Source organism: Culicoides brevitarsis, chromosome 3 (assembly GCF_036172545.1).
Source record: "Culicoides brevitarsis isolate CSIRO-B50_1 chromosome 3, AGI_CSIRO_Cbre_v1, whole genome shotgun sequence".
NCBI classification, from domain to species: domain Eukaryota; kingdom Metazoa; phylum Arthropoda; class Insecta; order Diptera; family Ceratopogonidae; genus Culicoides; species Culicoides brevitarsis.
The window spans coordinates 11,825,834-11,893,547 of NC_087087.1; the positions used below are offsets into that span (position 1 = coordinate 11,825,834).

The 67,714-nt window shown below is 27.2% G+C and overlaps 4 protein-coding genes across 5 annotated transcripts; 2 read left to right on the forward strand and 2 right to left on the reverse strand.

Moving 5' to 3' along the window:
- Positions 1–18,865: 18,865 nt before the first annotated feature.
- Positions 18,866–32,504, reverse strand: LOC134833217 (autophagy-related protein 16-1). 2 transcript variants are annotated; one of them, XM_063847461.1, is made up of 7 exons: positions 32,332–32,504; positions 31,731–32,262; positions 31,269–31,670; positions 30,335–30,350; positions 20,009–20,129; positions 19,538–19,946; positions 18,866–19,190 (listed from the first exon to the last, which is right to left on the reverse strand). In XM_063847461.1, exons 1-7 carry the CDS (start codon positions 32,429–32,431, stop codon positions 19,091–19,093), a joined length of 1,680 nt encoding a protein of 559 aa, XP_063703531.1. In that variant the 5' UTR covers positions 32,432–32,504; the 3' UTR covers positions 18,866–19,090. The 2 variants fall into 2 exon arrangements, with proteins under 2 accessions (XP_063703531.1, XP_063703529.1); XM_063847459.1 differs by having other exon boundaries at positions 18,866–19,214.
- Positions 28,754–29,355, forward strand: LOC134833302 (uncharacterized). Its single transcript, XM_063847580.1, has 2 exons — positions 28,754–29,089; positions 29,147–29,355. The coding sequence occupies exons 1-2, from the start codon at positions 28,954–28,956 to the stop codon at positions 29,353–29,355; spliced, it is 345 nt and encodes a 114-aa protein (XP_063703650.1). The 5' UTR covers positions 28,754–28,953.
- A 1,982-nt stretch (positions 32,505–34,486) lies between the features above and the next one.
- On the reverse strand, positions 34,487–41,783 carry LOC134834705 (very long chain fatty acid elongase AAEL008004). Its single transcript, XM_063849453.1, has 6 exons — positions 41,381–41,783; positions 41,041–41,231; positions 39,976–40,056; positions 39,461–39,623; positions 38,447–38,583; positions 34,487–34,882 (listed from the first exon to the last, which is right to left on the reverse strand). The coding sequence occupies exons 1-6, from the start codon at positions 41,514–41,516 to the stop codon at positions 34,631–34,633; spliced, it is 960 nt and encodes a 319-aa protein (XP_063705523.1). The 5' UTR covers positions 41,517–41,783; the 3' UTR covers positions 34,487–34,630.
- Positions 41,784–52,724: 10,941 nt separating this feature from the next.
- LOC134834969 (very long chain fatty acid elongase AAEL008004-like) lies at positions 52,725–54,387 on the forward strand. Its single transcript, XM_063849805.1, has 3 exons — positions 52,725–52,865; positions 53,259–53,616; positions 53,671–54,387. Exons 2-3 carry the CDS (start codon positions 53,260–53,262, stop codon positions 54,235–54,237), a joined length of 924 nt encoding a protein of 307 aa, XP_063705875.1. The 5' UTR covers positions 52,725–52,865; position 53,259; the 3' UTR covers positions 54,238–54,387.
- Positions 54,388–67,714: the final 13,327 nt, after the last annotated feature.

Genomic DNA, 67,714 nt, shown 5'->3' on the forward strand with positions numbered 1-67,714 from the left:
TTTTTCGGCCGCGAGACGGAGAGACATAGAAACACAGTTTTGAAGGCAGAGATGGAACTACATAAATGTTTAATGGGCAAGAGATTCATAAAAAGTTTGATTTTCGAAAATTCGAAGATTAGTTTTCAAATTTTCGAAAATTCGAAGATTAGTTTTCAAATTTTCGAAAATTCGAAGATCAGATTTCAAATTTTCGAAAATTCGAAGATGTTTTAGAGAAACTTTTTAAATACTCGAAACGTGATGAATTTTTAGAGAAAGTTTTCAAAGATACTTGAAAGTTTCGAAAAACAAGATTTTTTAATTTTCGCTTTTAAAAATATTCGCAAAAAAAAAAATTCAAATTTTCGAAAATTCGAAGATGTTTCGAAACATGAAAAACTTCTAAAGAAAGTTTTCGAAGATACCTGAAAGTTTCGAGGAAGAAGATTTTTTTTAATTTTCGAAAAATATCCAAAGTAAAAAAATCCTATAAAAATTTTTCAACGATTCGGTTTTTTTTTAAATTTTCGATAATTCAAAAATCTTCTACAGAAAACTTTCTGATTTTCAAAAATATTCTAAAAAAGCTAATCCAATTTTCGAAGGTTACCTAAAAAAAATTCGTTTTTCGAAAATGTTAAGAATTTTTAAAGAGATAATTGATTTTTCGAAGATATGCAAATTTTTTTTTCAAATTTTCGAAAATCTGACACATTTTCTTAGAATTTTTTTTAATTTTTGAAAATTTTAAAAGTTTCTTTAGAAATTCTTTTCATATATAAAAAAATCTTCTTCAGATTATCTTCGAAAATTTAAAAACCTTCTCAAGATGTATTTTCGAAAATTTAGAGAAATTCTTTAAAGCATCTTCGAATTTTCGAAAATTTGAAAAACTGTTTTAACCAATATATGAATTTTCGAAAAAATGCCTTCAGATTTCATTTATAAATTTAAAGGGTTTGATAGGTTTTTCAAATTTTCGAAAATTCGAAGATATTCTAAAGAATCTCTTTCAAATTTCGAAAATACTCTTGAGAAGCTTTTCAAATTTTCGAAGATAATCTAAAAAAGCTATTTTCTGAATGAAAAGAATTTCTAAAGAGACGATTAAAATTTTCGAAAAATTTCATAAAAAGATTTTTCTAATTTCGAAAATTGAAAACTATTTGATTTCTTCTTCTAAAGAGATTCTTTAAATTTTCGAAAATAAAAAAAAAATGTATTCAAAGAAGCTTTTAAAACTCCATTAAATTAAAATTAAATTTTCCATCTCTGAACATTAAAAAAGTCACAGAACGATCAAGCAAGAGAGAGTTGGAGAAAGGAGGCAATGACGATAATTTCGATTAGATCTTTCAATTTCTTGCTTTATTGAATTAAATTTGCATGCTATGCCACACATGGCGACGACAATGTCTTTCAAACGAATTTGTGCCAAAAAGTAAAAAAAAATCCAACGTTCCAAAAATTAAAACAAAAACATCTTTTCACATGATTGCTTTTAAAGAATTTCAATCAAATGAAGACTTTTTTTATTTATCGTACGAAAAAAAAAGTGAATGTGAATTTGAGTAATAAAATAATAAACCCATCATCGATATAATCGAGAATTGAGCTAAAAATGAAGAAGATTAAAAAAAAAATTTTACAGAAAGAGGAAAAGTGAATCCGTCGAAAGTTGTCTATCAAGCAATCAACGAAAAAATTGAATTTTTTCTGTCGTTTGTTTTTAAATTAGAAGCCATATATGATGATCATGAGGAAAAGAGGCATGTCAAATAAAATTTTATTTTCTATTTATGTGTTTGGTTTATTGCCGTCGTTGCATTGCATGCGAAATTATTAAAATATTTATAAAACGAAACGCGAGAGAGAGAGATATGGGAAAAATGATAGCTACTTAGCTACTACCATGCAATTGGCAATGCAGCAAAGACAAAAAACCAGAAATTCAACAATGAAAAAAATTTTACTCTTTTTGACCTTATTTTTTTAGTAGCACACGACATCTATGACGATGACTTTTGTTTATTATTATTATTTAAACATCGTTTGACGTGTACAACTTTTGCACGGTAGCAACTCGAATATCATCACCTTTATTGTTGATTTGATGTTTCCTATTTAACAATACAAAGTAAGGTATCCGCGTTAATGAATGAATGAAAAATACCTCAAAAAATATTTTTTTTTTCTAAATTACTTGACACAGTTTAAATTCCCATAAAAAATAATTTTCGTCAATCATTCATTATTATTAAAATAATGAGAGTGTCTAATATTTTTTTTCTTCTTTTCACTTTCTGGCATTTCATCTTTTAATGATGGTACAAAAAAAAAAAAGAATTTTACTCACGATCGATTTTGATACGAAAACGAAATGATTTTAGCAGTAAAATAACAACAACAACGAGAGATCATTAAACTTTATATTTTTTAAAGAGCGCATTATATGATCAATAAAGGGACATAGACCATTGTTGTTGTTGTTTGTATTTTTTTTTATGATTATCATTATTATTATTTTTTTCCTCCAAAGCCTGCAAGAAAAAAAATCTGCATCACCAGCATGAAATCTGTTTGTTTTTTTTTGCAACATTTATAGGAAGTATGCACATTTTTATTAAAACTTTTATAATAATATTAGAAAAAAAAATCAATTTCAATAGCGATCCTCCGTACACTTCATAAGTGCATGAAAAAAAGAAGAGATGTACTCTTACTTTAATGGTTTGCTTTCGCTTTGGAGCTGCAGCAACAACAACAACGATGACGACGACGAAAATATAAGAAGTAAAAAAAAATCATGTTGTAAAAGAATAATAAAAAGATTGCGAGAGATTCTTTTTAAAGTTTACAAAAATCGTGTATCATAAATTTTGTCAAATAGGCGCGCGGTTTAAGACAATGGGAAAACTAAATAAAACTACCTGTATCGAGATGTTTGTTCATCGGTTTTTTCCTGTAAATTTTTGTAGTTTTTTTTTTATTTTGCTTAGTGTGGGCAGTTTTTCTTAAAAGAAATTAAAATAAAAATTAAAAAATATATATTTTTATTTTCTAATTAAAAATAATGATTGAAATTGTTTAATATAAATTAAAAATTTTAATATTTTTCATATTGAATTTTATTTTAAAAGTTAAAATTGTTAAAAAAGTTTTATTTAAAATAAAAATAAAAATAATAATAATAAATTATTTTTTAATTTAATAAATTTTTCAATTTATTAAAATTTTATTTATTTTTGAAAAAAAAAATTATTTCGTACATAAATATGGGTAAATATTTTATTTATCTTAAAATACTCAAATACAAAAATTTAATTAAATTTATTTTTTTTTTATTATTTTATTATTAAAAAATTTTTGAATGCAAATGTAATAAAATTCCTGATGAATTCAGTATTTTAACTATTTGTTAAGTAATTAAATTAATTTTATTTGTTATTGTTTTAAATTTTTATTTTATTTTTACTGAAATATTCAGTCTGAATATATAAATTTTTAATTAATTAAAATTAAATTATTAATATTTTATTATTTCAAAATTTTAGTTATTAAAATCATTGAAAATTTATTTTTTATTAGATTCAGTAACTTATTTATTTAATTTTAAACTACCTTAATATTTTTTTTAAATTAAATTAAATTTAATTTTTTTTAACGATTTTTAAATTAATTAAATTTTCTAAAATTTTAATTTATAAATAATTTGCTTAATAATTATATAATTTAATTAATTTTTTTATTTTTCTAAAATTTTTACAAATTTTATTTATTTTTTAAATTAAATTTATTAAATAATAAAAATAAAATTTTTATTAAAATAAAAATGAAAATATTTATTTTTTTTTATTCCAAATTTTTTTTATTTATTTTATTTTTATTGAGATTGATTAATTTATTTAAATTTTATTTATTTTTTTTATTTTTTATAATGAAATTTCATATAATTATTTATTTCTTTAATTTTGACAAAAATTTTAGTTTATATTATTTTTATATTTTTTTAGGTATAAAAATTTTTAAAATGATTTATTTTTTATAAAATATTAATTAAATTAAAAAAAAAATATTTTTAAAATTAATTTAATTTTTTAATTTAATTAATCGATAATTTTAATAATTAAAATAATATTAACTAAAATTTGAAAAAAATAATTTATAAACGTAATTAAATAATAATAAAATTATTGTCCACTCTCAACAATTCACATAAAATACTTGCAATACCTACAAATATATTCATATATGTAATTCGCATTCCAACCTAAATTTTAATCCAGTTTCAAAATCCTTTGCATTTAATGAGAAACTACAATAAAAGAAATGCTAATAAAATAAGAACATAGACTCATTAAAATAATTCGTAAAAAACAATTCAAAGTGTTTCACACACAAAGATCTACCAGAGATGAAAGAGACACAGAAATTGTATTCTACACAACACTTTCTTTTACCTTCTGGCGATCAAAATATATATTTTGTAACTACTTTTTTGTGTGTGTGTTATATCTGTAATTTTTTCTTTCTTTCCTGTTAATTTACATTTATTTTTACCTGTGATATTACAATTTTTTTTTTGCCATACAAATAACACATGTATTGTACATGATTCTAGTTAGTTAGTTTGTTAGCGAGTTTGTTTGAAATGAAAAAATTATAAATAAACATGATATCGAAGACGAGCGCAGGGGAAACAAGTTTGCTTGTTGCTGTTTGTCAAGACTCCGCAGTGGTAACCGTAAAAGTGTAATTGAATTTCTTTTGCTTTCTTTCCTCCTTCGTGCATGCAAATTGATGGTATTTTGTACGTGTGGTTATTTTTTTACATATTCCTCAAGCTTTTTTTTTTTTGAGGAAATATTTTTGCTTGGCTTAGATTAACTCAAAAAACTTAAAAAAAATAGAAAAAGTAGTCGTATAAAAAATGACATACTTTATCGCATTTTGGTTTTGCATACCTACACTACTACTTGTACTCCTCATTTTACATTTTTGTACTCCTTACTTCAAAATTTCGTTCTCCTCGTTACTTTTACGCGTACTTCTCATAATCTGCGGATTTTTTCCCTTAAAATTCACATATTTCACATTTTTGTACTCCTCAATTTACAATTTTGTACTCCTTAATTTACAATTTTGTACTCCTCACTTCAAAATTTCGTTCTCCTCATCACTTTTTCGCGTAATTCTCATAATCTACAGACTTTTTCCCTTAAAATTCACATATTTCACAATTTTGTACTCCTCACTTCACATTTTCGTACTCCTCACTTCAAATTTTCTTACTCCTCATGAAATTTTCACAATTCCATACTCCTCAAAACTCAAAGGACTGCCCACAGACCTTCAGGGTCCACAAATAGTTAAAAATTTGGCATTTTTTCTTCGAAATGCGGTAAAAATCAAATTAAAATAATGAAGAAATTCACACGAAAAAGTAATTAGTAGTCAAGTCTTGTCTTTATTTGATTTCAATACTTACCTCAATTTTTTTTTATTTTTTTGTCTTCTTCTTAAAGAAAGCTCCATTTTAAAACGATTCGCATGCAAATAATGACTAGCTAATTTTTTTCAGCAATTTTTTTGAAGGTCAGTAACTTCAAACGTTGGTGAGAAAGTATCACCTTGACCTAGTAAGAAATCTTCTTCGCCGTGAAATTTATTTAAAATAAAATCGTTGACCAATAAATCGAACTTTGTTCCCTTGTTTGTTTGTTGTTTGTTTGAATTTCAAAGCATGAAAAGGAGAAGAAAACAAAAATTATTGAACACAAAAAGTGTTTGCAAGTCACTTTATTTATTGCATTATTTATTTATTTATTATTATATTAAACAGCTAGACGGAAAAATGTTCGTACCACAGCCACACACAAAAATGGTAAATTATGGTAAAGACTGAGTGGAGTGTACATCACGACGATGACAGTTTTCATTTACGACGAAGCGAAGAGAAGAGAGACAGATAAGCCAGTGTTTTATTGTCTAGTCGTGCAGCTTTTCAAAAGAAAAAACTTGCATTAAACTCTACTGGAAATGGAAAAATATTTTCTGAAATCCAATTAGAAACAAACCCATTTGTCATTCTGGTTTACATTCCGACTGATGCGCTATTTTTTTTTGTGTTTCTGTGTGAAATACTTTTAGCACCTATTTAGTATTTCTATCGCGTCCCGTCAATCGTAGCTGATTTATTTCGTTTAAATTGGATTGTTTTTCTTTAAAATTTTTTGCCTCGTTTTTCGGTCAGTTTTTTTTTTCGTTGTTGAAGAAGAAGAAGATGAAAGTGAGTGAGTTAACATCGCCGTTTTCATTTTTTATTATTATCTTCATTTAATTTGGTTCGTCGTTTTCTATTGAGGACGTGAGAACGAATTTTATTGTGAATTTCCTTCGCGATGCACTTTCTTAACGATGATCTGTAATAAAAACTATTAACAATCATTTACAAGCGATTTTACTGCCTAAAAGCTTGCTTAGGACGATTTTAATTGCTCACTTGCTGATTTGCATTTCTTGTATTTTTTACTGTGCATTTAATCAATTTTTGCTCTACAGTTTTAATTAAATTTTTTAAAATTATTTTTTTCACATTTTTTGAGCTGTGATTTATTTTTTTATTAGTTTAAAAAAATAATTAATTTTTTCAATTATTATTTATTTTAATTTTAATAATTATTTTTTTAACTTTTTTAAATAAATAATTATTTTTTAATTTTTTTAAATAATTAATTATTTTCAAAATAATATTTTAATTATAAACTTATGAGAAATTATTTTTATTTTATTTTGCTATTTTATATTTTTTTTTTATTTTGCTATTCTATATTTTATTTTTATAATTTTTTTTAAATAAATTCCAAATAATTTAAGATTTATTTTAATTTTTTTAACAATATTAAATATTTTTGTATTTTAAATATTAAAAAAAAATATGTTAAAAAATTAATTTAAAATTTCTCAAAATTTATTTAAAAAAAAATAAACACGTATAAAATATATATATAGAAAATTAAAATAAATAAAAATATTTTTTTTTTAATTTTTGAAAAAATAAAAATTTTTTTAAATATTCGGAATTTATTTAAAAAAATAAATATATTAAATTAAATTAATTAAAAACAATTTCTTTAATTTTATATAAAAATTTAATTTTTAATTTAATTAATTTATTTAATTAATTTTTTCTCATTTTAAATATTTTTTATTTAATTTATTTTAATTAATTATATAATTTATTATTTTTGTCATTATGAATTTACTTTAAAAATAAAATTTATTTTTAGAAAACAAGAAAAATTAAAATTTATCAAAAAATTCAAAAGAAAAAAATTTTAATTCTATTAAAAAAAATAATTAAATAAATAAATAAATAAATAAATAAAAAATAAATAAAATAAAATAAAAAAAAATAAATTTAAATAAGCAGACAAAAATATTTAAAAAAAAAATTAAAAAACTGTAGAGTAAAATACAAATGAAAACTCCGTAGATACAAGAAAATTTTATTACTTCATTAAAAAAATTATAATTTACGATAAGTCATAAAGTTATCATGATGTTAATGCCCTCGCTTTATCGTCTTATTAGAACAGACGTCTGTCTATCAATTTCCGAAAGTGTTGAACAAAATTCGCAAATTGACCTCTTCCTTCATTTATTTGCTTTTCAATCACTCTGGTTACGATTTACAGCTATTTATGACGTGATTTTTTTTTTAATTTTCTATATTTGCCATAAAATTGAACTTCAGCTTGATGAGTTGATTGAACCTCCACGGAAAAAAGTTATTTTTACGTGTATAATTGTTTCCTCCATAATTCACCTGTTCACGTTGTTCTTGCCAAATAATGAGAATAACGCACAAAACACGAAACATCATCATCATTAAGTCATTATTTTTGGACAACTGAACGTGTTTAATGAATAAAAACGTTTAGATTTGAATTTAATGTTTCTATTTTTTGATCTAGATTTTTTTTCTGCTTCGTTTTTTAAAGAAGCATGTCATTTCTTTTGGTGAAAGATCTTCCCAAATAGATTATTATTGTGATCATTGTTACGCAGAATTAAATTACCGAGCAAAATATTACAATTTGTCATGCATATGTTTAACGCAGAGTGTCAAATTCAGCTGGAAGGTGGGAAAATGACATGCTCACTGATGACGATAACAACAACGACGACTAGAACAAATAAAGTGATTAATTTATCTGAGCATCATCGCAAGGTGTTGTTTCATTAACATGCAATTATTTTATGCACTTCCGCGTAGAATTTTTTTCACTGGAGATAATTTCTTGGAGATAAGAGAAAGAAAAAAAAGAAGAAGCGCGAACAAAAAAAGTGCAGCAAACAAAAAACTATTCATCAGAATAATGACGAATGTAATAAAAATATAAAATAATAAATGATCATGATGTAAGACAGTTATAATAAGGGCAATTATTTGCAAATCAGGTTACCTTACAAACTCTGAATACGGTCTTTAGATGAATTTGCATCTTTTTAAAGTCTCGAGATTTTTTGATTGAACGGTTCTTCATGCGGTTATTTGGTTAGATTGGGCGGTAATTCGATAATTTGTGAGAATTAATGGGTAATTTTGATATGTAGGGTTGCCAAAAATGGTATTTGCTTTAAGCGAAATATTTTTTTGGCAACCCTGCAATTAAATGCTGAGCTGTCAATTTTGACAAGTAAAAAAATATTTGGCGGCAAAAATGTTAACATAACCTCAAATTTGTGGTTAAGTGAAATTTTTAGGTTATGTTGATGAATTAATAGTTGAAATTTAATCAAAAAGTTTATGGTCGTCATTTTGGAGAAATTTTACTAAATCTTTTTTTTTTATGAAGATCTTTATAGATACATAACCTCAAATATTTTTTTTTATTTTATGTTAAGGTAAAAAAGTCAACGAGATTTTTAAATATTTCAATTGATAAATTTTCAAAAGTTTAAGATTTTAATTTACTAAATTTTATTAATTGAGGTTAACTTAAAATGATCTTTAGATCTTTTACGATCTTATTTTAATTGAAATATTTAGTTGGCTTTTGTTTTTGTAACCTTTGAATTTTTTTACCGCATTTCGAAGAAAAATGCGGTATTAAACTCGACTTGTCGTCCGTGTGTGTGTGTGTCACCTGTGCCCCAAAATTTTTTTTTTTTGTAATTCTTAGTTATTTGAGGACCCTGAAGGTCAGTGGGCAGTTCCTTGGGTTGTGAGGTGTATGGAATTGTGAAAGGGTCATGAGGAGTACGAAAATGTGAAATGATGGAAAATTAGGAGTAAAAAAATCTGGAATAAGGAGTATGAAAAGCAAAGATACATATGCAACCGTTCTTTAGTAATAATTTAATATGTTGTTCTTTAGACGACTACTTTCTCTGTTTTTTATCAGTAATTTAAAATGGCTACCAAAATGGAATATGCTTAAAGCGATTTTTTTTGGCAGCCTTGAAATTATTTGTTTATTTATTTTTTGTTAATTTTGGCGCCAAAATCATTGACATAACCTAAAAATCGTTACATTAAGAGTTTTTTTTGGTTATGTTAATTTTTTGATAATTAAGTTAAGTATTTAATAAAATTTAATTTAAAAAATAATTAATTAAATTAAATTCAATATCATATGCTCTGAGAGCTCTAAATTGTTTATTAAATAACATTTAAAACATTATATAAAAATACATTTTAAAAGCTGTCATTTAATTTCTTTTCAAGATAGCAGAAATGTGACATTAATATTATTGATCTCAAGTAACACAGTAGCAATCTTCTTAAAATAAAATAAATCCCCCTTTGATCTCATTCTTTTGTTGTATAAACATTTATTTACAACTACCGATCAATATAAACAATAATTAATCACTCTCAATTCATTCTGAAAATGATGAAAAATGATCACGGATCAAGTTCATTTTTATTAATGATGGCGCTGATAGAGATGCATTACCTCTTTCCGTTACTAAATAAATAATAATAAGATAAGTACATTTTTTTGTGCGAATAAAAGCCCTTGAGTGAAATGGAAAGTGCATTATTCTTCTTTTTTTTATTTCATTCAAAGAGCGATATATTCAGACATTATCGATTTTCTCGCTTTTTATTTGCGAAATTTTCGCAGTATTTTACGCAGACAAAACAATAGTAATCAAATCCTTTCAAAATGAAATAATAATGGACTAAGGGCGATGTGCCACTTCTTTTATAGAATTGTTAATGTGCGCTCGGCGATTATCGCAAAATGTGATGCATTGTTACGATAAAAGCGCAAATTTCTAAATTATTAATTATCTACGCGCTCCGTAGCTGGAGGCGAGTCAAAGATAAACAAAAAAAAAACATATGGCAAGGCATTTATTGTGACCCATATCTAACATCAAGATAATATAATTTAAAATTAATAAATTGCTTTATTATTACGATCTACGGAGGAATTTACTTTGTGATCCTAATTCGGGTTCGTTTCTTGTTTCAATTCTTTCGTAGAAGTTTTTCGAGAACATGATGCCGGAGCAAAAAGTGCACTAACAAGCACAACAATGCTAATCATAAAGTTAATAATGGGCACAAACAACATGTTTCTGACAAAAATAGAAGAAGGAAGTACTTTTGATGAATGTGACCGATAAGAAATTAACAGTTTTAATAACGAGCCACCTGATGCAAATTCGCGGCGGCGGCAGCGAACCAGTCAGTGGACAACGGCGGCTTGTAAACATTATCAAGAAACATGAACTTGAAACAAACAAAAAAAAAAATGGAGTCAATATGTTAATGTCAAGGTGTTGTAAAAATGTATAGCGAACGACAACGACGAAGGAATGACATAAAGTTAAATATCAGATGCACCCAAACAAACAAAACACCAGAAAAATAAACAACGAGAAACATTTTGCTGCTCTTTGCGAGACAATCCGTGAGAAAATCGCATTTTACATATTCTTTACATGCGTTTTGCCTTTTTGTTGTATGTTTATGGGCTTTTGAACAAAAGTATAAACGAACGTACGCTTCGTTCTGTGATATAGCTGCAGCATGCCGGTCCCGTGTAGAAACATGAGCCATTTTTATCTATTTTTTATGGTTCATTTATTCAATATAGGAACTTATGCTGCGAGATATTGGCATTTTGTACCTCACATAAAACACAATAAGCAAAAATATGTATGCACAATACTGCATTTTGATATTTATTTCGAAAAGATAACACAATGGCGTTTCGGGAGAGGAACTGGGACTCGAGAGGATGATGTCTGTCTGTGGCTTAAAATCTCATAAATTACTAAAGTTAACCATAACTTTAAGTTTAGGTAACATTTTATTCTTTATTGCCATTAAAGACTTGAAATCTTCATTAAGGCTTAATTTGATACAAAAAAAAAACTTATGGTTTCACAACTGAAAAAGCAAAAGAATTTTACTTGGAAAGTAGCGGCTCAAAAGTTCTATGGAGCCTTATAGTTATGCTCTGCTAACAAAAATTTACAATTATAAGAATCATTTAGAAGAAGAAATGGGCATCGAATAAGCAGAACAGGAGCTTCACACTTTTTCGGGTGGTCTTAATACAAACTAATTAAATATGATCTCAAATTTGTGTAAAGTTAAAGTAACAGATTAATATTCTTAAATTCAACCCTAATTTTATTGACCACATAAGCTAATGGAAACTAAGAGACTTCGGATCATTGGACTTCATTATGACTGCGAGGAGTTCAGACAGTTTTGAAACATAGAGTATCGATAGATTGTCAGAAGGGTATACCCACCCGAGCCCTATAGGTTGGGCTCATTGACATAGAGTAGAATAGACCGAAATGTTCGACTGGATCTCATGAAATAAATCCCTTTGTTGAACTGAAGTCATCGAAAGTCATAGAATCCTAAAACCTTACATTATTGTCATGATACCACATCCATCAGAAAAGTTCATGATACTCGTTAGGAGACGTTTTCTAAAGTTAGGCAGAAGTTCAGTTGGATTACCTCTAATTAATTTTTATGTTTAAATTTTCTTTTGACTGGACTTTATGTGTTATTCGTTCAACTGTTGGACAATCAATGATGATTTTTTTGAGGAATTGATTTTTAAACGAAAACTGCCTAGTATATCCTTGAAAAGCTGTAAAAAATTATTTTGTTGTTAACTTTTTTAAAAAGTACCTCATACCATACCAAAAATTGCTCTTATTCCAAAATTCTTCTAAAAAGCGCTCACGTGCCAAATTTTTTCCATGCATCCTCCGAGCGATATTTTTCCATATTTGTTTATTTATTTTTTAACAACTTTCCAAGTCACAAGATGATGATAAGTCGTCGTCTCGGTCTTCATATGAACGGTACCTGAAACAAAACCAGGAAGAATTATACAACTTTTCGTGTAATTCTCATCCTACTCAATAATGTCGAACGATCTCTGGCGAACAAGTCTCATAAGCCATGCGAGATGATGCAACATGTTCGTTAGATGCTTGCGGTGCGATACGTTCTTCAGGATCAACGAACGAACGGAATGTCTTGGTTCGCATGCTGCCTTTTTGTTGTTTTTTTTATCATTAGAGAGACGCTAATCAATCAATTGTCAAATTTGCATCAATTAATGTTAGAAAGAGCATTGAACCACACAAGACGATTCCTTAGCCACGATTACTAATCTATAATTTTCACTTTTAATAGACCATAATTCGCTAATTAAACGAGGAATTTTGTGTTAGAGGAAAGTTGTTCTCCGTTGAATTAACTAATTCAATTAACATTTGTGACCTTTTCTGGCTCGGACAGAGTTCTTTGAACGCGCGAAAGACGTGACTTTCGCATGAGTCTGATGAGAAAGGTGTGAGATCGAGATGAGTGATTGACACAAATGAAGGCAGATGTTAATTTAATTGTGTTTCGCAAATGAAGTAACCGACATGCATGTTCTGTATCTTCCTTTCCATTCCATCTATCGAAAAAAAACAAAAAAAAATAGAAGAAAGAAATTAAAGTTTTTTTCCATTTCATTCTCTTTTCAGACAAATTCCAGACTAGACAACAAAAAAAAATAGATAATAATTAGAATTCAAGATGCTCTTGCCAAGAAGACTTACGTTAGGAACTTTAATATTTTGCTTAGTCGTTGTAATTGGTGCGAGTACAGTAGATGCCCGTAGATCGAGAATAGATTTGCCAATTAAGAATCCCTCAGATGCGCCGTTGGAGGACAACTTAGCCACGGCATCCGGCAATGAACCAGAAGTTGTGCCAGCAGTTGCTGAACCGCTAAAGGAGAAAGAAAAGGAAAAGGAAGTGGTGACGGAAGCAAGTCCTGTGAAAGAGGAGCCATCAGCAACGGATGCCATTGCGAATGACATTGAAAGTGACGAGGATGAGGATAAGACGGAAATGCCCGTTGATGTGCCTACGGTTGAGGATTGTGAGCCTGATAATATTGGATATGAAATTGTCACTGGGTGAGTAGTTTTTCTTTGATATTTTGAAGTATCTTTGGTTTGAGTTTGAAAAAAATCAACTGAAGAAAACTTTCAAATCTTTAAAAAAAATCAGATGACAGATGTCAAAATTTTTAAATTGTCAATTTTTGAAGAGTTTTAGATTTAAAAGGATTCAAAAGTTGACATTTAATCAAAATTTGTGACATCTGTCAACTACAGAAACTAATTTAAAATTAAATTTCAAACTTGAATATTTGACAGATGTCAAAATTTTTATAAAATGTCAAATTATCAAAAATTTCGACATCTGTCATAATTTTAAATTTTTGTCAAATTTGAATTTTTGACAGATGTCAAAATTTTGATAAAATGTTAATTTTTTAATGATTTTCAGTTTAAAAAAGATTCAAAAGTTGACATTCTATCAAAATTTGTGACATCTGTCAATTGCAAAACCTAATTTTAAATTTTTGACAGATGTCAAAATTTTTATAAAATGTCAATTTTTGAATAAATTTCAATTAAAAAGTAAAATTTGAAGATTCAAAAAAATTTTGACATCTGTCATTTTTTAAATTTTTGTCAAAATTTTAACATTTTTGTAAAATTTTTTGAGTAATTTTCAATTCGTAAAAAAGATTAAAAGTTGACATTTCAAAAATTGTGACATCTGTCAACTTTGACAGATGTCAAAATTTTGATAAAATGTCAATTTTTGAATAAATTTCAGTTAAGAAAGGATTCAAAATTTGACATTTAATAAAAATTTTTGACATCTGTCAACTACAGAAATTAATTTTAAATTTTTGTCAAATGACAGATGTCAAAATTTTAATAAAATATTAATTTTTGAGTAATTTTCAATCTCGAAACGGATTAAAAGTTGACATTTCATTATAAATTGTGACATCTGTCAACTATAGCACATTTCTGAAGCATAAATTTCTTCAAAAATCAATATTTCTTGGATTAAATTCTAATTTTTTCAAAATCTCACCCACAGATTCGTCTTCTCCGCTCCTGGAAAACTCCTCGACTCCATTCCCGGCACCTTGATGTTGACAGATTGTTTGGATTCCTGTACCAACAATGACTCCTGCAGCTCCGTGAATTACGAAACGGGACTTTGCGTTCTTTTCTCCTCAAACGCCGATAAATTGCCAGGTAAAATTTCTCTTTAAAACCTTTTAGAAAAAGAAAATCTTACAAAATCTGAATTCTTTAGGTGCCTTAACGAAATCCCAATTCCCCGTTTTCACGATTTACGCGCAAAAATTATGCTTCAGCATGCGTCCCTGCGATCGCCCATGGTGCGCCGATCGCGCATTAGGCAACAAGTTGAATGGATACGTAAAGCGATCGGCACAGGCTGTGTCTAGACACGATTGCTTCGAGATGTGCTTAGGCGAAACTGATTTCTTGTGCAGGTGAGTGCAATCTTTTTACAGTTAACTCTACTTTGTATCAGGGTTTGATAAAGAAAAAAAGCATTTCATCAACGGGCGGTGAAAAAAAAAGTTGAATGAAAAGAAAGAAAGAAAAAAAAATAGTTCACGACCACAAAATGCAGCAACTTAAATTAATTTTATGGCTTTATTCGTACTTCATTCATCAAACTCATCGAACGTGGCTGGCAGATGTTCGATGTGTGTGTTCTTTTTTTTCCACCATTTTTTTTTATTCGAATAGAATCGTCGAATCCAAATCAAATCACAACAAACCGCAATTTGATTTATATTTTTGCAACATTTTGTGTCATTAACCGATGCCTAATGAGATCGCGTTGGCATGTCGTCGCTTCTTTCGAAGCCGCTCTTATGCAATAATCGAACGAAATGACACAAGAAACGCTACAATGTTGCCGAGAACAAACAAAACGGAACAATTCTAATTTTTCAACACAATAAAAAAAGGCTGCAATTCAATTAAGTATTTAAGCTCGGCTTGCACGCGTGGCTCAAGGCATATTATGCCCATTAAGATTTAAATATCGCGATAACAATGAAGAAAAATGCAGCGGAACAGAAAAAATCCGTATGCGAGAATATTTTTAATAAGGATATATTAAAAAGTTGCAGCATGAGAGAAGTAAAAATGTAATAAAAACGTAAACCGACACATCATCTGATATCTGAATGGGGCAATAAAATGATGATTGAAGGCGGTTAAAGTGCCTTTAAAGTCGTTTTTCTTCAATTTTTTTGCAATTTTATGCAAAAAATAGTCACACTCCCTGACTTGGACAGGGAAAAAACCACAGAAGATGGCAATCAATTGTGCAATGACCTTGAAAAAACTTTTTTTGTCCACAAGGGAACAATTAACCTTTCAAGGCCGCATAATATTTATCTAAATCGTTCATTTAAATAGCCCTCGAGTTACAAACTTTTTTTTTGTGCTAAAACCTTTGTTCAGTTTTTGTACAAAAATTCCCAATTAGACACAGTTTTTGCGCGATATTTATTATGGGTGGAGATCGCTCGTTCGTTGCTTGAATAAATTTAATGGCGAAGCGACAAAATGAAAAGAGTTACAAAGTATTTAATTCTTGCGTTTCGTTATCATATCTAGTAAAATAAAACAAGAGGTTAATTAATATTTTATTGCGTTAGCTTGTGAGCGCTGCTGGAGAGGATGGAGTGATTGCAACTACACCTCTCTCTTTTTGCAAAAAAAAAAACTTTAAGAAAAGAGGAAAAGAATAGAATGGCAAAAAAGGGAATAAAAGTGTCATGTCATGTGTCAAAAGCGAGTCTCCACACACATAAAAATAACAACAGAACAACATCAAGAAGTGTTGAAATTAATGATTGCATTCAGAATTGAAGCTGTAATTAATGTAAGTTTTAGCAACTTTGTCTAGTTGGATTTTATAGCTGGCTTTGGATTTTATGATTTTGTAAGGAAATTGTCCATAAAATTACTTTGTTGAAAATTTTCGTTTAAATTTAAATTTTTAAGTTCCAAATTTTTACTTAAATTAGTTGAAAGCTTTTAAAGTTACTAATTATATGTTTTTAACCAAATAAAAGATCAATTTCTAGCGGAGAATTTCAGTACTAAAATTGATCATCGAATTGAATTCGGAAAAGTAAATGCTTGATTTTTCAGGAATTCGATTAACATTTTACAAAATCAGACCAAATTTGATTGTTTTTAATTAATAACTTATCAATTTAAGTGAAAGTAGCGCCCCTAACGGTGAATTTTTGAACCATTATTGATCATTTACTTCATTTTAAAATTTGGGGCATTTTTTTAATTTCAATCGATTTTGATGTTAGGGCCTTAAAAAGTGACTTATTAATATTTTCATTCAAATTTTTTCAGTTGATATTTAGTTTCTTAAAGTTTGAACAATATTACCTGATGATTTTTTTTTAAAAATTGCCCTATGAACAATTTGATTTAGATTTTTACGCTAAACGTCACAAAAATTAAGAAAAACCTCACTCTAAAAGAATAAGCGAACGAAGAAACATGTAATTTTATTCTTCTAGGTAAAATTTAAGAAACAGAATCATTTGTGAGAATCATCAATTAAAACATTAATTTTTGTTATCAGGCCATCTTGGATCCAGTGTGGCATCCATATCATCCCTATTTTGTTTTGTTCAAAGTTATTTAATATTTAATTAATTATTTTGAACAAATGTCATTTTCTTGACATTTGCGCCTCTAGCGGTGAATCTGTGAACCAAAACTGATCCTCCTTCTGATCAAATTTAATTTTTTTATTGAATAAGTCTTCAAAAATAAATTAAATTTGATCAGTTGATCCATTGAAGTTCAAAGATTGATCGCTAGAGGCGCAATTTTCAAGAAAATGATATTCTAAAGAGATGTCCCCAATAAATTAATGATGTGAAACATCCTTATTTTATAAATAAAGAGGAAAAAAAATATTCTAAAGAGCTAATATATATTTTAAAAATTGACCGCTAGAGGCGCGGTCTTTTTTTTTTAAATATTTGAAAAGATTTTTTTAAATAATATTTAAAAATATTAGATTAATTAAAATATCCTTGAAGAAACTTGAAAAAGTCGTTAAAGAAATTTTTTTAATTTAAAAAATCTATTAAAAAATAATTAATTTAATTTTAAAATAACAATTAATTTTTTTAAAGTCAATTTTCTCATAAAATTGCAACAATTGAGCTTTAAAAAAATAAAATAAAAATTAATAACACCATTCAACGACTAAATATCACTTTTTTACCTTAATTGCCTTGCGCCTTCATCTCGTAGATCCATCATCATCATCATCATTAAACTAAATAAATGCAATAAAACGCAACATTTAATTTAAATAAAAACCGCTACTTATACAGAAAAATATTTCATCGTATCCGTTTCGAGTCTTCCCCATCTTCGTATTCCTAGAACAAACAGCGAAGCCTCATAACTGAGAATTTATTCACAAAACTTAGACAATATGTCAGTGAGCTGTCAGTGTCGATCATCCTGACATGCGCATTTTATTTCTTCTCTCGGATGTTGCTGGTACAAGATGTTTCAGTCACAACTCTCGGCAAACGACGAAGAGGTGTTATGCAATTTGCTTGACATTGTCTCATAATAAATGAAATGTAATGAAAGTTTTATGACCAACACTATCAAGTTCATCACCCGATGAGAGTTGCCCATAAAAAAAAATCATACAAACTTGATTGAAGCCCATTTACTCTTCTTCGTTCGCGTTGAAGAAAATGTTGGAGAAAAAAAAATTAATAATTTTGTTCCATGGATAGAATTTATGGTTTCCTTATGTTTTGTACGATGTGGCTTTAATCGAAAATTTCTCGCAGTTCCCTGACCTTTTCGTGCAATTTATTCAAATAAATTGAACTTGTTTGTTTTTCTAGCTACTAAATTCAGCTAGAGATTGCCCGTGAGCGACGACAACAAGTGATGATGACGATAAAAACACTTTCTTACAAAAAAAAAACAGGTGAAGTGGACAAAAAAAAGTATTTATTGCTAATTTAGTTTTAAAAGGCATGACGCAAAATACACAAAAGATCTTTTGTTCGTTTATTGATCGGAGATTCTTTTCAGTCGGACAGAAAAGATTGATAAATTGTATGTTTTCCTCGATTTGCTAATTGAGGTCTGCCATACGATAAAAAGAAGCAAAAAAAAAAAGAATGAGAAAAAATTGATAGAAAGAGTTATTAATGATTAAGAAGCAAGCGTAGGAAATGAAAGATATATTTCCTATGATAGTTAAGCGATTGAGAAAAAAAGAAGAGCAACAACGGCTGTTTATCCTCTTTTTTTGTGAGAAAAAAATAAATAAGTAATCTTACCTTCGTTTCAGTTGAGTTTCAGTAAACAACTTAAAAAAAATTCTTTGGAACGATAAAAAATTATTTTTATTTAATATCATGAAAAATTTAACATTTATTTTAAATATTTTTTTTATATAAAAAAATCGATTTTCTTTGATTTTTTTTTTCTTGACACAATTCAATTAATTTTTTTTTTCAAAATTTCAGTCAATTTTGTTTCCACATCTGATTTTTTTTTAATTTATTTTTTTTTTCTGAAGAATAAGAAAATTTTTTATGACACGTTGTTTAAAAAAAATATTTTTTATTTTTTAAAAAAAAGTCAAGAATGGAATTTTTTACTTAATTTCGCTAAAAAAAAGTATTTTTTAAACTGTCGTGCTTGACCATATCACGCACTTTTTGGCTCTGTCTACACTTGCGAGCACCGGAAAATGTGGATGCCAACTAACGGCAGTGATGGAAGAACTGCGAATGAAAAAGCCCCCGGACCTCGGGGTTGAGAAAAGTTTTTGATTTTATAATTTAAAGCAAAGCAGTTTTTTTGAAGGATTTAGAATTAATTTAAATTTTTTAGAATTTTTTTTTATTAAATCTTAATTTTTTGATTATTTAAACAAAAAAAATTGTATTTCATCAATTTTTGGTTAAATTAAAAAAAAAATAAGATTTCTTTAATCTTTTTTTAACTTAAACCAAAAATTGATTTTTTACTAATTTTAGTCAAAAAAATTAGATTTAATTAAAAATTCTGTAAAATAAAATTACTTCTAAGAATTTATAGCATTTGGCTAAAAATATCAAAAAATACTTACGAATGATCCTTCAACGTCGTCTCCAGCGTTCCATTTACATTCCAAACGTAAACATTCCCATCAGCGCCCCCTGCTGCGATTTTCGAGCCATCTGGGCTGAAACAAACCCTCGCCCAATCACATCCTACCTTGAAATTATCGTGGCTATACGTCGTAATTATCTGATTGCGACGCAAATCGAGTAGTTTAATAGTATCGTCGCGCGTACAGCACAACAAATATTTATAGTCCTTCGAGAGGTCCAGTGATGTAATTTTCCCATTTAACACAATGTCGTTCGCGGAACAGTCTGTCCGCGTATCCCAAAATCTAATCTTCTTATCAAAATGCCCTGAGATTATTGTGGAGCCCGATCCATCGGTGATGACGAGATCATTGCAACTAGACCCAGCAAACTTTGTTTCGATGCCTTGTTAAGAGTAAAAAGTTTAGTTTTTACGATTTAGAAAGAAAAAAAGGCAAAGAACCTACATGCTTTGTTACGCAAATCCCACACTTTTAACGTGCGATCATGACTGCCAGTGACAACTTTTGATGGTTCTCCCATAAATTTTGCTGCCATAACTTTCCCACTGTGACCTGTCAGCGTATGCTACGAAAGAGAACGGAATAATGATCAGCAAAGATGCAGCTAGTAAACAAACGATAGTCATAAAAAAAAGAGAGTAATAAAGCACATTTTTTCAATTAAAGGCCAAAAAGACAAAAGAAAAAGGAAGTAAAATGCTACGAGACAACGAGGAAAGAGAAAGACGTCGAGTTCAACGACCATAACTGTGTCTTTTCACGTAACTTTTTTTTTTGTTGTTTAATAGTCGAGCAAATAACAGACAAAGGGACTGCCATGTATCATAAATCAATTGCAGCCCATAAAAAGTCTACTCTAACAAGTACTATCATTTTTTATGAAGCATTACATAACAAACATTCCGTAGCTCTCTGTCTTCTTCCTAAATCTGCATGTTTTTTGCGAAATGTTATTAGACTACAAACACAAAAAGACACAACACACATACACAGAGGAACACAGAGAAAATAATCATTCCATTCTTGTTGTTCTTGTTAATATTGTACATTGTTTTGTTTCGCGAAAAAATAACGCGAAAAAAAATCGAAGCAATAAAAGGTACACAAAAGGAGTCACTTGCACCGTTTTTCTATTTAAATTGTTTTCTCGTAGGTGTTTCTCTATACTACATTTTTTTTTTCGTTACATCGTTTGTTCTTTTCTACTTTCTTAAACTCAACTTCCCTAAACCAACACAGAACAATCCAAAACTGTAATAATAATGAAAAGATTTCACTTCTAGATTCCAAAAAATACAAAAAAAAAAGTTTTTTTTTGCTCTATATTAATAAAAAATGAAAGAGTAACTACCTAGTAGTATTTGTTAAACAACAATAAAATATGCAGTTCCTTGCTTGTTTCTGCCATTTATTGCTTAGTTCTTACGTGAATTGTTTCGTGCTTGCTTTCCCATTATGTGAGAAAAAATGCGATAAAACAATGTCAATGACATTGCGTCCTTTGAAGGGCTAAACGTTGCTTGATCGGTTAATTAATTTATGTTTACGTTAAGAAACTTAATTTTTGACAATTGAGATTCATTTGATGAATTAAATTTTGATAGCTTTGATAAATTTCACATTCATAGTTGCTTTGTAAATTATGACTAGAACGTTAAAACATATTCGTTGCGAGATACTGAGCTGGTTAAATTGTCAATGTAAGATTTCCTTTTTTTATCCTAAACAAGGATGTTTTACATCAAAATTAACCTATCGCGAATGGCATAATTGGTCTAGAGACAGGACGCGAACAAATAAAAATTTTTGGGACGAAATTAAATGACGACATTAAGGATGTTACGTATGGGGGTGTTTTTGTCGATTCCTATTTCTTGTAGTTCGGATGCCAGGTCGCCTATCAGCAGGTGACAATCCCACAGACCATAGTGAATCAATGTGAGATTCCTTAAACCTTCCTTAAGGTTGTAGTTCTTCCACCGTTTTCAATCTTTCTGTCAAGTATTCCGGAAGCAAATCATTTTTGGCTTTGTCTATCAGTTTCAGTGTATTAAAATAAACTCTTTGCTTCATGTCAAGTAATTCAGTTTCTTTAAGCATGGTCTCCATATTGGTATATACATAGATCCTTAAAAAGGATTGCTCCCAGTGCTTTTATTGCATGTCCTTTGGATAGCCTTCATGTCATCTTCTTTCATTAGCATCATTATCGTACTTCAGTAATCAAAGAATTCAGCTTCTTTTCCAAATGGAGAACTTTGATTGTCTTTACAAATACTTTCTGTAGTTACTTTGTGTCATCAAGATAGGTCAACACTTTCTTTAAGAATATTTTGTTGTTGATGTTAGGTCCATCTTGCGAGGATTTGGGTAAAATATACTATTAAACATTCACATTTATTGCACTTTTAACATAATTCAAAGCGGTTCTTTTAAATTCTTCAACACTATCTCAGTCTGTTTTATATTGCTTTGACATTTCATTGAAAATTCTTTCATCTCTTAGCTTAGTTTAATATTGAAAGTACAAGTATTTGACTGACATGGAAAGTATCGTTGATCTGCCTCTTTGTTTGAATTTAAATCCTGAAAATTAAGAATTTGTTAGGCGAGTTATGTAAAATAAAATTCAAAGCTTCACATTTGTTCTATACTGCTAATTCCTTCCATATTTACACCGCAACTCCCTTTAGGTCAAACACACCTGATTTTAATTTTTCACGTCTCTTAATGATGATACAACTACGATCAGTCAGCAATAATGAAGTAATCACTAACAACATTTTTAACACCTCTGAATGCACTTTTGTCTTGTCTTGTCTGCGTCTACATCTGTCTTAGGCGAGCGCAAAAAAAAACGACTAATTGAGGGCAGGCACGGTAATCTATAATAATAATAATAATAACTCTCTCTATCTTTTGACTTTGCTCGCTATTTAAAAAGATTTAAATGTTGTTAGAGCATTAACATTCTCATTATCTCGCTTAACTGACGTCTTGACATTGTTTTTTCGCAAAAACGCACAGCACAGAGCAAAAAGGGGTTCAGTTCACATCGTTTCTCTCTCGATGTGTTTTTTTTTCTCGCTTCTTTTGTCTGGATTAATTTTTCTGTGCGAGAACAAAAGGCAATCTAGGTGCTTTTTTTCGTGTCGATTCGATTCGATCCGAACTTCAAAGAAATGCTCGATGGAAAAAAAATAGGTTGAATGAAGCAGTTTATGAAGCACTCTAACGGATGCATTGTAACTTTTGACCTAATAATCGAATATAACGCACGATGCATAACTTCGACGTAAACGATTTATTTACAGTCAGTTAGTCAATTGGCGAGATACAGAGTATGATTAACTCAATTACGTTCAACAAAATCTACTGTTTTTACAACTGCGTGCTTGTATCTTTCTAACGAGCGCGCAAAAATTATGTTTACCTAGATAACATATCGGTTTCATTGTATGCGCAGTTGTGCAGGTATTTTATTTTGAAGAATTGGCGTTTGGATTAAGAGATTTGTGGTGATTTTAGGTCAAGTTGCGTGATATTAACCGATGTTTGATCTTCGGATATCAAGTTTAAGGTTAATTTGATGGTTTATTAAGTATTTTGATGCCACTTTTAGTCACTTATTGATCCTCTTTTGAACTATAGCTTTAAATTTTTGTAGTTTTTGTTTCTTTCGAGTACTAGTTTCTCATTAATTTGCAGTTTTTGAGCTATTTTGAGTTATTTTTCATCATTTTGATGATTTTTAGTCTCTTTCATTATCAAAAAATGTAATTTTCCTGAATTTTTAGTCTCTTAGAAGTACTTTTAGTTCTTAGAGATTTTTTTCACATCACTTTATTTAAAATTTGTTCAATTAAAATCAATTCTTTTAATGTTTTTGGATTAAATTTTATACTTTTGATACATCGCCAATGTCAATATTTCATGGAAAAAAATATGACATGAGTTTTTTTTTATGGTGTTGTATTAGTTAGGCCTAGAGTAATCGAAAAACCCCAAATTTAAAGATCTGGAATAAACTTTTGAGATTTTTGAAATTTTTAGTGGACTTTGGGGTTTTTAAGTACCTCTTTGGCATACCCAACCAAGGTCAAAGTGCATACAAATACTGAAGTTCAGTCCAGATTTTTAAATTAAGGTTTTTTCGACTACTTTGAGCCTAATTAACACCAAACCATTAAAAATTTCTCATGCCATATTTTTTTCGATGAAATAGGGTTGAAGATGTTTCACTAAATTTTTCAACATTTTTAAGTTTTTTAACCATTTTTCATGAACTCATTGAATATTTTTTGTCAAATTTCTTAAATTTTTTCAGTAATTTTAACTTTTTTAGACACTTTTAATGAATTTTTCGATTTTTAAATCCCATTAAGTCACTTTTTTGTAAATTTCTGCTCCATTAACTCTATTTTCCAGACAACTTCCTTCTTTTCACTCAATTTCTCCTCGACAAAAGGCATCTCCCGCAGCTCGTTAATTGCATTAGTGTCATAATCATAAATTTCGGATTGCCTGTAATTCATCTCCGTGATCGCGTAACATTTCATTAAATAGCCAGTCACATATTTATAGAAAAAAAAATTGCAACGTAACAACAACAGCAAAACAGTTAACAAACCATATAAATGATAATAATTATGACAGTCATATCATTTTCAAGCCATTTGTTTGCCCATGTTTAGCTTCGAATCTACTGGAATTTCCGCGAATACTTGCAGTTTTGCACACATGATTGATAGAATTATTTAAAGCTCGCTGCTTGTCATGCACTTGCTCCCATTTTTTACCTTTTTTTTTATCGTCCAACTGACTGAATAAATAGAGTAAAGTAACGAATAGGCTCACCTCGGGGATTATCCATTAAAATATTACGTCGGTCGTAGCGCGATCCATGATTAGCAACTTTTATGCGGTTAATGATCCACCCACCTCGTTGGTCAGTCTTTTCTCATAATTCATGTCTTGTCTTGTTAAACATCATGTTTAAATTTATTCACAAGAAAAAAAAACAACAAAAATTCTTGTTTTTTTTTTGATTCTTGTAAGAATAATAAGAATTTGTAAGGTTTCCCCTTTTTTTAATTTTTTTTTGTGAGTTGGAATATTTCGCAAAACTAAAAAATAATCGTTGGTTAGTACAAATACAGAAATAAGCGAAGGTTTCTATGATTCTACTGTCTGAAATAAATGAAGATGAACATATAATTATGATCGAAATGATTTCCTATCCATGATATCTGATACAAAGACAGTTAAAATTTTAACAAATCTTTGAATTCTTTTTTTTTAAATAATTTTTTTTTATTTTTTTTTTTTAGATCTGCTAACTTTTATGCCAAAACTGGAGTTTGTGAATTGTCGGATATGGATCGTGTGACATTAGCTGGAACGAGTTCGTTTGCCCCCAGTGAAGGTAAAATTTATTTTTTTTTATTTTTAATTAAAAAAATATAATAAATAAAATTAAAAAAATAATTAAAAATAAGAAATAATTAAATATTGGATTTTTGAGTAATTTTTGAATAAGAAAATTTAAAATCCAAATTTTAAAAATCAAAAATAAAATTAATATTATTAATTTTTAAGAAAAATTAATAAATTTTTAATAAAAATTTAAGAAAAATTAATAAATTTTTAATAAAAATTTCAAATTTTATGCAGTTTAGTCAAATTTTAAGTAAGTTAATAATATTTTGAATTAAAAATTGTGTTCAAAAATTATTTTTTCACTTAAAAATGCTTTAAAATTTTATATTTTCTTATTTTTAATAAATTTTTGGCATATTTATTAAAAGATTGTGTCAATAATTTTAAGAATTTTACACAAACTCGTATAAATTTTGTAAAAAAATCATTTTTTTCAAACCAACAACTATTTGAAAAACTAAGATTTTTAATTAAAATTCTAAAATTATAATGAATTTTTGGAATGTTAATTTAAAATTTTAGCTTAGTTGTTCTATTTTAACATAAAATGGCTCAATTTATTTAAATTTTTAGTAAAAATATTCCAAAAAATCCAAAAATTGATAAAAATTACATTATTTTGTATTAAAGAACAAAATTTTATTCAAATTTGATACATTTTGATAATAAACTCATCAAATTTTGTATCAAATTGTATCATTTTCGATCAAAAAATATATTTTTCTTTCAAAAATTAATAAAATCTTAAAATTTTTAACAGTTTTTGAATAAAAAAGTATAAATTTCGATAAAAATTGAAAGAATTTGACAGAAAATGTTAAAATTTTGTATCAAATTGAATCAAGTTTGACTAAAAAATCAAATTTTTAACCCAGAAATCGCAAAAAAATTAGGTTTTCGCATTATTTTTGGGTAATTTTCTATCAAAATTGCTTCTTAAAATGTAAAATTCACTCAAAAACTAAATTTTTAATTCTTAGTTTGCTGAAAATCAAATTTTTTTTAAATTTTGTATCCGAATTAACTGTCAAAATTACCTCTAAAAACGTAAAATCCAATAAAAATTAATTTTTTCCTATTTTTTTCTTCATCAGGTGTCGACTACTTGGAAAACAACTGCGCCGAAGAGCCCCGCAAACTATGCGAATTCAAACGTTTGGACGGCAAAATCTTAAAAACTGTCGATTCCGTGTACCAAGAAATCGGTAGCGTTGACGAATGTCGCGACTTATGTTTGAATTCTCCATACAAGTAAGCTTCTTTTCGTTTTTTTAATCCGATTTTCTTCTTAATTTAACATTTTTTTTCGCAGATGCCGTTCTTACGACTACGGAGACACCGGCGAGATGGTTTGTCGTTTGTCTCATCATGCTCGTGCTACTTTACTCGAAGTCTCGGAACCTTACTTGGATGTCCCGGAAGCCTCAACTTACGAATTGTCCTCATGTTACAACGTCACGATCGAGTGCAAACCCACGGAAATGGTCACAAAATTCAAAACTTCGCGTTTGTTCAACGGAAAAGTCTATGCCAAGGGCTCGCCCAACTCGTGTTCACTTAATGTCGATAATTCGCTCGAATTTAGCTTGCACATGGGCTACAACGACCTCGAATGTAATATTCGTCAAACGGGACTTGGGATGTACATCAATGACGTCGTTATTCAGCATCATAACACGATTGTGACGAGCGCCGATTTGGGATTAGCCGTGACCTGTCAGTTCGATTTGACAAATATCACGGTAACGAATGACCATGATATGGGCGTTTTTGGTGACTTGGAGCCGGCACTGTATGAAGATGTTGTGGTCGATGCCCCGAATGTCGTGATGAAGATTACGAACCGCGATGGCAGCGAAATGATGCAAAGTGCCTCGGTCGGAGATGCGTTGGCGTTGCGTTTCCAAATTATGGATCCAAATTCGCCGTATGAGATTTTCGTGCGGGAACTTGTGGCACTAGATGGCGCTGACAGTGGGGAAATTACGTTAATTGACTCGCGAGGATGCCCCACGGATCAGTTTATTATGGGACCAATTTATAAGAGCAATGCACGGGATGACTCGAAAATTTTGTTGTCGCATTTTGATGCTTTTAAATTCCCGTCGTCGGAACAAGTGCAGTTCAGGGCTTTGGTAACGCCGTGCATGCCAACATGTGAGCCGGTGCAATGCGACCAAAATGACATCACGGAGGGATTGAAGTCGATTGTTTCGTATGGAAGAAGGCGTAGATCTGCTGATAATGGAACAGGTGAGTTGTGGTTGAATTTTTAATTTTTCAATAATTTTTTGAGAGAAAAATTAGTTTTTTTTTTTGAGAAAAAGTTTAATTTTTTAAAAATTTTAAGTAAAAAATAATTGTTTGAGTAAAAATTTGGTTTTTCGAGGTTTTTTAAAATTTAAATAATTTTTTCATTAAGGCCGCTCCAAATTTTTTTCTATGTTTTTGTCCCCTGCCCCATTTCAAAAGCCGAAAATCCAATGGGGCAAAATAAAAAAAAAAGTTAAAAATTTCATCAAAATTGACCATTTTTTGTAAAAATTTGGTTTTTCGAGGTTTTTTAAAATTTAAATAATTTTTTCATTAAAGACTTAAAAAAATTAATTTTAAATTTATTAAAATAAAATAATTTATATTAAAATAATTTATTAAATTTATTTAAAATAATTAAATTCATTAATTTAAAATATTTTTTTAACGTTTTAAATAAAAATTCATTCTTAAATATTCCAAAGAATTTTGTTATAGGTAAATTATTTTTTTTAATAAAATTTTATTTCTTGGCCAAAGTTTGTATCTTTTTAAAGAAATTCGCAAAATAATTGAAATTTTTAAAAATGTAAATCAATTTGTTTAAGGAATTATTTTATTCAAATTCATCAGAAAATTCTAAAAAAATTCTTATAAAATTTAATTTTTTTCCAAAACATAATTAATTTCAAATATTTTTAAATTTATGAATTTATTTTTTAAATTTATTAAAATTTTAGTTGAAATTTTATTTTTTATTTATAATTAATTTTTTTTTTTGCATTAATTTTGTTCATTTTTTAAATATTGTTAAATTAAATCAATTTTGAGCCAATTTTATTCAAATTTGCTCCGGATTTTAAAATTATTTACAAATTTTCTTTAAAAATTTAATTTTTTGTATGAAAAATTTTTATTTTTGAGTAAAAATATAATTTTTTTGTCAAAGTTTGTTATTTGATAAAATTAAATTATTTTATATTTACAAAAAAAAAAAAAAAAAATACCCAAATTTTCTCATTTTTTTTTTTTTGAAAAATTTGGCTTTTATGTCTAAAGACTCCTTTAAAAAAATATTTTTACTAAAAAAAATTAATATTTATTCAAAATTCATTAAATTTTGCTAAGAATTTTATTTAAAATAAATATTTTGTCCTAAAATTTACTTTAATTTAATAAAACTTGACAATTTTTTATAAATTATTTAAAGAAATTTGTCAATTTTGTACCTATTTTATCAATTTTATTTAAATTTCATTCAATTTTTAAAATATATTTGTCATTTTTTGATAAATATCGATAAAATATTATTTAAACCTCAAAAATTCTCCTCAAACAAATTCTTTTTTTCACAAAATTCTCCCCTTCACGTTCATACAAACACAAAAAGAGGGGAAATCCCACAAAATTCGAATATCTCGCTAAACCAAAAACTCCCTACGCTCACTATATAACCACTTTTTCTCGTACATTCATGACTCTATCGACATCGCTGTGTCCATAGACACGTTCCGTCACACACATTATGATGATATTTTTGTCAGTTTTCTGGCATACGTTTGGTTCATTCTGAAATCACCGTGAATGACAACCTCAATTATACAGCAACTAACTGATAATGTGTGATTTTTTTTTATTTTTTGCTTCCAGACGTCAACATCCGCTCTCGTCGCGAAACCAGCCGCAATCACGAAGACATGTTACTCGTTCAATCGATCAAAATTACGGACAAATTCGGTTTTGAGAAGCAACAAGGCGACTTGGATGTCATGCAACAAGGAGGCACGGTCTTTTTGGCGCCCGACGCAAATAATTTCTGCGTGAATGGATTAGGTGAGGATCGATTTTCATCAATTTTTGAATTTTTTATAATTTTTTTTTGAATTTTAGGTCTCGTTGCATCCGCCGCCATTTTCCTCCTTGCTCAATTAGCGGTAATTGCCATCTGGACCTACATGTATCAGCGTCGCCAGCGGAAACACAGTCACTTTGACGAGACAATTCTCAATGGAACGGTGCCTGGACCCCAGATCGGAGGCAGTCGGACCGACTCCATGTGCAAATTGTACGAAACTGGATATCAAGGACGGGTTTTCTAAAAAAATCATTGCCAGAAAACTTTTTTTGGAAACGGAAAAATTTATGGACTGCCGCAAAAAAAAACTTTTTTTTACATACGAAAAAAATTAGTTATTAGTCAATAACTTTAGTGACTAGTATTTTTCAAATTAATTATTTTAAAAAGAAAAAAAAAATTGGAAAATTCGGCAAAAATGACAGGAAAAGAGGACACACTCGTATTTTTTAGGTCACGTATTTTTTTAGAAGAAAGGACGACTGAAAATAATTTTTTTTCTTTAATATTTATACATAAAATATATGATAAAAAAATATTATTAAATAATAACATATCGAATAAGCATTTAAGTTAAAAAAATCATATTTAAAAAAAAAATAATTTTTAAGAAACTTTTTTTTATAAAATAATCATTATTATTAATTAAATTATCAGCGCGCGTCTCTCGTGTGAATGAACTTTTGAAATGTCAGTGACTTGTGTGTGATTTTTTTGAATGAAAAAAAAAAAAAATATGGACTTTAAACTTAAAAAAAAAAATATTTATCATTATAGTCACTTGTCCTTTTTTCTACCGCATTTAATAATAAATAATACAAATTTTTGGGTGTGTCGCCTTTTTTCGTGTCTTTTTGCACGAAAAAAAATTTAAATTAAAAAATTTTTGAATCCGATAAACAAAAAATTATCGTTTGTCAAGAAGACGTTCAATTTAAATAAATTTATTAATTTAATTAAATTTTTTTACTTGAAGCAATCTTTTATTAATTTTTTTTTAATTACTGAAATAAATTAAGTAATCATAGCCGATAAATTCTATCTTTTAAGATTTTCAAAGCACTTTTTCGAAAAAAAGAAATTTTTTTTTAGCAGAAAATTTAATTGAAAGCACTTTTATTACCTCTTTTTTTATACATGAATGAAAATAAATGTTAAGAAACTCTTCGGTAAAATAAAATAAATAATAAATAAAATTTTGTGTGTTTTATTTTTGTACTCACCCGAAGTCGTTGGTCACTATTTAGGAGGAAGAGAAAAAAAAATTATTATTTTTTTTAAATTAAAATAAAATTATTTTTTTAAATTAATTTAATTTTTTAAAATTTCGTTTGGGTTTTTAATTATTTTTTCAAATATTAATTTAAAAAAAAATAAAGAAAAGTAAATTAAATAAATTTAATTATTCAAATTAAATAAAATAATTTATTAATTTAAATTCATTAAATTATTTTGATTAATTAAATTCACTTATTTAAATTTAATAAATAAATAAACATAATTTTTTTTTTTGCAAAATTTAAAAAATTGAAAAAAAATATATTTTTTATAAAGAAATAAATTTTATATTCAATTAAAATTTAATAAAAAATTTTTTTTTTTTAACAAAACAAAAAAAAAAATAAATAAATTTAAAATAAATTAAATAAAAATTATTTTTTTTAAATAAAAATTTAAATTTTAGATGCTTTTTTTTTTAAAAAAAAAATTAAAAATTTAATTTTTTTTTTAAATAAATTTTCAAATTTTTTAATTTAATTCAAAAAAATTTAAAAAAATTTTAAATTTTTTTTTGTTTTAAAAAAATAAAATTTTTACAAAAAATTTTTCCTAAAAATAAAAAATAAAAAAACTAAAAATTTTAATTTTTATAATTTTTAATTAAAAATTTTGAAAAAATTTTTTTTTGAATAATTAAATAAAAATTATTTCTTTTATAAAAATTATTTAAAAATTAAAAAAAAAAATTTTACAAAGAAATAATTTTTAAATTAAATTTTTTAATTAATTTAATTTAATTTTTTAAAAAAATAATTTTAAAATTTAATTTATTTAATTTTTTAGCGAAAAATAATTTTAAAAATTTATAATTTAAATTTCTTGTATAATCAAATTTTTTTTTAATTTAATTTTTTAGCAAATTCAGAAAAAACTCACCTCAAAGTCCATATTCGACTAGCATAATCGTTCGACGTGCCAATAATCATGGTACCTGTCGAGTCAAAATCTACACTATTTACTCCCGCGTTGCACCCAACGAGAGTTCCCTTTGGATCGCACATTCCCTTGCTCACATCCCACAGCTTTACCTTGCGATCAGCACCTCCCGTGGCGACTATTTGCTCAATTGGGTTCCAACGCACGGCATTTACTTCGCCATCGTGCGAATCGAACTTCATTTGAACGCCATTGGGCAAGGCATCGATATAAATGGCGTCAATGCCGCGCGTAAAAAGTTCCCCAATGCTGCCGCGATCCTGAATTACGGGACTATTGGAGCGTCGGGAACCGTCACGGGCGGCATCTTCGAGTTCGCGTCGCATGCGTTCCGACATTTTACTGAAAAAATATTTTTTTCGGTTAAAAAATTGAATTTTTTTCGAAAAAAAAATGACTCACCGTATAAAACTTTCATTCTCGTCGTTCATTTTTTCCGCCATTTGTTTCTGGATTTGCCCAATTTTCTCGACGAGCACTCGGTTGTCGTCCTGCGCCTTCCGGAGCTTCTCCTCGTTCGACGCAAATGCAAGTTGCAAGGCAGTATGTTCGTCCCGCAGGCAAGTATTCAAGTTTTTCAGCTCCTGGATGCTCGACGTGAGCATCTGGACTTCCGCACGCAACTTTTGGTTCAGCGATTTTTGGTCTGCCAGCGTCGCATCTTTGTCCGCGATGACTTTTAGCAGTTCCTGCACGCGTTTATTCAAGTCAATTATTTGTTGCGAGTGCTCTCCTTTGCGTTTATGCAGTTCCGTGAGCTCTTCCTGCTGTGCGAGCAATTTTTTCTCCAAATTTTGCACTCTGGCATTGTCCAAGGAGCTGTCGCGCGACCCATGCAACGATCCCCGCGCTCCCTGACGAATTTTCTCATTTTCCACGACAAGACGGAGATTTTCCGCACTCAGCTGGCTGTTCGAGTCGAAGAGACGATTATCTAAGGAGCGGAATTTGCGTGAAATATGTTTGCGCGAAACAAAGGAAATTCGTGAAAAAAGAAACTTACTGCACTGGATTAACGCGTTGAAGCTCGATGATTCGGTCCGGTTGCGGTCCCGTAAACGATCAACTATTAAATTTCGCCATTTTTTGTCATTTGGGTTCATAATTTGCGATTAAAATTTCGATTTTTTGTTGTTTTTGACGGCGTTTTTCCTACGGCGATTCGCGAGTCTTTTGTTGTTGTTTGTTTACGGTGACGTCTCGCGTTTGACAGCGCAGTGACAGCTGATTTTTATTTGAATTTTTGCAAGAGTCGAAAACCGTTAATCATTAAGAAAAATTTAAAATTCGCGAAATAGAAGAAATTTTTAATTTTTTAAATTAAAATTTAATGAAATAGTAAGAAAAATCTTGTTGAGTAATAAAAAATTAAAATTTCAATGATTATTTTGAGAAAACTTAAGATTTAGTGAAATTTCAACAAAAAATTAAATTTTGTAATATTGTTAAAAATTTTCAGATAAATAAATAAATGTGTTGTTTAAAATCAAAAAAAAAAAATGTGAAAAGATAGAAAAAAAAATATTTATGTGAAAATTAATTTTAAAAAAATACATAGGTTTTAAAATTCAATATTTGAAAAAAAATTAAATAAAATTTACTATTGTTTAATTAAATCAAAAAAAAATTTATAAAAAAATTATTTATTATTTTTAAATTTTTAATTAAAATAAAATTAATTAATATATTAAAACAATTAATTAATTAGGCGAATAAACATAATATATCCATTTTTTGTCTTTTTCGGATTTTGTCGAAAAAAATTAATTTTTCAAAAAAATAAAATAAATGAATAATGACGTTTTTATTAAAAAAATTAAAAATTTTTATAAAAAAATTACTAAAATTTTCTTTTATTAAAATTTTTTTTTTGAAAAAAAAAATTATTAATTTTCAATTTAATAAAATTATATAAAAAAAAAAATAAATGTAAGTTAAATTTTTATTAAAAAATTAGTTAATTTTAAAAAAAAATATAATAAAAAAAAAATTATTAAAAAAATTATTTTTAAATTATTAATTAAAATAAAATTAATTAAAATATTAAAACAATTAATTAATTAATTAAAATAATAAAAAAATAGTTTTCTTCAAAAATTATTATTAAAATTATTGAATTGATGTAACTTAAATTATTTGATGATTTTAACCATAAAAAAACTTTCATTCAATGTTTTTTTTTTAACTTTAGATCTTTAAAAAAAATTAGTTATTAAATATTGTCAATTAAATAAAGTCTAAAATAAAATTATTAATATTGAATAAAAAATTCTTAAAAAAAAAACGAATTTCATATGAAATTTGATTAAAAAATATAACATCATAATTTAGTTTAAATTTATTTATTAATTAATTTTTTTTTATTATGAATATTTTTATTTTATTATTTTTTATAATAATAAATTATAAATAATTTTAATTAAAATTTCTTAAATAAAATTTATTTGACAATTTTTGCAATTTCATCAAAATTTTATAAAAAAAATTATTCAAATAATAATTTTTAAAATTTTTATATAAATTTCTATAAAATATTAAATTTTTACGTAAATTTTGTTACTGAAGCCATTTTTCATTAATTTAAAAATAAAAACACAAATTAAATTTTACTTTATTTATCAAAAAATTAATTTATTTTACATATTCACTGTACACAAATCTCCATATTTTACTAATTTTGAGGTTACATTTTCTCATTATTTATTATTTTAATTATTTAATTAAATACATCAGGAAACAAAACCACAAAAATAATGTAAAAATGAATATAATAAAGTTAAAAAATAACAAAATCAACAAGTTTGAGCAGTTGCTATCTATCTAGAAATTATTATTAATTTATTTTTGAATTTTTTTCTTAAAAAAATAATTTTTATAAAAATATTTATTTAAATATTTATTTAATAAATAATAAAAAAATATTATTTTTAATTATTTTTTTAAGAAAAAATGGGGATTTTTTTAAAAAGGAATTTAATACGGTATACTATTCGTCCTGCTTTTTTTTATTTAATTCTAATTAAAGGCACTAAATTTATTTTTTTATTTATTTAATTCTAATGCAGTCAACTACATGTTTATTTTATTTAAAGTCTTGATTAAAAAAGTTTTTTTTTTATTTTAATTATTATTTACGTATTTAAATGAAATAAGTAAAAAAATATTTATTTAAAGTAAATAAATTACGAATATCGCTTTTATTTTCCATTTTAAATAAAATATAAATTAAAACATATTTTTTATATAAATACACATTACAAATAATAATTATATTTAATTTAAAAAAAAAGTCCCCGATTTTCCTAATTAACTTTCTTCGCGATGAATGAGGCGGTCGCTTTGAGCTGCGCTGCCGCTTTTGACGACTCCAAGGCGAGAAGTTTTTGTTGCACCGCAACTGCTTGTTGTTTCTTGTAGTTTTGTACGTAAAAGTTCATGAAGAGCACGAAGAAGATCGAGGCGTTGAGCAACAAGAGTCCCGTGAGGAAGCGCGGGAATTCGCATTCGACAGACAAGGCACGAATACAGTGGATGATGCAGAGAATGAATTGAGCCTGAAAAGAAAAAAAAAATAAAATATAAAAAAATTTAAAAAAAAGTAAAAAAGTTAAAAAAAATATTTAAAAAAATTTAAAATTAAAAAAAAAAAATTTTAGTAAAAAAAAAATAAATTTTGAAAAAAAAAATAATTTTAGTAAAAAAAATAATTTTTATAAAAAATATAATTTAAAAATTAAGAAAAAAAATAATTAAAATGTTTTTGAAGAAAAAAAATAAAATTTTTGTTAAAAAAATTTGTAAACAAAAATTAAAAAAAAAATAATTGAAAACAAATTATTTTATTGTAAAGAAAAAAAAAATAAAATTAAAAAAAAATTAGATCAAGGACAAATTTCTTGAAAAAACAATGTCACGTTTAGTAATTTCTTCCGAAATCGACGTTTTAAGTTCAAAGTTAGTGATTTCCAAGAAAAATCCAAACTTTTGCGAAATCATTAGACGGCGCGCAGCTACATGCAAGTGTTAACCTACTAAAAGTCGTTTTCGACGTTAATAACATGTTCAAGTAGAATCTAAATATTTTTTCTGTCGGCGATTCGATTGCAACACATGTGCATTTTAGTACAAGACAAGCAAGAAAAAATACGAAAAAACATGTTTCTTGTTATTTAACGTCGAATCTTTTATTATTTTTTTGCACAACTATGCACTAGACATTTAAAGTTTTGCTTTTCAATGTTCAATGTGAAACGTTGCTAAATGCTTTTGGTAGCTTCAAAGTAACTTTTCTGTGTTTTTAAGTTCAAATGTGAGGCAAGACCGGCGCGCTGCAGTAGAAATAACAATAAATTTTTGTTTTGTGTGTGCGAGCGAGGGGCAAATTGCAAGTTATGTGCACTCAAGTGAAACTTTGCTAAGTTCACGTTCAAATTTAAGTGGATGAAGTGAAGCTTAACCAATGAGTGACGGTATTTGTGGTTTGTTTAGAATTTTTTTTTCAAGTAATTAATTTTTTTAATGAATTAAAATGTGAAAATTTTTTTATTAAATAATATTATGATTAATATTTATCATTAATTAATAAAATACTTTATAAAATTTTAATTTTAATATTTTTTTGAAGGACTTTGAAAAAAATTATTTATTGGCATGTTACTGAGCAACATTATAAAGAAAAATATTTTATGAGAAAAACGGACGTTATTTAATATTAAATTATAAAATTATTTTTTTTATTAAAAATTTATTTAAAATAAATAAATTAAAATTTGGTAAAAATGTGAAGAAATAATTTTAAATTTTAAATAAATTAATATAAAATATAAATAAATATTAATAATAATATAAATAAATTAAATTAATTAAAATTAATATTTAATTACAAATTATTTTTTTTTATTTATTTGAATTAACTTTTTAATCTAATATTAATATTAATCTATTATTGTAAAAATTTAGCAAAAAAATATAAATTTAATTTTATTATATTTAAGAAATAAATTAAAAAAATAAATTTAATAGAAGATTTTTTTTAAATTTGATAAAATTTTTAAATATTTTTTAAAAAATAATAATTTAACTTAAAAGCGATTTTGATTTTTCTTTTATAAAATTTATTATTTTTCCTGAAAATTGTTAAAAAAAATTCATTCAAAAAATAAAAAAGAGATTGCAAAATATTTATTAAGAGCTTTAATTTGTTAAAAATAAAAATTAAATAATTAAAGATTTTTTTTTTTTTGCAAAAAAAAATAAAATAAAATAAATGAATAATAACCAATACTTAATAGAATTCATTAAAATTTACATTTTTGTGAAAAAAAATAAAATATGTTTAACTTTAAATTAATTTGATGATGATGATAAAATAAAATAAAAATTGAAGAAAATAAATTTAATAAAATTAATTTATTTTTTTAATTTTAATAAAATAATCTAATTTAAATAAAAAATAATTTATTTTAAATTCAAATGAAAAAAAAAATATAAATTTTATTTTATTAAAAATAAATTTAGTAGAAATTTTTTTCAGAATCAGATAAAATTTTTAAAGGATTAAAAAAAATAATAATTTTAATTAAAATGTTTTTTTTCAATTAATTAAAATTGCTAAAATTCAAAAATAAAGTTTATTTAAAAAATTATAACTAAATATAAAGAAATTGTAAAATATGTATTTAGTTAGAGCCTTAATTTGTTAAAAATTAAAACAAAAATTAAAAAAATAAATATTCAATGAGCAATAGGTATTTCAAAAAAGTTATTGAAATTTTCATTATTATAAAAACAATCAAATATAAAATAAATTTAAAAAATTAAATAAAATATTTAAAATTGACTATTAATTATTAACTATTAACTATTAATTAAATTAGTAAAAATTAATTATTTTTTTTTTAAATAAAAATTAATAAAACGATCTAATTTAAATAAAAAAATAATTCAATTCAAATTAAAAAAAAAAATAGTTAAAAATTATTTCGAGAATTTATTAAAAAATACAAAATTGTCGATTTTTTTTAAATTACCATGAATAATATTTTTTTAATTTAATAAAAAAAAATTCTTGATCAATGTTTTAAAACAAACCGCGTTCATTTGTACTTAACAAGCCATTCTAAAACATTTTTTGTTCAAGTTCTTTTGACTCATTAATGCACACCAACAAATCGCTCTAATGATCAAGAATTATGTCTGTATCGCAAAATGATGCGATTAGAATACACATGACCTAGTTATTGCTATGATTTAATGCCCATGTGTGCCAGATCGATGCGTTCTGAATCGTGATTGTCTATAAAATGCCTTTTTAATGATCAATTGCTCGATTCTTCTTCTTCATTGAATTCCGAACCGAAAGAAATCAAAAGTTACGGAAAATTCCTAAAACGCATAAAAAATTAAGATTTATTCACCTCTCGGTTTCGATTGAAAATCCAGTTTTTCAACTACCGCAAATTCAAACGCATTCGTTAAATATTGTTTCCGATTTCCGTAAAAGTAGGTTAAAGTATAGCTGTGTGGAAGTAAACTTGCAACTTGAGTGCAGGCAATGCACTCTCGAGCATCGTTGCTGCATTTGTCATATTTCAAGTTTACTTCTATTGCGCCACACACGAGTAACTGTAAGGTGTGTGGCGAACGTTCATTAGCTTCACGAAACTAGTTTTCCTCGAGTTTAGAACTAAATGCTGTTTTTACTGCCGTTTCTTGTTGAATTTGCGATTTTTTTTTATAAAATTAAAAAAAAATTACTGGATATTAAATTTTAATTGGCGAACACTTTTTGATTAAGTTATTTCGTCATAAAAATTTATGCGCGATAATTTTAATGGAACGGCGATAATCGACTTTAGTTCCGTTTTCCCTGCGTAATTTTCTTCGCGCGGGATAATAATTTTTCGCACGCACCAAACACGTCAAGGTCGACCAGCAACTTTTAGTTTCGTTTTATTTTATTGGGTCAACGTCTTGTCTTGGTTTATCTCGAGCACATGGTATTACGTAAAAAATGTAAACTTGGATCGTATGCATAAAAGTCACTTGAAACCTGTTTTTTTGTTAGATTTGTGATTGTTTTTGCAAAAAAAAATAAAATTTATTGCAGAGATACTTACAATTTGGAGTTCAGTCATATATTTTTTCCACCACAAGAATTTTTGGTATTGTGGACCCATGGCAGATAACATGTAGTAGAAGTACATTAGAACATGCACAAAGTTGTTTAAGATGTTGGGGAATGTGGCGTTGCCTCCTGTTGATGGATTAAAAAAATTAAATGAGTAAAAAAATTTTTTAAAAAATTATTTTTGATGACTTAAGAATTTTAGTTTAAAAATTAAAAAAAAAAAATAAAATTTAATTTAATTTTTTTTTATTTATTAATTAATTTTATTTTTTATTATTTATTTAATTTTTGATTTATTAAATAAATTTATTTTAATTATTTATTTAATATTAATATTAATTTATTATTTATTTTTATTATTATTTATTATTTTTTTTAGACAAAAAAATGTGTAGTTTTAAGACGAAAAATTTTAATGAAAGCAAAGGAGAAGAAGATTATTTATTTATTTAATTTAATTTATTTTAAAATTTCATTAAAAATTTAAAATATTTAAGCATTTAGGATTTTTTTAGTTTTTTTATTCAATTTATTAATTTAAATTTATTAGAATACTTTAATTTTTTAATTGTTGAAAATTTTTAATTTTTTTTTTTTTTTTTATAAGAAAAGAATTTTGTTGATTTTTAAATAAAAAAAATACTAAAAATTGGGATTCACAAAAAATGAATTTAAAAAAAATTTAAAAAAATAAATAAAATAATAAAAAATAATTATTTAATTTAAATTAATTTTATAAAATTATTTTAATTAAATTTTAAACTTTTTAATAATTTATTTTTTTAATTAAATAAATTATCTTAATAATTTTTTACATTTAATAATTTTAAATAAATAATTAATTATAAAATATTAAATTAAATTAAATAAATATATAAAAAAAAAAATAATTTTAATAAAAAATTGCCTCAAAAATTGAAACTTTAAAAATTCACGAATTCTTCTGATAAAATTTATTTTTTAAACAAAAACTATTTTTAAAAAATATTAAAAAAAATCTTACCTGGAATGAATTTAACTAAAATCCACGCCTCGAGCGGAGTGAGCGAGTGATGGTACAAATGCAGCCAGGTGATTTGTGACTTTTTCTTTCTCAGCACGAAGAAGATTGTGTCAGCGAATTCGGATAATTTGGAAAAATAATAAACGTAGCACAAGTTGAGCATCTGCAAAAAAAAAACAAGAAAAAAAATGAAAGAAAAACATTTTACGTAATTTTCATTAGAATTACGCGTCGAGACAGGTCAATGACGGAAAATTAATGGAATTTTATAGAAAAATGCTACTTTATTATTAAATGTGGAACGTCACTAAAGTTTTTTTTTGCTACAGTCACTAAAGTTCATCAATGAACCGTAATGTCTCATCACGTAATGTTTACTTTACTCGTAACTTAATTTTTTTTTGCTTGTTGAAAAAGTTTCTTTTGCCAAGTGATTATCGTCTAAGTATTAGACTGATTTTTTTTTCAAGTTCAAAATATTTATTTTTTTGTGTGTTTGTTAAATATTTACTTACTCTTCGCGATAATGGACTATCGGAATAATCGACAGGTTGACATGTGTAGCTGTAGCCTCGGGCCCATCCAGACATCAAGTGCTGTAAAATTTTTGGTTAAAATTAATTAAATTTTTTTAATTATTTGAATTTAAAAAAAATAATTAATAAATTTTATAAATAATTAATTTAATTTATTTTAAAATTATTAATTTATTTTTAAAAAATTCTTCGAATTAATTTTTTTTTAAATTGTTTAAAAATTAATTTTTAAGATTTTTTGTAGACGAAATTAAATAAAAATTAAAAAAAAATATGTTTAAAAAAATAATAAAATCATTTAGTAATTATAAAAAATAAATAAATGATAAAAAAAATAAATAATATTAAAAAAAAAATATTTTGAATTTTTTTTCCAAAAAGTTATCATATTGACCTAGATTTTAAGATTTAGATTTTTTTAATAATTTTAATTTTTATACAAAATTAAATAATAAAATTTATGCTCTTTTTATTAATATTTAAAAAAAAAACAATATTAAATAACTTCTTTCCTTATTGATCAAGAATTTTTATATTATTGCAAGTAAATTTTGAATAAAAATAAAAACTTTTTGTAAAAAAAATCAAAATTATTTTTTTTCGTTATCATCGTTATCATTTATTGATTGAATTTGATTTAAAATTTTAATTTAAACTTAAATTAAAAAATTAAAATTTAATTTATTTATTACTTATTTTTTTTAATTTTATAAAATTAAATTGTTTGAAGTTTTAAATATTTTTTTTTAAATAAAAATATAATTTAAATATTTTGTATATTAATTCATCAAAATTTTAAATTAAAAATTAAATTAAAAAATTAAATTAAAAATTAAAATTAAATTTTTAATTTGGAGTAAATTAATTAAAATTTAATTTTGATGAATTAACACAAAATATTTAATTTTTTTTTTTAAATAAAAAAAAAATATTTAAAACTTCAAACAATTTAATTTTATAAAATTAAAAAATAAATAATAAAGAAAAAAATTTTTTTAGCAAAAATAAATAAATTTAATAAAAATATTTTAAAAATTAACTCACCTCATAGAACATGTAGGCACTGAGGAGCACTTGACCAGCATTATAAACAATAAGAGTATTCTTTAGATTCACTGGCTTTCTGTCTCGCATATACATTGGACCTATAACTAACACCCACGCTAAGTAACTTATCACTAATGTAATTGTTGGAATTGGCGTATCCATCATTGGATAATTTTTTGTTCTTGGATCTGAAAAAAAAAAATTTTTTTTTTTTTAATTAATTCTTAAACTTGAACTTTGACATAAAAAAATATCTAGAGCATTTCCTGATTTTTTTCTTATTATTTATTTACAGCTAATTGAACATTGTCGAAGGATCAACGATCAACCTACATACCTCCGATTTGTTCTTCAATTATCATCCAGTATCTCTCAACTAGTCCCGTGTAATTTTTTGTTGTGTAAAATTCGTCCATGGCATCCCTCACGAAGTCGGTTGCCACGGAGAAATCGGTAAATGTAACATTTTCCATTTTTGTATTTTATTTTATTTTTTTATTTAATTAATTATTTATTCAGTTTTGGCACTTTGTGTCTTTTATCACGTTAAAATTTCACACCTTTGAAACACTATTGCAGATTTTTGTCAGTAGTTATCATAAAAGATGTGACATAATTTTATTTTATTTATTTTTTTATAAAAAATTTTTTTTCGTGTCCTAATTAATAATTTTAAAAAAATATTTTTTTTTATTAATTATTGACTCTTGTAAAGTTATTTGACTAGTCTCCACTTCTCAAGAGCTGAGAAAAAGTTAGACCGAATCGATTGCCGTCAAAGTTGAAACTGATCGTTTTGTTGGAGCACTTTTTGTGATATACCCCATGATATTGCTGCTGCTGCTTTTTTTCGTGTCGTTGTCGAGAATGGACGTCTAGAACGTAGAACGACCGTACACAAAGTTTTCAAAATTGACTGCATGTGATCATGAAATAATGTGTAAAGCAACGGAACGTACCGCGCGACGCGTCCTTGAAGAAAAACTGTAGATGCCCATACACTGAGGTTGTTGTGCTTTGCACGTACCGTAAGTAGCTCTACCCCACTTTTGACGTTTTTTTTTGCTTTTGTACGAAGCACAAAAAAAAAAATAAACAACTTATTAAGGAAGAAATAATTACGTGGCGAACATTGTTGTTATTATTCTCTCGAAAAATCCTTCCTTTTTATGTTTTGCCAGTGTGAAAGTAGAAATAAACACGAAAGACTTGAAAAAAAGCAACGAACCCGAATTATGATTTTTTTTATTTGTTTTATTTTATATTTATTTTTTTTAAATATTTACTTATTTTTTTATTCATTTATTTAAAGTTTAATTAAAAATAAAAATTTATTCAAAAAAAAAAATTAATTATTTATAAATTTAATGAATTAAATAGTTTTAAATTAAATAGTTAAAAAATTTATTTAAAAAAAATTAAATTTCAATAAAAAATAAAAATAAAATTTACTTGTACCCAAAATCTTGAAAATTTTTATTTTTATTAAAAAAAATATAGCTTTTTATTTAAATTTTTTAATTTTTTTAAAAAGTACTTGAACCCAAATTTATATTTTATTATTATTAAAGAAAAAAAATAGTTAATTAAATTAATTTATTTTAAATTTATTAAAATTATTAAATTAAAAACTTTTTTTAAATTTATTAAATGAAAAAAATTATTTATTAAAAAAAAAAATAATAAATTTATTTGAACCCAAATTCTTGATATTTTGATTGAAAAAAATAAAAAAAAAATAAAAAAAAAAATAAATAAATTAAATTAAAATATAAAAAATTAAAAAAAATAAATAAAACAATACAAAATTTTAAATATTTTTTCATTTAAAAAAAAAATCATGAATTTACTTGAATTCTTGATAATATATTTTTATTAAAAAAAATAAATAAATAAATAAAATAAATTTAAAAAAATATTTTTTTTTAAATATAATAAAAATGAATTTACTTGAACCCTAATTTCCGATATTTTTTTTATTTAAAAAATTAAATAAAAATTATACAAATAAAATTAAAACGAAAAAAAGTCATTCGAACTTCGAACCCTAATTTAATATATTTTATTATAAAAAAAAATTAAAATAAAACTAAAAAAAATAAATAAAAAAAACTTGAATTTACGCACGTAAGCAACACTAAAAGGAGGAGGTGTGGTGTCAATATTGATAAATTTATTACATTATAAATTATTGTTTTTAGCGTACTTTAATTTCATTTCGAGCAATAAAGGGCTCAATGCTACATGAAAAAATTGATTTTTTCTGTTAATTTTAAATTATTTCCTTATTTAAAGGAGATCGAGGTCAGAACATCTCCTGCAAACGACCTACCCCGACAGGAATTCGAAAACATGCAAACGGAAAAGAAAATAATGAGAGCAACAGGTTTTTTTTTGCTCGCAATGCAAAAGTAAATCGCAAATAAATCATTTTTATGTTAATTTATATGTTTTTATTTAATTACAATAATAATTTACATTTCGCGCGGTTCATGATCTCTAGACCACTTCTGAACTTAAAAACTGTCTGAAACTGTGTCTGAGACGAAATAAAGAAATAAATCAGGACTAAGAGAAAAAAAACTTGTTTATTTTTTGTTCTTTTTCAAAAGAAAATAATCGAGACGGTTATCTGCATGCAAAAAGTTCATCTAGAAAAATTGTAATGAAAAGAAGCAGACAATGAAACCACACTCGTTGACTAAATAAATAAATAAATGACGGTTATTGTGGTTTTGTGAATTAATATGACAATTTTTTTATTTATTTTTTTTTTTTGAAACAGAAAATTTATGCTCTTTTAAACATAATTTTAATAGGTAAATAAAAGCTTTTTATAATAAATTACGAGATTTTATTCGTTAGTTAATTAATTTTTACAGTATTTTTATTTTTTTTTTATAAAATTATCTATAAAAAAATTTAAAGTTTCTTTTTAGAGAAATTTTTAATATTTTTTTTAGCTTTGAGTTTTTTACTTTAATTTTTTGCCTAATTTTTTAAATTAAAAATTTTAGTAATTTTTTTTATACCAAATTTTGGCAAAAATTTTTTACTTGAAATTTTTTTAAAAAATAAAATTCTTCAGAAAATTTATTATTTTCTCATTTTTGTACTCCTCATGAATTATTTGTGAATGAGGAGTACAAAACTGAGAAGCGAACAAATTTTCTGAGAATTTTCATTGTGATGTATACAAAAATGTGAACTTGGCTTTTTTTAAACCAATAAAGTTGAAAATATTCAATTTTGAGGAGTTAAAAAATGTAAAATTTTTATATTTTGGTGAAAAAATTTCTAAGGAGTACAAAATTGTAAAATTGTCACTTTTTTATTATTGTTTTCAGATAACTCACAACTCTTGCCTCTATTTCCATCGAAATTTTAATAATAAACTCTTCAGAAGTTATTTTTATCATTCGTGGAAGGAAAAAAAATATGATGCCGATGATAAGACAAAAATTGTAAATGTAAGAAAAATAGCTTGAATCAGCAGAAAAACGATTTTCAAATTTTTAACGGCTAATTGACATTTACAAATTTTTCAGTTAAATCTCTAAAGTTAACTGTTTTATTTTGAAAAAATATTTAATTAAATAAATTTAATTAATTGAAATTAATTTAAAAAAAATAACTAATTATAATATTTAAATATTATGCTTACGAAATTTAATTATTTTTTTTTTAAATATATGTTTTTTTTTCTTAATTTTTTTTTTATAAAATTTCTTTTAAACTTTATTTACAAATTTTTGCAAAATTGAATGGAAAATTTTCTCACAAAAGAGCAATTAACCTCTCAATGAATTGCGATTCTGATCTCTTATTTTTCTTGTTAAATATTAAAAATTATAACTTTATTCATCATATCACGTATCCTTCTTACAAAGATAGAAGAAAGAACAAAATTGCAAGTTCTTGGTAGAAAAAAGGGAATTTATTTACGTCAGAGCTCTAGACTATAATCATTAATTTCACTCGATGGGGTAACAATCGAAAGTAATTTTTCATCAATAAAAACTCTCCCGTAGTAAAGAAGAAAAAAAACGAATAAAAAATGTGTTGCACCAATTAAGGGTTAATGAAGTTATTTTTCTCCCGGATACTAAAAGACGTCATCATCTATTAACTCTTTCTTTAAAAAAAAAAAAATAAACAGAAATTTACTTAAAGAAAAAAATTATGAAAAATTGCACAAAAATGCGCAAAAAAACGACATTAAATATCACAAGGACGACCAGAATGAAGATTCATATAAACATTTTTTTTTAATGTACGATCATCGTCAGCTAAAAAACAACAATTATACTACTCAACTTCGAGACATCGAAAATTGTTAACAATGAAATGATTGACGGACTTTGCATACTTTAAATCACTGGTTCGCAGGTATGTCATTACAATGCCCTTTAACGATGATAAAATGGAACGAAGTCAGCATAAAAATGTCTTTCGTATCGAACTCATCAATAATTTTTTGGGATGAGTTATTTTCGCTAAGAAGGTCGTTTTTTGTCTGTTTCAACGAAAAATTGCGAAAAATGTTATTTTTTATCAACTCGTGATCCATCAAAATGCTTCCGATGACATTATTTTTCATCAGTTTGTTGATTTCCGTGGATTTCCATAAATAAATAAATAAACAAATTGCGTAGCAATTCATTCAACATAAAAAAAAATTCTAACAGGATTGATAATATTACAAAATTTTACACGTTTTTAATTCACGAGGTGATCAAGTTTAAATTTTCATTGTTTGTCAACTGTTAATTGATAATTCTACGATTAGTTAATTGAATTTGTAAATTCAACGAGGGATGAGACATAATGACTTTTTTCGTTTCCGGATTCCATTGGAGCTCGGGTTAATTTGCGTGTTTTTATTGTTTCAAAGGACTGAAACAGGAATCGTGTCATGTAAAGTGCGCAGGAACACGTTAAATGACCTTTGTAATTATTTTACATTTACCAAGCCATTGAGTACGAAAAAAATCGCATAAAAAGGTAAACAACTTAAAATTGTATGAAATTCACGCAAATATTTGATTTTTTTCTAAACCAAATTTTTTTAACTTGAATTTTGTAACAAAATTGAAGGTTAGAGATTTTTTGGTAGATTCCCGTATTTATTTTATCAGTAAACTGTGAATAACAAAATTTAATACGTAACGCGAAAAAAAAATGTAATTGTCTTGCAATTTGTTAAATGCAATTACTGGACAATGTAAAGCCACTTAAGTGAACCGTTGCTCGGTCACATGCGTCAATTTATGCATGTTCCATCGATTAGATCAAGATTCACTTTTTAATTGTCTCCGGCTGAGACCACACAATGACGTTATAACCCATTCAACTCGGATTAACTTAATTGAATTGTTATTCTCGGAAAAGTTTTGTGCATATTGATCGACATTTAATGAACTTTTTCGCGCCCTCAGGGCAATCTGTTTAATGATAATGAGACAATGGAAAGAAATCATTTTGCATTTCATAACGAGCGACATCAAAAAAAGGAGAATCAGAGGATGAATGAGACAAAAAGAGAAGAAAGAAAGTGTGTCATGGTTAAATGTATCATCGTAAATTCGTGAATAAGTACTGACCTACCATATCTCTTTAATTTTTGAGTATATGTTTAACAAGACGTGATAACACGTAAACTTCTTGCATGATGCTCATTATGAACGTTTAATGACTTGAGAAGTTGATTTAAAGAGATAATTATTATTTTATATATTTTTTTTGTTTGCTTAATATTCATAATGAAGTGATTTGAGTTAATTAGATTTTTAACTACGATGGATTTTGAGTGATAAAATTGTTTTGTTTAAAATTAGCTGAAATTGTTCTAAGGGTTTTGTGCTAAATTGGGATAAACAAAATAAAATGTTAACATGATTTGATTTCAAAAGGGAATCCAAGTTTTCGGACTTGTTAATGCTCGAATATAGAACATAATAAAAACCCGAGAGTTAAAAAAATAAGGACTATAAGTCTCTTTTTAACAGCTAGTTTAATATAGAATTAAACTAAATTTGAACAATTAATGTCTTTAATCCAATAGAATAGAATAATGAAAATATAATTAATCAAATTTTGTGGATCAGTTGTATTCCTAAAATTTAAAAGGTCTAATGACACTTAGGAAAAAATAATCTGCTGCCTTTAAGACCAACTATTGCGATTCTTTTGAGGCATTTTTCATTTTTTCTACACAAACAGCAATGTGCGTATTACTAGAGTGGGTTGCAAACATATTTTGGGCATCTCTGGTGCATGGAATTACTTTTTTTTGATTTACATACCAGGGTTAGATATATTAAGAGATCAGTGGAATTTATTCACATAAAATTGCATGTTACTATTTGGACTCCTTGTAAAATTTCTCATAAGATGTTCAGTGCTTTCTTTGTCTTGTTTAAGTTTTTGTTTACATTTGAAACATTTTTTCCATAAATGTTCCATTAATTGTTTCTTTAGTTTTCCTACAACATTATGAAGAACGGTTGCTTAGATTTTACAATTTTTTTTGATATCTCTTGAGGTTTGAGGACCATTAAATTAATTTCATTTTTGATATCGTGCCAGTAAAATTCATTTTTAAGCCGTTTGCTTGCTTGGTTCTGTATCTTTTAGATTTTTGAATTCATTTGACTAAAAAAGCCCTCTGGATGGATTGTAAAATTATATTTAAAACTTTAGAATTTTTTGCCTTAGCTCTTTCTATATGTTGAAATTTCAGATTTACTCTTGACGCTTTGTTATGTTCCTTTTGATTTCTTGATTTATTAATTCTAGAAAAAAAAAAAGTTTTTATGGTCAAATATTTCCGATTTTACGTCATAAAACAAAATTTTTGAAGATTTCTTTAAAGTTTAAGTCCTATTTATGTTTAAAGTTTTTTAACGAAATACTCGAGCTTCAATCGAGCACGTTAACCTTCAACCCCTCAAATCACAAAAATCCTCAACCCTTTATGAAAAAAATCCATTTTGTTGATGATTGATAAGGTAATTCACACGACCTTTAATAAGCTCCTTTCTAAAATACAAAATTAATTCCATTCTTCCGTTCTGCCCTTATTATTTTTATTACGCAACCAGACTCGACTTGATAGAATGCACAAAAAAAAACGTCTTTCAAAGAAGACGAAGAAAGAATATCAAGGCAATTTTCCCGTCTCCCAACGATCATTGAAACTTCTCGATGACCTTCTGCGCTGAACTTCCCTGTGAATGTTACGGTTTTCGTTCGCTATCATAAAAAAAAGTATAAATAAACCAGCAATAAGGAACAAAAAAATATGAAGAAAAAAACGCAATTCCCTTTCGAATTTTTCAAGTGCACGGTGAACCGAATGACCGCCGAAGGTAAATGACCGCAATTAATGACATTTTTGCGCATTTGTCACCTACGTCGTTTGCGAAAAAAGTGTCAAGTTGTTATGAAATGGTTCGGGGGGTAAAATGTTAAAGTTGAGAAGAAACAATTTCGAACGACATTGAGCTACTTTGGTTCTGAAGAATTTCGGAAGATTGCTTAAAGTTTGTGATAACCTTGCATGAAAATGAGTTGAGGTACATTAAGCGGCTCATTAACAACAAACACGATCAGAGAACTTTGGCAACTTTACAAATAACTTACGATGTGAACTTTTTTTTTGCACTAAACACTTGTAGTAACACTAAGTAATTATCATTTATGGTTTAATTTTTTTAATAAATAATTATTTTAATCTAATAATTGCACTTATTTTGTTTTTGTGGCAAGGTTACTTTTTCGTTCTATTAATGACGTGGAAAACGGAAGTTTTCAAACTTTTAATTATATTTCGATTGGTAAACACTAAAATTAATTTTCACCCACGCAGAGAATTTTTACGAGGCACTTTCCATTCTTGACACATATTTCAAGTTTAACTTGTAGTGATGCACTTTTGGCTCGGCCGAAATTCGACAAACAAATAACGCCAAAAAATTATTGCCTTACTTGATCGCGTGAACTATGTAATGCAACTGGTGCATTTTGCCCGATTACATAATAGTAAATAAGAAATTCAGGTATAATCAAGTGCATTTTTCTTACATAAAGGCATTTAATTTCAGGTTCTTTCATGGCGCGACGTACCTACCTCTCGCGTACATCTTGTTGTTGTTGTTGTCGCGTAATAATGTAATAAAAATAATAATAAATTCAATGCAACATATACATCGTACGACGAAAAAAACTTAAAAATTTTTTTCTGCATCTTGTCGACCTTGAGAGATTTTTTTTGCGATTTAATACATAAACATGCGAGTCGAGCACGTCGTCGAAATCATCGGACGATCGGTGTGGTTTGGACATCATGACTTCATGTAATAAAGACGTTCTTCGTCAGAGGTTCGTTGCAACATCTTTCAAAAAATGTTTAAAAAAATCTTCAAGAAAAAATAATTTTTTACCCACTAGGCTTTTCGAGGTAAATTGATTTATTTATTACTGTTTTGTAACAACTTTTTTTTATTCTTGATGTTGGATTTTCGTAAGCAACGTGATAATATAGGCCGATTACATAAACGCAAACGAACGGTCCTTGCTTGATATTTATCTTCCTTGAATTTACTGGCGTTAAATACTTTAACAAAAAAAAAATTGTTTAAAAAAAAGTTAATCGGATCAGAATTAGACTTAAATAAAAAAGTGTTGAAATGTTGAAGGTTTTTGTTTCAAAAACAAAAATTATGTAAGTTTTGTAAGATCCGAATAAGATCTTAAGAAGCGCGAAAGACTTTTGAGAATCCTCGAGCAATTTAAAACCACGTGGCTATTTTGACATTCCAAGAGGTAATTCACCCGAAAAACTCGTGACGTAAAAACAAAAAGTTTAATACGGAAAGAATTCTGGATTTCATTGATAATATTTTTTGCCGAAAAAAAAAAAAATTCGCAACTGTTTTACTTTCTAAAAAATTATTCATGAACTTGAATTTTTTGTTAAAGTCAATGTGTTTTGGTGCAATTTTTGTCGTGTTTCGGAGAACTTTTGCTCGTCATGTTGTGTGAAAGGACGTTTATTGATCTGTTTCACGTTTTCTTGGAAATATTAAATGAGTGGTATGAAAATGATAAATGTCAAGAATTTTTTGGCGCCAATTTTTGTTTGAGGTTAGAATTAGGATGAGATCATATATTTAAAGTAAGAAAAGGTAGATGAAGTGCTTAAACTCAAGTTTTATTTAATCATATGAGATTTTGAAATATAGAATATAACTTTGCATGAATGTGCCATGAAAAAAATTGTCGAAAAACCATTAGACATATTTTTTTATTTAGAGGCTTAACTTTGAGTTTAAGTCTGCAGAAAAGCTTCAAATTTAGAATAATAAATTATAAGTCAAGTATTTTTTAAAAGCTTTCTTTCGCAACTTTATTGTATTTTTTTCAAAAATCTGTTAACTGAACCAAAACATTTTTCATGATGAAACACGTGCCCTAAAAATCAATCACTGCTTAAAAACTTGATATTTTTATGGCACTTTTCTTAATTTGCAAAACGTATTGTGAATTTTTTTATACAGTTACGGTCATAAAATATAGTTTTTTTTAATATTTAATCCTGAATACTGTTTTGTAAAATATTCATGAGTTTTTGGATATTTTATCACAATTGCATTGAGTATTTTAACACCTTTTTAACAGAGTAAGTTAAACTAACCTGTTATTAACTTGACATATACCTAGAAGGTATTGGTTATCGTTGCTTATTGATTCTCTTTATCCAACTTTGTCAATTTTTAGTACTCTTGGACATTAATAAAAAATAATGCGAGGAACAATCAATCTTTATTCAAAAAGAGGGTTCTTTGAAAAACTTGAGAAAAAAAAAATCGATAAAATTTAAAGTTCTATGAAGCTTTAGAAATCAATCTCAATAATGTAATATAAATTATAATTTCATTAACAGATACTTAGTAATTTAAATGTTCAAAGTATGTCAGTTACTCGACAATACTCTAAATATTTCCAATAATATTTATAATTCGTTAAGCTTTGTATTTGTACTGTGACCAAATTGTCTTTGCAAAAACAGGCATTTTAAAAAATTTTGTAATGAATTAACAAATCACTGATTCTAATGTGTGTGCTACTTGCATAGCTACTAATACATTAACAAATGTCATTCATTCAGACGAAGTTCAAGCCAGACATGGAAAAAGTTTATTTTTACCCGGGAACCAAACTCATGTCCCAAAATTATATTTACCCCAAGATTTTGAAAAAAATCACAAATTAAGTCAATTTTATACATTTTCTAAGTAATTCTACAAATTTTAATTTTTAAATTATAAAATTTTCCCATTTTACTCTTAAAAATTCAATATTTCTTTATGATTTTTGTAAATTTCCCGCACTTTCTCCAGGACCGGTTCAGGCTCGAACCGATGTTTTTATTACTATGCAAGTCCTAGTAGAAATCCACTTGACTATGTTGAGTCGAAGAATTGGTTGATCTTATTTCAAGAGCCTTTTAGTCAAATCAGAAGTATAGAAATTTTGTTTCACGATTTCGTAAAAATATTACAACTTTTTAAAAGTGTTATTTAGTATCACCAAAATTTCATCAGATTTTATTTAAGTAAACAATATATTTTCCAAAGATTCCTTTTGAATTCGAAAATTTTGTTGGATTACCAATACAAGCCTAATTTTTTATGAGAATCATTAACATTCAACGATTCTGCTGTAAAAAGTACTGGAATAATTGAAGAAAAAAATCAAGAACTCCTGAAGATAGATGATCCATTCTACATATTTTTTTACTCGTCAGTTTTTTTGCTCTTCACTTAGCAAAAAATACTTCCTATTCCTCTCTTAAACTTAACAATAAAAAACGGAAAATCTTATACTTACGTGGAGTAATATCGGAAACCCAATGATTGAATATTCCTCGTCCAATATTCCATAATGTCAATATCATTTTAAGCCTTCACTCAAGATTTCAACACTTTTTCACTCTATTTCACTGTCCTTGATCACTTTTTTTCTATTAAATTAAATTTCAATGAATTTCCTAACAATATTCACAAATTATTGCAATTTATTTTGCATTTGACCTTGACACACTTATTTTGCTTGACATTTCATCAAGTATCACAATTAGCTTTTAAAATTCCTTATTGAACAAATTTTCACTTTTTTAACGCCCACAAAAGTCACGAGGTTTCAAAAATTTCCGTCACCCAAAGGGAAAAATCGATCTTAATCCCTTCAATTGCAAAAAACGACTAAATGGTCCGACCGAGAATTTGACATTCAATCATTTCGATCTATCAGATATGCTCATATGAGTACATTAGCAAGTTACCCTTACCAAAAAATTATTACTTTGTCTAAGATTTGTCTGTGAAGTCGCACAAAAGTACAAAACTTCGCATGATTCATTAGTTTAATTGAACTTAAAGGTAATAAGAAGTCTGAACTTGGCTTTATATTCAAAAATAATTCATTTTAAGAGTAAAATTATAAAAAAAATCGCAAATTTACAGTAACCTCTCAATATTTAAACGCTGCACAAAACGTGAACGAACTCATCAGCTGTGTTTACCAAAAAAATTTGAATGAACTACGTTAACGAACCCCCCTAAAATATGGTATGCGCACAATTTATGTGCAATGGCAACAAATTTATATAAAGCCAAAAATGTGTAAAATTTTGTCTTAGTCTCTCGTACATTGTTGTAGTTTTAAGGAAGGTTCCCCCGAAGAAAAGAAGTCACAATTTTATTTTTTTTTCATTGTTTACAAACAAATATTTGAGTGTTAAGTGAAATAATTAAAAGGTTCGTTCAAAGTTTATTCAATTAAAAGCTTCTTTATGTGTGAAATATAAAAGAAAATCAAACAAAAATTGAGTTTTTGTTAAAATATTGATTAAAATAGGAGCAACAAGAAGCGGAAATGTCACTTGTTGCACTTTTGGTGTCAAAATAAAAGTTCCGCATTGCAGTATTATTGCATAACTTCCTAAATTTCGGGTCAATTTTTGAGTTCAAGTGCTTGTCAAACACAAAAATTGCATCAAAAACAAACATTTAATGAACTCTTGAACATAAAAAAACTCTTTAACGCAATTTCCCTCACCAAAATTTTTTTGTTACTTAATTTTAGTGTAAAAAAATACTCTACTTACCTTTTTTGTCGAGTCATTCAAGTAAATTCTTTAATTTTTTCAGCATGGACATCTTAAATCGCCTCAACATCTTTGAAGGCACCAAAGTCGAGCGATGGTGGAATCATATCTTTGTTGAATTAGCTGATCCGCGAACAAATGATTGGTTTCTCATGCGAAATCCCATACATGGCTTGCTCATAATTGCTGCCTACTTGTACTTTGTGACTTCATGGGGACCGAAATTCATGGCGAACCGGAAGCCATTCAAGATGCAAAAGTTGCTAATTGTCTACAATGCAATTCAGGTAGTGGTCAGTTGCATTCTTGTGTATGAAGCTGTTACCGGAGCTTACTTTTTCGGCAAATATAGTTTCAAGTGTGAGCCAGTTGATCGTTCACGGAGTCCGGAAGCCATGAGAGTAAGTTTTTTATTTAAAAATTTAAAATAAATTCTTACCTTTTTCAATTTTCAGGCAGCTCGTGCTTTTTATTGGTACTTTTTGGCAAAAATCTCGGAATTATTAGACACAGTGTTCTTCGTGCTGCGTAAAAAAGACAAACAAATCAGCTTTTTGCATCTCTACCATCACACAGGAATGCCAATGATTAGTTGGGGTTGCACCAAATACTTCCCCGGAGGTCATGCCGCCTTCATCGGAATGGTTAACTCGATGGTTCATATCGTCATGTACTTTTACTACTTTTTGAGCGCCCTCGGACCACAGTGGCAAAAGTATTTGTGGTGGAAAAAGTACATTACAACAATGCAAATGATCCAATTTGGACTTTGTTTCCTTCATTCGGCGCAACTTTTGTGGAACGACTGCGGATTTCCACGCTGGTCTATCTTCTTTACACTTCCTAATGCGATTTTCTTCTACTTTTTGTTCAACGACTTCTACCAGAAATCGTACAAAGCTCGTCAAGATAAGCGAGATGCTGCGGAAAAGTTCTCGCGGGAACAACAAAAGGAATTTAGTAATGGATTTTTGAATGGAAATCGTGATAGCGCACACCAAAATGGCAAAAAGATTCATTAAACAATCAAAAAAGTTACTTAGTTAGGAAACAGTATTAGGGAATTTACAAACTCTTATCAATCAGTGACGACAATGACTTATCACATAAAATACTCTTGTTACATGACACGTTTTTACAATAGTTACTCAGTCAATTAATTACATAGATATACTATATACTACATATATACGCATATATATACTATATATATTATATATACACTATATTTTTGAGTATATATTCTATATATATCATAATTTTTGCTATATATAATATATATCGTATATATAGTACACATACATATATCGAAACACTTCCATTAGCGATAAAATGTTTGAAAAAAATAAAGTTGTTAATTTTTATGAAAATTTGACTCTAGATGGCGCAACACTCAGCATCGTCCATGTTGTCATCGCCGCCCGAACAGCAAATTTTGATACAGCAATAAATGCAGCAACACCAAGCAAGGCAACTTCCCGCGCCCCCGCCTCCAGAGTTGTTATTTTGCGTCGGTGGCATGGGGGGTTGATATGTAGGTTGTTGATACCCGGGCTGTGGATACCCTGGCTGTGGATATGGAGGCTGTCCTTGATACGATTGATCTTGGGGTGGAAATCCTCCATACGGCATCGGCTGGGGCGGGTTTTGGTACATTGGGGGTTGTTGAGTTACTGTTTGGTACGACATTTTGCGACTAAATGCTTTGTGAACGAAGATTTTTGCATTATTTATAACTACGATTGCGATTTGAAGCGGATATGAGACACTTCCGGAGCCTTATCTTAACTAAAATTCACATGATTTCTACGTGGAATGGATTTAAGTTGCTATAGAGTGAATTATTTCTCCTTTTTCGGCTCTTCTTCGGCAGGGTCCTTGCATTTTTCTTCCATTTTGGCGTAAAGTTTTTCGTATTCCGCTTGGTTTCGTTTTAAATAGCCGGGAAAGATGAAAACTGCGTTTATGAGTTTGAAGAGAACCCATCCAGAGATTACTAAGCAAAGGTAGGTGCTGGATGTTTTGACCTTTTATGAAGAAAATTTACGTAAAATTTCAAGAAATTTTTAGTAAATGCAGTTAAAAAATTCTTACCATTTCCCAATAATCAACTTTGACCTGTTGATGCTTCATTTTAAATAAAAATTTGAATGCCTTGAGTGTCCTTGTCAATGTCTCTTATCGGAATACCTGAATGAAAAGGAAAAGCAAATAAAGTGTCGAATTGACTTTGAATCGTAACCATAACAGCAATAAAGACAACATAACGTTGATGAGCGCACACGTGAGGATTAATAATTCATGTGTGGTTTTTACTTTCGTTCACCTGCATTTGTCGCGTCGATGTTCAGGTGCATTATTATTTTTAGTGTGATTGATTTACGGTCTTTAAACAGCATTTAATGACATTTTGATGAAACATTTTTAACGTTTATTATATTTGAATCATGAAATGATAGTGGCGCCATCTAACAAAGATCTCACATCCCGCCTTTTTTCGACACGTGCTTGATCTCTTGTAATCAATACATTTTTCGATCAGTTCAGTTCGATCATTTATCAGGAAATTGATAAATATGAAAATAAACTTGAAATTGATCAAAATTTATGGAAAAGTGCTTTGGATGTCTTTCGAATGGTTCTGAAGCTTAAAAATTGAAAAATCAAAAATCTAAAAATAAGGGAATTTATCAAAAAATTTCTCAGAGAGATACTAATTTATCATTTTTTAATCATTTTATAACTCAAAACTGCAAAAAAATTTAAACTGAAAAAATTTTTTTTCTTTGACACAGTTTTGATTTGAAAACTAAATCAAGAACAAAACTGTGTCAAAAACTATGTCAAAAACTATGTCAAAGCCATTTTTGTCAAATCTTGCTCTAAATGGATAAAAATTTGTCAGAGGGCTCTATTTTATCATTTTTAATCATTTTATAACTCAAAACTGCCAAAAAATTGAAACTGAAAAAATTTTTTTTCTTTGACACAGTTTTGATTTGAAAACTAAATCAAGAACAAAACTGTGTCAAAAACTATGTCAAAAACTGTGTCAAAGCCATTTTTGTCAAATTTTGCTCTAAATGGATAAAAATTTGTCAGAGGGCTCTAATTTATCATTTTTAATCATTTTATAACTCAAAACTGCAAAAAAATTGAAACTGAAAAAAATTTTTTTCTTTGACACAGTTTTGATTTGAAAACTAAATCAAGAACAAAACTGTGTCAAATCTCCAAATGGATAAAAATTTGTCAGAAGGCTCTAATTTATCATTTTTAATCATTTTATAACTCAAAACTGCAAAAAAATTGAAACTGAAAAAAATTTTTTTCTTTGACACAGTTTTGATTTGAAAACTAAATCAAGAACAAAACTGTGTCAAAAACTATGTCAAAAACTGTGTCAAAGCAATTTTTGTCAAATCTTGCTCTAAATGGATAAAAATTTGTCAGAGGGCTCTAATTTATCATTTTTAATCATTTTATAACTCAAAAAATTGAAACTGCACAAAAAATTCAAGAAAAAACTGAAAAACTATGTTGTGTCAAAGCCATTTTTGTCAAATTTTGCTCTAAATGGATAAAAATTTGTCACACAGTTTTTAAAAACTAAATCAAGAACAAAACTGTGTCAAAAACTATGTCAAAAACTGTGTCAAAGCAATTTTTGTCAAATCTTGCTCTAAATGGATAAAAATTTGTCAGAGGGCTCTAATTTATCATTTTTAATCATTTTATAACTCAAAACTGCAAAAAAATTGAAACTGAAAAAATTTTTTTTCTTTGACACAGTTTTGATTTGAAAACTAAATCAAGAACAAAACTGTGTCAAAAACTATGTCAAAAACTGTGTCAAAGCCATTTTTGTCAAATTTTGCTCTAAATGGATAAAAATTTGTCAGAGGGCTCTAATTTATCATTTTTAATAATTTTATAACTCAAAACTGCAAAAAAATTGAAACTGAAAAAATTTTTTTTCTTTGACACAGTTTTGATTTGAAAACTAAATCAAGAACAAAACTGTGTCAAAAACTGTGTCAAAGCAATTTTTGACAAATCTTGCTCCAAATGGATAAAAATTTGTCAGGGGGCTCTAATTTATCATTTTTAATCATTTTATAACTTAAAATTGCCAAAAAATTGAAAATTAAGTTTTTTTTATTTCAAACTTTCAGTTCTCTTTCTGCTTAAAATTGATAAAAAAAAATTAGGATATTATTTCTTATTATTTTCTTTTATTATTTCTTGACTTTTTAAGAAAATTCCAATGAACTTCTTTTTCTAAATTTTACTAATTTATTTATCAAAAATTTAGTTTTTCAATTTTTAATTAAAAATATCTAAATTTTTAGATTACTTGACCTTGAACCAAAAAAAAAAAATCACCAAAATTTTAACAGAAACTCAATTCAAATACTTCCCCTTTTTAAAAATGAAAACGAATCATTAACCGCTAACTCCAACTTAGCGTTTATCTGCGTATTTTTTGAAACTTCTCCAATTTTAAAAGTTCGTTATTCAATAAACAAATTCAAGAAACTCCAACCAACGAACGACTTATGAAAAGCGAAACACAAAAAAAAATTAAACACTGTTGGGCATTTTCATTATAATTGCGAATACAGGTCGTACATGCATTTTTTACGTTGTTGTACCTTTGACTGGAGATTTGTTTGTCGTTCATTACGAACGTTTTCAACTTCTGTATTCTTTTTTTTTCTTGTTTCGTTTATTGTACCGTGTTATTATTTTATTTCATTTCTGAACATTTTCCTTTGTTTCATTTCAAAAAGCTTTTCATTTATGATTTTGACACCAAGGGCAATGAATTAATAAATTGCAATTTGTTTTTTTTTGCTTGGAGATTCTGTTCTGGAGATTCTTTTGTTTTGTTCCATTGATGAAAATTACAAACTTGTTGCTTATTGCAATTTTCTTTGCTGAAAAGCCCAAATTTTAAATAAAATTTCGTCTCGTTGACGATAATTTTAATCAAAAACAGAAGATTTTAAAGTTTTCTCTGTCTCTGTCGCTGATTATACGACTAAATTTCAATCCGAGAAAACTTTTTTTTAGTTTTTTTTTAATTCCCAGTGGGACGAAATCACCTTTTTTAAGGCCTAAAGTCTTGGAAATACGACTTTTGAACTTTTACATAAGGAATTTTTAAAATTTTAATATATTTTGGAAAAAAAAAATAATTTTAGACCGCTCCAAATTTTTTTCGAACTTTTTGTCCCATGCCCCATTTCAAAAGTCGAAAATCCAATAGGGAAAAAAAAGTTAAAAATTTCATCAAAATTGACCATTTTTTGGTCTTTTTCTATATTTTTTCAAGAAATTTTCAAAAATTTTTTAAAATATTTTCAAATTTCAAAGTTTTTTTTAATAAAAAAACAAAATTTATTTGAATTTTCTTCTCTAAAAATAATTTAAAAAAAAATTATTTTTCAAAATTTTTTGACAGTTATTTTAATGAAATATTTTTGTTTACATTTTTAACTTGAAATACTCTGAGATCAATTTTAAATCATCAAATCTCAGTGTAAATACCACAAAAACTAATAAAATATTCATTAAGGGCCCAAATTTGATAAAATTTTGTCATTTTGTATGAAATAGTATTTCAAAACTTTTTTTTTATTTTGCCCCCCCCCCATTTTGAAAAAAATCTTTTGGGACAAAAACATCGGCAAAAATTTGGAACGGCCTTATTTTGGAAAAAAAATTATTTTATTTTTTTTAAAAAAAATAAAAATTTCGAAAAATTTCTATGTAAAAGTTTAAAAGCCTTATTTTCAAGCCCCAGAGCCTAAAAAAAGGTCATTTCGTCCCACATGGTTCAGAGAGACAGGAACGCGAGTACAATAACAATACAAACAATCATTATTTTTACTTACAAAACAATACGTCTGCTTCATTGAATCATCTTCCCTTCTATCTGTTTTTTTTTGTAGCTAAAACAATCAACAACACACAAAGCTAAAGGGAGATAAATATAAATACAAAGTGGAGAAATGTACAACAAGTGATTGCATTCATTGTTTTTCGTCGTTTCAGGTTTCTTTTTAACTTTTTTTTTTCATGGCAGCAACGAAGATGAAATGATGCGACTCAATGCACCGTGTTCATGTTTGCAACAAAAGGAAACGACAACATACGGAAAAAAAGGTAAACCAGTCACATTAGTGGTGTAATGAAAAACTTTTTTTTTCGTTCGTTCGTTGTTATTGTTGCTCGCTCGCTGAACTTTGATTGTTAAGAAACTTTTTCATTTTTTTCGAAACATCTTTCCCAGTTTGTTCTCTTGTGTGTCTTTTGCCAATCCAATCACACAAAATACTGTAAAAACATGATAATGCACGAATGCACCACCGAAAGATTTTGATTTTCTTGTAGAATTTTTCTTTTCTTTCAGTTGGCTGAGATTTGGCGTTTTTTTTTTTTGTTGTGAAAAACAATCACATCCAGGCGCATCCCGCGTTGTTGCAACAAAAGAGTGTGTTTGTGATTTATTGTGCAAACATTTTTATTATATTTAACAATTTTTCGTTGTATTAATTTTTTCAGGCTTGAAGGCAGCTTTATGGCTTACAGATGTTTTTCCAGGGGGTTTTTCGTGAGAATTTCAGAAATAAAACTCATTTACTTTTAGCTGATAATGAAAGCATATAGCAAGCTTCTGTTTTTGATGAGATAAAAAGTTGATAATATTTCTTGGAAAATCTGTTTAATGTGCTTTTTGTTGAGATTTGCAGATTAGTGATCAAAGAGTTAGTTAATGATGCAATAGATGGCGCTTTGAAATGTTCTTGAGTAATTGAAATAATCCAAAGGCGTCATTCATGGCGTTGGCAAAAATAGGGCATTTTTTGACCCTCACCCCCCCTATAATCGTAAACCGTCGAAATTCAACAACCCCCCTAATTTACGACGTGTTTTTTAACATGACCCCCCCCCCCTCACTGAAAAGGAAATTTTTAGTACCAGTTCAAATTTCAATAAAAGCTCGTGAAAAGTTATAAAAAAAAACTCAAATTAATGAAAATTTAAAAAAAAAGATTACAAAGTCTGAAATACTCCAAAAATTATTATAAATAATTCAAAACGAAAAATTTATAAATCGTGAATATGGCATATTTTTACGACGTCATACGTTTCTGTTTTTTTAACATTTGACAATAATATAATTTTTTATTTATTTTTTTTAAATAAAAATGTATTAAAAATAAACAAAATTAAATAAATTTCAAAAATTTTCAAAAATAAGAATTATAAAAAAAAATTCTATATTCATTAAAAGAAGAGATTTTTAAATTCTTTTTGAATTTGCTACATTACGGTAATTACAAATTAAATTTTAAAAGAGCGATTCTGTATTTCAGTAAAATTCAAATTCAGTCAAGAACTAAAATTTTAGGCTTTTTCAATACAAAAAAATTTAAAGCTTCTAAAAAAATTTAAATTTTCTAAAATATCAGAAACAAATAAGGAAGACATAAAAATATTTGAAATACTGAAATAAATGAAGTTTTAACCAAAAATTCAAGTTTTACGTTTATTTTAAATATTTTCAATAAAAAAAGGTTAAAAAATTAGCTACAATGCCATAAACAGAGTATAAACTACAAAACACTCAAAATTTTGATAAATTCATAGAAAATATTTTGTTTTTCAATTTCTCAAAGAAAATTACTATTTTTTTAAATTTATTTGTAAAATATGAAATATTAAGCTTATTTAATAAAAAATTAATAAAAATGACGTTTAATTTAAAATTTTATTGAAAAAACTTATATTTTCATGAATTTGGTACCCATTTGGGAGACAATACTGTATTAGGCATCAAAATCTATTTTTTTTAATTTTCCAAAATTTTTTTTTAGATTAAAAATTTTTTATAAGAATATGAAATAAAATAAGAAATTATAAAAATAAATGGTTATTTGAAGTAAGAAATTGAAAAATCGAAATTAATTAATGGAACGAAATATAAAAATAATTAAAACAGTTATTGAATCTTTATTTTCTACTTTTAATCTATTTTTTTCATTTAATTTTTAATTTTATTTAAACACAATTTTTTTAAAAATAATTTTTATTTCACGGAAAAAAAGAAAAATTCTAGGGAAATTAACATGTGGCATCACATATAATTTTTTTTTCATCAAAATAATAATTATCTCACATGTTTTCATTATTTTTTTTCCCATAAATTTTTACTCCGAATGACAAACACAAGAGTAACCTTATTATAAATTCAGTAAAAAAAAAGAAAAACTTGAAAATTGTTTCATTTTTTGACGAGTGCATTTGAATTTTCACTTCTACTCATTTCCACACGTTAAATAAAACAAAGTGTAGTGCGATGATGGTAACTGAACTGCAGCAGCAGCAGCTCTTTGTTCGTGGTAGGTAAGTACATTTTTTTACTTTGTTCCGAAAGAAATTTAAATAATTTTTATATTATTTTATTTCACTCTGTTTCAATTGTACAGATACTTTGTGGTCATAAATTCACCCATTTTTTGTTGCTGCTTCTCAGGAAAAAAAAACGAACACGTACCATTGCGGTAGACGAGAATTGCCGTCATTATCATTACCCTTAAAAAAACGGTAGAGGAAGTTGTTGGAACATTGGAATAAAATTATGAACTCGAAAAAAAAAGATGGAAACAATGTTTAATCATCATGATAAAGATATTTAACGGAGAGTAAGGCGAAGAGTAATTATTAGTAAGAGTTGATTGAGTTGAGCTTAAAAATTCATTAAAATCGCATGAGTTGTTCTTGCATCGAGCGAAAAATGAATTTTTAACTTTTTTTTTTTTGTTGAAATTAATGAGTAACGAAATTGCCTCGAGTACGCGATTAAACTTGGATAAAAGTGTCGTTTCGGAGCAAAACTTTGCTCGTCTCTCGCTTGTTTTGCCAATCAAAAAAACATATCCGGAAATATGTGAAGACGCAAATATATTGAAAATGTATTGAAGCATTTAACTTTTTTTTCCGTATTTAAGCTTTTTTTTTGTGCTACAACGCCAAATCTGCATATCACGGGTTACTTCAGCTACGATATGGGGATGGATAAGAAGACGACGACGACGACGATGGAGAAAATGAAATATAAAAAGTTTTGCTATTCTGGGGCATTGCAGGTATCGTTATTTTTTGTCTAATGTTTGTTCGTTTCATGTCTTCTTGCCTCCCTGATATTTTTTTTGTGTAAAAATACTGGAAGAAAATTATGTTTTTCAAGTTGAAATATTTGCGAGACAGGAAAATTTACAAAATAAGGTATCAAAGATCAAATATTTTGTGCATTGGGGCAATATTTTAGATTGTACATTGGGACAAGATTTTAAAATGTGATTTGGGTCAGAGTTTAAGAATATGCGTTGAGGAAGTTCAGAATGTGCAGTGGGGCATAAGTTCAAAAAGTGCATTGGGACATAAGTTCAAAAGGTGCATTGGGACATAAGCTTAAAATGTGCATTGGGTCAAAAGTTCAGAATGTGAATTGGGTCAGAGTTTAAGAATATGCATTGAGGAAAGTAAAGAATATTTGCCGTTGGGGAAGAGTGGATTGAGCCAGAGTTAAGAATGTGCATTAGGTTAAACTTGCGAATCTACATTAAGATGAAATTTGTATGTCCTAATGCACATTCTTAACTCTGACTCAATGCTCTTTGCCATTAGTTAGAAACTAATTGAAACCCAATTGACATTCTAAAACCTTGTCCCTACCCAAAATTTTAATCTTGGCCCAATGCACATTTTTAAATTTCCCCAAAGCAAATTCCTTAACTTTGCCCCAATGCACAAACTGAGCATATGTCCCAACGAATTTTATCCTAATGCACATTCTAAGATCTTGCCCCAATGCAAATTTTCAAATTTTGTCCCAATGCACATTTTTAAATTTCCCCAATGCATATTAAAAAATTTCGACCCAATTCACATTCTTAAATCTTGTCCCAATGCACAATCTTTTTGTTACTTAGTACCTAATCTAGTTAATTTTCATCAAGGGTGTCTCTCAGATATTTTACCTTATGAGAAATGACGCGAAAAATGAATTTCTCATAGCATAACAACACATTTACCTTCTCGAAGGCAGCTGAGTGAGCGAACACACATACACATACACAACATACAAACTCTAATAAGCTATTCTATAAGAAGTTCATCTCATAAAAAATTCAAACATTTATGCTTCTTCCAGTGAGTTTTACACGCGCTCTTGTTGCCTTGCTTTGCCTGCAAAGTATTTTAACAAAATGAAATCAAGCTAAAAATCTATTAAATATTTATGAAATATATGAGTTTCTCTTTAGATATTCTTAAAATTAATATTTATGTTTGTTGTGTAGTTAAAGTCTCATTCAGTGGCAGGTACGACGACGACGACGACGAGGACAAGGACAGGCATGAAGGGATCATAAAGCAAGGAGTAGTTCAAAGGACGTTCATTTGTTGAATGTTTGACTTGATTTTTTAAATCTCATTTCTTAATAGGTCCGTGATGGCTCGTTTTGCTGTGGGAAAGTTGGAGGGGGACAAGTTAATCGGATTTTTAGACGGTTTTAGTTGGAATATGAAATCAATGCGGAAAAAACTTAAAAGGTAATTTTTTTTAATTTTTAATATTCTTTAATTTTTTTGAAACAAAAAAATGCCAAATTTATTTTGATTTAAATTTTAACTAATTTTTCTTTTTTTTTTTTTTTGAAAAAAATGATAAAATTTAAGAAAAATCTTAATTTATTTATATTTTTGAATTATTTTTTGTTTGAAATGGAAAAAATTCTAAAACTATTTTTTAAATCATTTCTATAATTTGTTTAAAATTATAACTTTTTAAAAATCAACTTAGCTTTCAATCTAATACCAAGTAAAAATTTGTCACATAATTCAAGTCAATTTTTTCCCTAACATACATTTTAAAATAATGTAACTTTTTTATTAGATAATTTCAGTTCTGAGGTTAAAATTTCCCTGTATCTCTGCAAAAAACACACAGAAAAAAAGTGTTGCAGCATTCACTGCAGTCACAAATAATCATAATCATCGACACCGCATCTGTGTGTCATCAACTCTCTCCATTTTTTAGGTACAAAACACACACAAATTTACTGGCAACCACAAAATTTTGTGTAACAGATGCACATCCGTGTGTGTGTTTCTCTCCAAATAGTTTTCGCATCTAATGAAATGTTCTTGCGCTCGCTCGTTGTAACTAACTCGAACTGCAAGCCGGGCAAGCTGGCCGTAGTTAGTTTTAATTTGACAAATGAAAATATCCTCCGTGCATTCGTGTTGCATAGTTTAATGCAATTTGTGGTTGATAAATCAGAAAATTACACACAAAAAATTGTTGTCCTTTTTTCTAAACCATTTTTTTTTTTTGATGGCTTGGCATGGCATCGCAGAGAAACTTTCATCAGCAATTTTAAACGAGTGTTATTTTTATTATTAAAATTAAATAAAATTATGGTTAGTAAACTTTTTTTTGGATAATTTCGCAATATTTCTAACCTAGTTGCATTTTTTTACCGCATTTCGCAGAAAAAATGCGGTTATGAATTCGAATTGTTCTTTTTTTTATTGATTCAAAAGTAGATTTTGGACTCTAAAGGTAAGTGAATAAATTCCTTTGGTTATGAGGAGTACGGATTTGTGAAGAAGTCATAAGGAGTATTAAATTGTGAAGTGAGGAGTACAAAATTGTTAAAATAAGTAATTTTGATTGAAATTTTAACGAAAAAAGGTCCAAAGGTGATAAGGAGTACGAAATTTTCAAATGAGGAGTACAAAATTGTTAAGATAAATGAATTTAAACGGAAAAAGGTCCAAAGGTGATATAAAGTACGAAATTTTCTAATGAGGAGTACAAAATTGTTAAAATATGAGAATTTTAATGGAAAAGGATCCAAAGGTGATAAGAAGTACGAAATTTTCAAATGAGGAGTACAAAATTGTGAAATATGTGAATTTTAAATGGAAAAAGCTGATGAGGAGTATGAAATTGTGAAACGAGGAGTACAAAATTTTTAAGATAAGTGAATTTTAGTGCAAAAGTGATCAAATGTGATGAAAAATATAAAATTGTCAACTAAGGAGTACAAAAATGTAAAGTGAGAAGTTTAAAAGTGTAAAAAGTGCAATTAAATTGGAAAAAATCATAGGCGATAAGGAGGAGTATGAAATTGTGAAATATGTGAATTTAATGGGAAAAATATTGCTGATGAGGAGTATGAAAATGTGAAACGAGGAGTAAAAAAATGTGAAATGAGGAGTACAAAAAATGTAAGTCTTTAACATCAAAATCTCGCTCTTTAGACGAAAGCTTTTTCTTCTTTTTCAATTTTTTTGCAAGCCACTACAAGGATCGATCGTAAAAAAAACATTTCTTTAAAGACCCACATTTCTCATTCAATGTTAATCATCGGCAGAATCGTGTTATTGCTCCGTCGAACAAATTAATGTAAATAAAGTCCTTTTTTATGGCCCATGTTCCAAACATCTTGAACTTTAAAAGTACTCATAAAAACATCATCGCACACACACTCGAAATACATTTTCGAATGAAATATGATCACTTTTCAATAATTCATGAGCTTGAGTGATGTTTGTATTCAAATTCGACGAGAAATAACTCATCTTGTTTCGACAACGCCACACATTCGCCAAACAAATTCAAATTTTATTACATGTTTTTTTTTCGGGCACATCAGCGAATCATCAAGCAAGAATAAACGACTTTGCACATTTTTTTTACGAGTCCCTGATGAACCATACGTTCATATATCGGTAAAATCGTGACGTAACGACACAAAGGGAATGACAGATCACAAAGTCAATTGTGTCTATAATTATGTCAATCATTCCGTTTCATCATCAGTTCCAATCAATAGATCATTATGCGAACACAATCTACTCACGTCACGAAAGTTGTTGATGATAAATTGATGCACTCACGTGAATTACTTCGTCGTCGTCTCCGTGGTTGGTGTCCTTGTGATGATGATGCTGCTGCTGCTGCATAATGTTAAAACTGTCACAAATTGATCAATTGCATTTTGTTATATGTCAATTATTTGTGACATTTTTGTTTATTTGCACTATAAAAGTCAGACGGCAATTTATTGTGTGTGTGAGTGCAGCGTGCAACAAATTTGATGAGCCTTATAAATTAAATTGATAAAGAAATATTAAAACGGCACCTAAATTGAACTACAATGCGTTAGATTAATGTATCACAATTTTTTTCCATCCATCCATTTATCTAGTCATCCGGTAAAGTTACGCCGCCACCTTCCATCCAGCATCAACGACGACACAACGGAAAAAAGTTAAACATTTGATGGATGACCAAATTTATGGAATGCTCGCTTTTTTCGTCATGTCACCTGTAACAAACTGAGTAAATGGCGATGAGGCATTTACGTAATTAAAAATGTACAACAAATAAAAGAGTGATTTGTTGGAGTTTTTTGTATAAAATAGGAAAAAAAAGGAGAAACTTTGGGAGGATCATCTGTTTGAATTTGCTTGGAAGGACGACAAACATCAATCAATCGGGCCTTAAATCAAATAATTCCATAATGGTGAAGGTAATATGTCTCCTTTATCTGATGGGGAATAAATTAGATACGAGAGATTGAATTTACTTTTTTCTTCTTCTAACAGGTTTTCCTCCTTTTCTTATTGGAAGATTTAAAGCTGTCTTTAGTTTTTAGCATTTTCAGGCATTTCAAGGATTTTTTGATTTTCATGGAAGAAGAAAATTGAGAAGGAAAAAAATACCTGGGTGTGATAATTGACGACAAACTTAATTTGAAGAAAAATGCAGAACATGCTAATCAAAATATGGCAAAAATGGTTGGTTTTTTTTAATAGAAATAAGAAAAAATTCCCACAAGAAACAAAACTGACATTATAGAAGTGCATGGTTGGAGCCCATATTGACTACTGCAGCTCAATATTGTACCTGAATGGAAAAGAAGAAATTAAAGCAATACCAAAAATCCAAAACAGAGCATTAAGAATCTTGACGCACGGAAATATAGAAAGCAGTGTTTGTCGAATGTTACAGGAAACTAATTTGTTAAGTTAGTATAAACGTACATCGCTTAAAGTTTTGATACTAATTTTTAAGGCAACGAAAAATCAACTTCCGAACTACCTGGCTGTGAATATTGAGCCATATAATTTAAGAAATTATGCGCATTTGAGACCAAAACAAGAAATTTCGCTCAATGAACAACATTCACTGTGGTACAACGGTGTCACACTTTTTAATGAAATGTCGAAACAATATAAAACAGACTGTGATAGTATTCAAGAATTAAAGAAAAAACGCTCTGAATTACGTGAAAAGTGCAATAAATGGGAATGTTTAAAAGTATACCTGCCCGAATCATCGCAAGATGGACCTGACATCAACAACAACAGCCTAAACAAAAAATATCAATTCTCTAAATGAATTAAGTAAAA

Coding starts and splice junctions, on each gene's coding strand:
- LOC134833302 (XM_063847580.1), top strand. CDS start 28,954: ATGTTACTCGTTCAATCGATCAAAATTACGGACAAATTCGGTTTTGAG. Junction 29,090..29,146: donor TTTCTGCGTGAATGGATTAG/GTGAGGATCGAT, acceptor TTTGAATTTTAG/GTCTCGTTGCATCCGCCGCC.
- LOC134833217 (XM_063847459.1), bottom strand. CDS start 32,431: ATGAACCCAAATGACAAAAAATGGCGAAATTTAATAGTTGATCGTTTA. Junction 32,263..32,331: donor CAACGCGTTAATCCAGTGCA/GTAAGTTTCTTT, acceptor TCCGCTCCTTAG/ATAATCGTCTCTTCGACTCG. Junction 19,215..19,537: donor ACGACGTTGAAGGATCATTC/GTAAGTATTTTT, acceptor CTCAACCCCGAG/GTCCGGGGGCTTTTTCATTC.
- LOC134834705 (XM_063849453.1), bottom strand. CDS start 41,516: ATGGAAAATGTTACATTTACCGATTTCTCCGTGGCAACCGACTTCGTG. Junction 41,232..41,380: donor AATTGAAGAACAAATCGGAG/GTATGTAGGTTG, acceptor TTTTTTTTTCAG/ATCCAAGAACAAAAAATTAT. Junction 39,624..39,975: donor ATAGTCCATTATCGCGAAGA/GTAAGTAAATAT, acceptor TTTTTTTTGCAG/ATGCTCAACTTGTGCTACGT.
- LOC134834969 (XM_063849805.1), top strand. CDS start 53,260: ATGGACATCTTAAATCGCCTCAACATCTTTGAAGGCACCAAAGTCGAG. Junction 53,617..53,670: donor GGAGTCCGGAAGCCATGAGA/GTAAGTTTTTTA, acceptor TTCAATTTTCAG/GCAGCTCGTGCTTTTTATTG.